At 44.7% G+C, this 72,089-nt stretch overlaps 1 protein-coding gene across 1 annotated transcript; it reads left to right on the forward strand.

Moving 5' to 3' along the window:
• The first annotated feature begins 12,753 nt into the window (after window positions 1–12,753).
• LOC147113548 (cytoplasmic polyadenylation element-binding protein 2) lies at window positions 12,754–52,970 on the forward strand. Its single transcript, XM_085994770.1, has 5 exons — window positions 12,754–12,872; window positions 17,777–17,895; window positions 18,621–18,735; window positions 26,617–26,798; window positions 47,511–52,970. Exons 3-5 carry the CDS (start codon window positions 18,663–18,665, stop codon window positions 47,736–47,738), a joined length of 483 nt encoding a protein of 160 aa, XP_085850896.1. The 5' UTR covers window positions 12,754–12,872; window positions 17,777–17,895; window positions 18,621–18,662; the 3' UTR covers window positions 47,739–52,970.
• The last annotated feature ends 19,119 nt before the right edge of the window (window positions 52,971–72,089 follow it).

Here is a 72,089-nt window from a genome sequence, read left to right on the forward strand (position 1 = left end):
TTTTTTTTTAATTGATACTAACAGCAGTAATTTAAAGAGTCTCCCTCTCCCAAATCTGATCAATATTTTGTTAAAACCTCCTTGGAGCGGTACCCACCTGATGTCATTAAGGGAGTATATTGCGGACTAGTACTCTGTGAACTACTGCCAGGTTACACATTTCACAAACAGCTCGAAGTGAGTGCTGTTGAAATGAAGCTCGCGTTGAGTGTGCACAAAATTCATGTCGTTGATTTTGTGCTAACATGACTGCACTGCTGATGTGGTGTTATGTCACTGCCTCGGGTTATTTGTGGTCGAGTACAAACTATTCATAGGATTTCAATATGGCTGTAGAGTGCAGAATTGCTTGCATGCTTCCAGCCACATCTGATACACAGATGCCTAAAGGGCTCTCACACTTTGAAGCTTCTGTTCAGTCACATGCTTACAATTTGCAATGTAGACGCCCATATTACTAGCCTAGGAATGAAATATTTTGCCGAACGGTTGGGAAATTTTAATAAAACGTGAAAACGGATCCCTTGAAAGATGTTGCACACCAGGGACTAGAAGTGTTAATAAGATGGTCATGTTACTAATGAAAGAAGACCACATGATTCTTAATTAGTTCCCTCAATCTGCAAGTGTGTAACATTTTGCCTTGCCTTGCTCACTGTAAGGATAATGCTGGGTTCGCAAAGGGGTCTGTTTAGGGCTGATATTTTCACTGACCTTTTGAAGTTACTGTCTGGCTTTTATCATTTGGTAATATACACATAGCTACTTGCTGCTTTTTGCTCACATTTTAAAATGGGACCCTCTAACTTTTTTTAGCAGGAATTAAATATTACTTCTGTAATTCTAGCTATTATAAGTCCCTCTGAAGAAAGTTTAAGCCTATCCATTTAATGTATGTGCTGCAGGCCAATGTTCCCTCTAATTTTTTTTCGTGTGTGGTCCCTTTAACTGGCTACGCAGCCCATTCAAATTTTTGCACATGTGCGGTTTCTCCCATTTGAAAAGCCGGTGAGCAGTATGCACAGGATCTCCAGACCGCTGTGCGGCCATGCAGGCCATTCGTGGCATATTCTTATATGGACTTTGGAAGAGCAGGGCAATGACATTAGTCTAGGATCCTCTAACAAAGAGCTGGCACAGACATGATTGGCTAACTGATCTGCTTATGTGCTGTAAATTTCTATGCGAGAAGTTCAGGAAGTGTCCATCTGTCTCAGAGGATCGCTGTAGTTTGGTTCTGCCACTTTTGCCTGTTCCAGTCACCTGAAAAACTGACCGGCTATACAACCTAGACCATTGTTAAGATGCTGTAAACTACTTGCGATAATAGAATTTTCCTTTTAAAGGATATTATGAAATCTGTGGTGCTGTTCACTAAGTCAGAAGATGTGCAGTGTTATAAGGGCAGGAACATTTATAGCATGCTAAGTAAGTGTAGTTAGTTAGTTGTGTGCTCCTTTTAAGGCTGTTAAATAAACACTGGGCTCATATGTCAATTAAGGGGTTGCTACTATTAACACTGGGTGAGTGCATAAGTATGTCAATTAAGAGGCTGCAGCCATCCTGGCTCCGGTATTTTGTGTTGGAGAGATAGATTATTCATAGTTTTCTTGGAAATGTGACTGGAAGGAAATGTGGTTTTCGATGTTGTGTTGAGAGATTTTTGTAGATCTCCCATGCATTGTTCACAAAGTTGGATGGCATTGGGTTTTATGGCATTTAAGATGTGTTTGAATTTTATATCTATTTTTAATCCAAAGATGCACATCAGGATGGCAAGGAAGATGTTCAAGGTTGTATGTAAGTAGGAAGTATAAATAGAATGGGAAGTGAAAAGAGTGATATGGTATGGCAGGGTGTGAAATGAATGCACTGAGACAGCATTGGAGAAAGGGTCTGTGGGTCTGGGAGCACTGGAAGTGGTGTATCAGCAGCACACAAGTGGTGAAGTGCTAGGATGATGGTACTGCCAGGTAGGGCGTATCGACATCTGAGAATAACAGAGAAGCTGATGTGTGCAAGGTTTGCGGGATAGGGCCAGTTATCAAGTGTGGGTGCTCTGCAGAGGAGGTGCAAGGGTCTGGGAGGATTGGATGCAGGGGTTTTTGGAAAGGGGGTCTGATAGATTTGAGAGTGAGGGGTATAATAGAATGGAGGCTGTAGGCCTATATTACCAATTCTTCTCCCCCTCAATCATGGTTAAAAGTCTTTAAAAGCTGGATTCCCAGCACTGAGCTAGAAACAGGCTGTTTAATTGATTAAAATGTTTTGTGCAGTTTTGCTGCATGTCAGCAAGCGTGGTAAAACACACAAAGTAAACCTCACTAAGTGCTTTAATGAACTAACAGCAGCTGCCCAACTCGGTGCTGGAAATCGGTGGAAGGAATTTGAGTGAGAGGCAGGCGTTGGGTCTGGCGAGAGACCAATTGGATAGAGTCCCGAGAGCTGGAGATTGGCAGGGGGAGATTCTCAAATCAGGAGTCTGGGGAGAGGCGATGCATGTTTAGTGGACCTTGGTGCTAAGCATAGTGTTGTTACAAGAGGCATTTGAATCTTCCAAAGAAAGCTGTTTTGTGGACTTGTGCAAAGGTTCAACAATAGCATGATCACTAATCTGGATTCCCCTACCCTGTGCATTTATATTGGCCCGGGGTTTTGCAGTCAGTGGCGAAGGGACGCTGCTCGCTGACCTTGAAAAAAGCTGCCACAAAGATTTAACGGGCTCTAGAGTGTAGATTTCCTCTATTCTGACATCACTTTGAATTTGGTGCCATTTATAGGGGATCTGTGGCGTCCAGCAACAGGGCAGGCAGATCAACCAATCAGATTGAAAAATTCTCAGACATCAAAGCATGAAGTAAAAAGCAATTCAAATTCTTTAGTCATGGTACAGAAACCGAAATAAAGATTGGAACATACACTTGGGATTAAGGGAGAAGCTGAAATATCAAACATTTAAAAAAAATTATTTTAAAAATCATACAATTTTAAAATGGTCTTCTGAGGGAATGAGACTCCACACTTGTAAAATTAATTTTTCAGGGCTAGAGAGGTTGTTCGGCAGTAATTATGACCTAGTTAAAAACTCAGTTACTCCTGACCAAACAAGATTTATCATTTTCATTTTTTTTTTCACAGCAAGAAAAGTGCGTTTAAAAAGTTGACGTTCATGTCAAATCACTGATTTTTATGTTGATTGCATCTGTGAAGACTGCAACAGTCTTCCTGTGGAAGTGCAGGGTATCACTGATAACAACTTCGGGATTTCCGCGTTGTAACTGCACATGTGCTGATGCCAGAAGTTGCTGCCAGTTTTACACAGTAATGACGGTGAACGCTGACAGTTGTCCTTACAACCACAAATTCCGGGCCAGTGATTCTTGCTGGCCAGGGAACATTGCAGATTGGAATATGCTAGTCAGTTCAGGCTGGAGCAAGCACACTGAGGGGGAAAAATTGGGTATAGTCCATTTTGCGGCGCTAACCTCGCCAGGATGCTAATTTTAGTGCCCTGAAAAAATTAGTGCCTCGACCCCGTAAATTCAGTAGTAGTGCCCCAAGGAGGTGGAGCGTTACTGGAAGTTCTCCACCTCCTTCTTGGTACTACGTGCAGCAGCGGCACATAGCGCCGCATCATTGCAGGCCTCCTCCCCTGACCAAAGGGGTGGGGCCTAGCGCTGCGCGCACCGGGACCCTGCCCAAACCACCGGGGAGCGGGGTGCCATGGAAACAGCCCGGCACTTGGGAGGAACGATCGCGGCCGGCAATCCGCATACAAATGTGAAAGGGGGCAGCCGCTGGCAGTCGGCCAAAATAAAAATGGCCGCCCGACACCTGCCCTTTAAATTGCACTACCGCCGCTGCAAAACCACCTGGCACTAGGGGGTGCTAGGGAAGTTTGCAGCCGGGGCGCTGCGCACGGTGATGACGTCACCATTGCCAGCGCAGCGGAGCGGGTCGCTACCGGCTACTGCCGCTGCTAACCTCCTGCTGAATTTCCCGGGAGGCGTTAGCGGTGCCGCGCCCGGGTGCTAGGGCACTAGCGCCCCCCGAGGGCACTAGCTAGAGACGCAAAGCAACCCAATTTCTAGCCCCCAGTGTTTTAACTTTGTTTTGCATCTATAACAAATGTATTTACTTAACAATTAGAGTTTACGGAACACACATTTTGAGACTTCAATGCTCTGCTGGCTGGTAAAGATGGATACATAATTTGTTCTAAGGTGTTGAAATCTGCAGAGAACATGCTTGTGGTCGAGGCTGCTATTAAAATATGTTTTATTTAATGCTGTGGAGTACAGCAATCTGTTTTCTATAAAACATTGCGCATAGTTCAGAGATTGTGTGTGTGCCAGGCAAAGCTATTGGCTGACAGCTCAAACAGAATTGCACAGGTTACTGGAAATTAGTTGTGATGGTAAAATAATTGGTGGCACTCCTCATTGTGTCTGTTTCAGAAATAGTCAGATTCAGCACCTCTTGAATGGAAATCTAAGGCTGAATGTGTTGGATCTGCTGGGGAAAACTGTGAAGTTCTTCTAAATGCCAACTGTGTCAGCGATTTGGGGGCCTGGTCAGTGTTTGTGACGAAAATCGATGCCGACCAGGCCCCTCTCCCTTAGTTGCACTTATCCAAGTCTGGCTGCTATTACACTAGACTGAGTCCCTTTTCCTCTTGGCTTCATGCCCAACACTAATAACAGGGATTGTGGCCTCTATACTGTAGGTGGGTACTTGTGTTCCTGCCTGAAGCATATGGAGGCTGCACTCCCTGCAGCGCTGGGAGGAGAGAGGGACCCAGTTCAGTGCAATAGAAGCTTGACTCTGGTAGAAGCAGGACTGAATGGGCAGAAAGGAATGGGTGACAATGAAAGGAGAAAATGAATGCTGATTGAGGGGTGATCTGGATGGTAATGACTGGACAAGCGCATGACAATGAAGTCAAGTGGAAAACGAAGGGGAGAGGGAATTGAATGGTAATGAAAGGGAAGGTGAAATTGGGCAGAAGCGAGGAACCGTGCTTTAGGGTAGGAGAGGAAGGAGAGTGCCAGCATTAACTGAGGGAATCCAGAGGAATAAGAGTATCAGGTTGAATTAAGGGAACAGACTGCCAGTATGAACTGAAGGCTGAAAGAGAAAAGAGTGTTGCTGTGAAAGAGGAGGGAGTTTGGATGGGATACAGTGTCCTCAGGAACTCGGGTAGGAGAATTTAGTGGCTTTGTGAACTGGGCAGGTGGGGTTGGATGTGGTGGTGATTTGAGGTAATTTTTTATTAAGTTGTTGAAAATCCCAATGTCTTTATTTCCACCCCCCCCCCCCTCACCAAGATTAAAAATGTCAATTATGAAGTATAAAACTGCTTAAAATTAGCCAGAATTTAAATGTAAAAATTCTAAATGTTTGCAGGGCAGCATGCCTCTTGAACCCCTAGAACTGCACCACCAATTTTGTGCCTTCAACATTTGGATTTCCCTTCAGGCTGTTATGTACTTACATTCTTGTCCTCTGATACAAGTGAAGGAATGATGTGCCTACCTGTAACTTAGTTACAAATCCCTCATTTTCACATGTCGGCAATCAGATTAGGTGCTTGGGTTACGAGGAGAGACTCCAGAACTCGGGGACATTTACATTGGAAAAGGGAAGGCTCAAGGATGAGCTCATAAAAGTAATCAAGACAAACATCAATATGTTTAATATAGTCACAGATGTTACAAGAGGACATAGCCTCAAAATCAGATGTGGAAAGGTGAAAAGATGGTTTAAATTTAACTAAATACAGATCTGCTTCATCAATGACCTTCCCTCCAACATAAGGTCAGAAATGGGGATGTTTGCTGATGACTGCACAGTGTTCAGCGCCATTCACAACTCCTCAGATAATGAAGCCATCCATGCCCACATGCAACAAGACCTGGACGATGTTCAGGCTTGGGCTGATGAATGACAGGTAACATTCGTGCCACAGAAGTGCCAGGCAATGACTATCTCCAACAAGCGAGAGTCTAACCACCTCCCCTTGACATTCAACGGCACTACCATCGCCGAATCCCCCACCATCAATATCCTGGGGGTCACCATTGACCAGAAACTTAACTGGACCAGCCACATAAATACTGTGGCAACAAGAGCAGGTCAGAGGCTAAGTATTCTGCGACGAGTGTCTCACCCCGACTCCCCAAAGCCTTTACACCATCTACAAGGCACAAGTAAGGAGTGTGATGGAATATTCTCCACTTGCCGGGATGAGTGCAGCTCCAACAACACTCAAGAAGCTCGACACCATCCGGGACAAAGCAGCCCGCTTGATTGGCACCCTATCCACCACCTTAAACATTCACTCCCTCCACCACCGGCGTACCGTAGCTGCAGTGTGTACCATCTACAAGTTGCACTGCAGCAACTCGCCAAGGCTTTTTCGGCAGCACCTCCCAAACCTGCGACCTCTTCCACCCAGAAGGACAAGGGCAGCAGACGCATGGGAACACCACCACCTCAAGTTCCCCTCCAAGTCACACACCATCCTGACTTAGAAGTATATCGCCGATCCTTCATCGTCGCTGGGTCAAAATCCTGGAACTCCCTCCCTAACAGCATTGTGGGAGTATCTTCACCACACGGACTGCAGCGGTTCAAGAAGGCGGCTCATCACCACCTTTTCAAGGGCGATTAGGGATGGGCAATAAATCATGGCCTTGCCAGCGATGCCCATATCCCATAAATGAATTTTTTAAAATGGAGTGGACTGCCAAAGGAGGCAGCAGTGGCTGATTGTATCAGTAAATTTGAGAGTTGGACAAGGGTTGGACAAGGACCCAGAAAAAATTGATGGAGAAGTGAGAGAAATTATGGCATATTATATTTCTTAGACACTAGGACCAGATAGAAAGACCACCGTGGTCTCTTCTGATCCCTTACATTCTTATGCTCCTGAGTTATCAGCTTGTTGGAGCTATGTCAGTTTATTTGAAGCTGTTGGTCAGCTTTTGCTTGTTTTCTAGGTTGACCTGTGAGTTCTTCTACTTTTTACTGTTGATTATGGAAGACAAAGAGAACAAAACAGAGACAACTAAAACCGAAAGTTGATCTCTGCGCTTGATACTGGTTAGCTGTTCATGACTCCCACAATGGTTACAGTTCAAGTCTTGTACTCAAATGACCATGACTGTGGAAATGAGAGATAATTTAGTTCAAATATATTTGTGACCTCAGTTTATATTAGAGCTGAGACAAGGTTCTGGAGTTGGTTTCTATGAGGCTGGATCAGCAAACTGTGCCAAATGCTAGGGTAACTCATTAAAATGCAGGCCTGGCTGCTTTCTGTGGTCCTGCTGAGCCAATCTGGATTACTGACAAAAACTGCTGTATCATGTGGTTTCTTGACACATTTTAAAATTCTGTAAGGACCATTGCCACATTTTCTGTGCATTGATGCAAAAATGTAATAGCAGGAATTTTAAACCAAATTATCTAATCAAGCAGTCAAAGCAGATCTGTCACAGCATCTGATGCTTTTACAAAAATATTTATTGCAGCCTCTGTGGATAGCTTTTAACAATTATTATTGGATGAAATATTCCTTGCTGTCAGTCAAGTGCTGGAGGCAGAGTATTTATACTACTAAAGGCGCTCAGTTTTTTTTTCATATGGAATATGAATTCTATGAAGAATCAGGATAAACCTGAAACATAAGTTCATGCTGAGAGATATTATTTCACTGTATTCATATTCTACTTTGATAGCTGAATGACAAAATTGTACCTAAAATATTTTGTAAAAAAAGTTTTGCTTCAAGGGATTTGTAGTAAATAATATTGTTGTTTGGAATGCCAAAATACAATGCAACAGGAAATCCCCACTCCCATTTCAAGTTCTTTTCTTCCCCGTGTACTGCTTTCACTGGGCATGGGGGAAGGAGTTGCGAGAAGAGTTTATAGCTGATGTGCTTCCAGGGTTTTACCAATCCACCCTTGGAATTAGATGGTATGAGGCACACAAGAATGGCCTAATTTGAATTTCTGTTCCTCCCCCTCCTCCAATTTGGAGAAATGGTGGTTTATATTTAATTTTCTGTCACTTAAAAAAAAAAAAAAAAAAAAAAAAAAAATTGCAATGGGGCAGGAGTTGCCACTTTTTATTTTAACTTAACAATTGTCTTTCCTTTCCTGCTATAGTATGATTGTATAAGCATCCTCCTGTACCTCATTCAAGTTGCTGTTATTCATGTGTGAGTCTTGGCAGTGAAAGTCTAGAGGCTATTTGACCACTGCAATCTACAACCCAGTTCTGGCCCAAATTAATGCCGCTTTGCCTATATTTTCAAAAATAGTTGCTGGATCACAATTGCTTTTATTGCCCCTTGCTAACACCATGGTGCTGAAACTGGTTGTAGCAATCCTACTGCTACCCTGGCTGAAATCAGCCATCTCCGTGCAGATTAGGGATCAGACCCAAGACCATCCTGGTCTGAAGCAAAAATAGAAAATGCTCATCAGGCCAAGCAGCATCTGTGGAGAGAAACAAACAAGTTGGTGCAGATTGGCTGAAAGGGTCCATACCTCAAGTGTCAACCTGTTTCTCTCTCCGTGATGCTGCTTGAAGTGTTGAGTGTTCCCAGCATTTTATGTTTTCTTTTGAGTTCCAGCATCCGCAGTATTTTGCCTTTTGACCATCCTGCTCTACATGGTTCAGCTGCTCACTGGATAAACACGGTCAGCCATCCGAAAACTTGGACATCGCACTTTTACAAAAATGTCAACAGTAACTATATAAATGGGAAAGACCGATATGGCAATTAGTTAGGCGGGAGGGAGAAACAATTGGCTATTGTATTTCTAATGTACCAGTACATACACACGTCTTGAATGCTCTTCTTCAAATTCTTGCTCCATCATTAGGCAGTCAAGCACGATCATTTTGCAGGACTACTGTCTGTGGAATGGAAGTTTTCTTGATGGGCAGTTTGAGCGTGTCCTCTCCAGAGGAAGTTGCTGAACCCCTGTTGCCTGCTGTGACAATCTGCCAGTTTGTTTTCTGTTGAAATGTGAGCTTAGCTGGATGATGTCAGATTTTTGCTTTTAGCCTTGATGTGACATTGCCCTGCTAGTCAGTCAGTGGAGAGGGAGAGCAGGGTTTCCTAACTTTTATAATGGTGTAAGGTTATGCTGAAGTGCTGTTAATTCAGCATGATGTAATTGAGCACCAGTTTTTGGAAACTGTAGAGAACCGATGGGTTTCACCAGTAAAATCTCTACTTAGCTGATTCACTTTTTTTAAGATGAAAGTGGGTCAGTAGTATTAATGGGGATTGAAAAGCTCTAGCTATATGCCCACTGGATGTGATGTAATGGAGATCTGTTTCTTTTGTCAACTTACAGAAGTCACATACAGATGACCAGTGAACATTTTCTAGGATTCTTAGTCATTAATCTGCCGATTAAGAATTTGTATTAAACAAAATTTGTTAGTCCTTCAATCACTGGTTTGGTGAGCAAATTATGGATGAATTATGTGGTGACAGAATGTCAATTTGACTTGGGATGTGCTGATGGATGGCAGTGTCCTCTATGTGCATTGATTTCGAACCAGTTCTTCAGCCAGCTTATGAACAAGACCACGAAGAGCGTCTCCTTTGCTTCCTTTGGGTCATTCACCCACTTCTGTGATGAATTTCCAATAAAATTGCCTTTTATCCGTTGGAAACCTCTGCAGCTAGCGAAGAGGTTAATTGTCAGGCTACTTCTGCTGTTGTTCTCCTTTTTAGCTTTGATCTTTGTTGACCACATGATTTTAATCAAATTAATTTGTATTAAATAATGCATACTGCATCAAGTTTAAAACTGATTATTTGGGGGAAAATGCTATAAATCTGGACATTTATTTTGTATCAGATGTTTCACAATTAGAAGAGGGAACAAAAGGAAAGAAATGCCTTTGGGGCTAGATTTATTCAAAATCTTATATATAGAACAAGGTGACTCCATATCATGGTGCATTGGTGAAGCAATGTGAAGTGCCAGGTATAGAAAAGGACACTAATGCAACCTTGTGATTTCCCTATAAGGTGAATTCTCTGTCTTGCTCAGGCACCTGAGGAATGTGAAGGCAAGGCAATACCTCAGAAGGAGAGAGGACAAATTGCTGGTTAGAGATATTTTTTTTAAATTCATTCTTGTGGTATGAGCGTTGCTGGCAAGGTCAGCCTTTATTGCCCATCTCTAATTTCCCTTGAGATGGTGGTGGTAGGCCTTCTTGAACGGTTACATTCCATGTGGTGAAGGCGCTCCCACAACGCTGTTAGATAGGGAGTTCCAGGATTTTGACCCAGTGACGATGAAGGAATGGCAATATATATCCAAATCGAGATGGAGGGGAAGTCACGGATTTGGGTGGTGTTGCTGACGAAGCCTTGGAGACTTTCTGTAGTGTATCCTGTGGCTAGTACACACTGAAGCCACATACGTTAGTGGTGGAGGGAGTGGATGTTTAAACTAGTGATGAGGTGGCGTTCAAGCAGACGCTTTGTCCTAGATGGTGTTGAGCTTCTTAAGTGTTATTTCAGCTGCACCCATCCAGGCAAGTGAAGAGTATTCCATCATAATCCTGACTTGTGCCCTGTATGTGGTGGAGAGGCTTTCGAGAGTCAGGAGGTGAATCAGTCGCCAAAGAATACCCAGCCTTTGACCTGCTCTAGTAACTACGGCATTTATGTGGCTAGTCCACTTGAGTTTATGGTCAGTGGTGATTCCCAGAATCTCCATTGACAGAAACCTGATGGGCCAGTTATATGTCCTCTTGTGACAGAATGGTACATGGCACAGAATAACAGCAACAACAACTTGTATTTATATAGCACCTTTAACATAGTAAAATGTCCCAAAGCGCTTCACAGGAGTATTAAAAGACAAAAAATTTGACACTGAGCCACATAAGGAGAAATTAGGGCAGGTGATCAAAAGCTTGGTGAAAGAGGTAGGTTTTAAGGAGCGTCTTAACGGAAGGAAGAGAGGCAGAGAGATTTAAGGAGGGAATTCCAGAGCTTGGGGCCTAGGCAACAGAAGGCACGGCCACCAATGGTTGAGCGATTATAATCAGGGATACTCGAGGGCAGAATTAGAGGAGCGCAGATATCTCGTGGGGGTGGGGGGAGTGGTTGTTGTGGGGCTGAAGGAGATTACAGAGATAGGGAGGAGTGAGGCCATGGAGGGATTTGATAACAAGGTTGAGAATTTTGAAATCGAGGTGTTGCTTAACCGGGAGCCAATGTAGGTTATAAACTACAAAGGAGACTAGTTTTAAAAGCCAATTTAAAAAAAAAAAAAAAAAATTGTTCATCAGTAAATCACAAATGGCAATTGTGACAATTTAAAAAATAATACATTTTTAGGAATGCAAGATTCTGACAATGAACTATTTTTCAATATTGTAATATTTGAGAAATTAATACTATGAACATTCTGTACATAATAAAGATGGAAATACAGAAAATAAGATGTGAAGAGTACCTACCATAGTTTCAAGCAGGATAGAAGGCAAGTGATGTGTTGAATACCAGTGACCAATACATTGTTGATCAGATGGACAATATAAATTGTGTTTAAATGCAGTGGACTGGGTTCAGTGTTGGCTGTTAAGTAGGAGTTTTAATGCCTACAAAATCTTGTTTTTGAAGTAGGTAATGTTAAATAATTGAGTTATGTTGGGGGTGGGGGCGAAATTCTTTGATTTATATTTTTAGAGAAAATTCAACTTTTATAAATGTAGCTTAACTTTTTGGAATGTTGCACAGTAGGCCTGTAATCTAGGTCTCAATAAACTGACATTGAAACTACTTTGAGTTTCTTAACATTTTGCTGATGCAGAAATGTCCACTGGTTGCTTGGACTTGGTACTTCCTTGACAGAAATGTTTACTGAGCTCATTAATGCTGATTTGCATGGCAATCATAGTCAGGAATATTGTACAGGTGGATAGTACATTTGATCAGCAAATTTGGTTTATCTTGAATTAAACTTGAAGAACAGAAGGTAAATGTTGGATAAGGAATTCTTAGTAAATGCTTTCTATATCCCACATTCTTTTATCATTTTTAAGTATGTGTGCTGCCTTTTCTCTCCTTTCACTTGTGCAGTAAGCTATTTCTAGTCAAAAGGGAGGGTGGGCACTTACTCACGGGTCTCTGCAAATGTCGTTGTGTAACCACAAGCTGAGAAAAGCAGAAGAGTCATCTGAAATGAGTATCATCATGCCTGTGGGGAAGTGCCCAGCGTACAATCAATGTTCGGTGCCACCATGTGTGTGTGGACTTCTCCATGACTGGCGATGATTTTCTCTCCATTTGGGAGGAGAGGCAATTAAACTGATTCTAACACTTTTGTGTGTGTGTGTATCTATTCATTCGTTATAAGTTTTGAAAGTTTCTGTCTCACTCCAGATGCTGTGCTTTGTTCAGCTGTGATTTTGTTGGTTTTATATAATTTTTTTGAAAAGAAGTGCACAAAAAGGGAACGAAACACAGTTATTTCCTGCTTTTGTTATGACCTTCAGATAACTTGGAAAGTTACTCAGATAACCAGAAGAGTTTAGCAGTTTCCAACAATGATTATTAGGCCTTAATTGACCTCAGAACCTATTTAGACCACTTCACCATAGGGAGTTTTTTTTAAATTCATTTATGGGATGTTGCTGGCAAGGCCAGCATTTATTGCCCATCTCTAATTGCCCTTGAGAAGGCTACCTTAGTTGTGGCCTTAAAGACAGGTCAGATTAGCAACTAAACGATTACAATGCTTCTGTTCCCAGATTACCCATGAGACAGCTTGTATAAAGATGTAATGTCACACTGGGGCAAGGTGTTGACTGCAGCTCCACGGGTTAGTGTTTGGAATCTTGTTTCTAATCTCTTAAATGATCTGAATTAACTGAATACTGTACCAATTGTGAGTTGATCATATTTGCAGACGGCACTAAAATATTGAGAGCAGTAGAAACCGGTTGTATTTAATTGATTTTAAAAGACTACAGGAGGGCATAGACTGATGAGCAGAATGGGCAGACAAGTGGCTGATGCAAATTAATATGGAGAAGTGTCAGGTAATGCCTTTAAGGGGGCAACAGGAAATGTGTGTATAAGCTCAATGAAAAGATCCTGAAAGGTGTGCAGGAATTGGGATACCTGCAGAAACAAATACATAATTCCTTGAAAGTGAGTGCAGGTAAATATAAAGCCATAAAAAGAGTGAATGGAATTTTGGGTTATACAAAGGGTAATAAAGTACAAATGCAAAGAGGCAATTATATAGATGTGCACAAGGCAATGTTCGACCACAGTTAGTGTTCAGTTTTGCATGCCCTATTATAGAAAAGACATGAAAGCCATAGAGGGGATGATGCTAAGACTGAGAAATGTATGGTTATGAAGAAAGAATTGAGTTGCTGGGGCTATTTCCATTGGAGGAGACCATAGAATCATAGAATGGTTACAGCACGGAAGAAGACCATTCGGCCCGTCGAGCCCGTGCCGGCTCTCTGCAAGAACACTTTAGCTAGTGCCACTCACCCGCCCTTTCCCCGTAGCCCTGCAAATTTCTTTCCTTCAGATACTTATCCAACTCCCTTTTGAAAGCCGTGATTGAATCTGCCTCCACCACCCTTTCAGGCAGTGCATTCTAGATCTTAACCACTTGCTGTGTAAAAAAAAATTTTCTTACGTCGCCTTTGGTTCTTTTGTCAATCACCTTAAATTTGTGTCCTCTGGTTCTCGACCCTTATGCCAATGGGAACAGTTTCTCTCTATCTACTCTGTCCAGACCCCTTATGATTTTGAACACCTCTATCAAATCGCCTCTCAATCTTCTCTGCTCCAAGGAGAACAACCCCAGCTTCTCCAGTCTATCAACATAACTGAAGTCCCTCGTTCCTGGAATTATTCTCGTAAATCTTTTCTGCACCCTCTCGAAGGCCTTCACATCCTTCCTAAAGTGTAGTGCCCAGAATTGGCCACAGTACTCCAGTTGGGGCCGAACCAGTGTTTTATACAGGTTCATAATTTTCACACTTTGTACTTTATACCTCTATTTATGAAGCCCAGGATCCCGTAAGCCTTTTTAACCGCTTTCTCAACCTGCCCCGCCGCCTTCAATGATTTGTGCACATATACCCCCAGGTCGCTCTGTTTGTGCACCCCCTTCAGGATTGTACCATTTAGTTTATATGTCCTCTCCTCATTCTTTCTACCAAAATGTATCACTTCACACTTTTCTGCATTAAATTTCCTCTGCCACGTGTCCGCCCATTTCACCAGCCTGTCAGTCTTCCTGAAGTCTATCACTATCCTCCTCACTGTTCACTATACTTCCAAGTTCTGTGTCATCTGCAAATTTTGAAATTGTGCCCTATATACCCACGTCCAAGTCATTAATATATATCACAAGAAAAGCAGTGGTCCTAGAACCGACCCCTGGGGAACACCACTGTATACCTTCCTCTAGTCTGAAAAACAACCGTTCACCAATTACAGGTTTTTAAAATTATTATGGATTTAAAGTGTATAGGAAAGACCATTTATTCTGGGAAGTCCGTGATGAGAGTTTATCAATTTAAATTTGTCGTTCATTGATGGAGGTTAGAAGAAATATCTTTACATAGAGATTTGTTACAGCATTCAATGTTTTGCCACAGGGAATAGTTGAGACAGAGACCATTACATCCACATCTTTTAAGGCAACAGTAAAAAGACATTTGAATCCGAGAAAGAGAGTGTGCTATAGGGAGTATGCAGTGTAGTGGGATTAGTTCTAGCAAAGAACCAGCACAGACACAGTGGGCCAAATGGCTGCCTGTGATAAAAACTCCTATAGTTCTATTTGCAGAAGTATTTTGATCAGTTCTGTAAGTGGGCAGGCAAATGGAATTTAATTCTGAGAAATATTAACAATTATAATAGAATTATCTTGGGAAGATCTAGAAGGGGATGCTAAAATGATAGTAGACTTGTCACTTTGTGTCCAGACAATGTGGCGAAGCAATTAAAAAAAGGTAATAAATTGTTGATGTGTGGACAAAACAGTAGAATGCAAGTCTGTGGAAGTAATGCTATGGCTTTGTAATGCATGGGTCAGGCCACATCTGAAAACTGTGAATACTTGGTCTCCATACTACAAAGAACATGTGCGTACATTGAGGAAGAAAATCATAAGGATAATTCCAAGGAAATGAGTTGTGATTTTGTGTAGCTCAAGTTCTACAGTCTAGTGAGAAGTAGGCAAGAGTGATCTCATTAATATATATGGAATATTAAATGGTATAGATAAGGTAAACCAGAACATTAAGTCAAAGTAAGTTGGGCTATTGGCACCAGAAGAGCTAAACCTTAAATTAGCTTGAAGTAAATTTAACATGAATTTTTAATTTCTTTACTCCAAATGATTAACTATTTGGAATAATTTGCTCTACATAGTGGTGGAGAAACATATTCAAGGTGTTGAAGATGTAGCTATGTGCTAGGCCAGGAAACTAAGGTACCAGAGGGATTATAGACTGATGGCCTTTTCTTGCTCCTAACTAATGTTTGTGGTGTCTTCCGCCATGTTTTGTCAAAATGGAGCTGGATATAACCGCCAATTCCCGACCCCCCCTCTCCCATCCTTTCTCTTGTAATCATTTTATATTGGTTGTCTCTTGTGCACTGCCTCTCCCTTTGGCCACCAGTGGCGGCCATAATTTCAGCCACCTCGGTCCCACGCTGTAGAATTCTTTCCATCTCTTCACCTCCCTCTCCTCTTTTTAAGATGCTCCTTAAAGCTCAACCCTTTCACCCCTCCATAACTCTTCTCCTTTGAGTCAGCTCTGGTTCTCCCATGCCCCTCTGAAGTATCTTAGGATTTCTTTTATGTTAAATGCACTATATAAATGCAACTTGTTGGCTGTGGATACCATGTGTTTATGAACATTATCAATCTGAAATTCCATGGGGCTGGAGGTGAAAAGCCATCATTATCTATGTGGGTGGGGTGGAATTTGGGGTGGGACCTGGTTATCCCAGATGCTCAGCAAGTATCCTCATTTTCATTGTAGGACTCTTGAATTTGGGGTCTACAGGCTCTTCAGCCAACAGCTGACATCTTCTGACTCCTGAGCCTCTGCCCAGTGCCATCAGGCTCCTCTTCCACTCCCTGCTCCTCCAACTCCCTCGTTCTGTTTCACCCAGTGTAAGTTCCTCAGCCCCTCTCTCTCGCGCTCTCTCTCTCTCTCTCTCTCTCTCTCTCGCGCAAATAATGGGGTGGGTGAGGATGTGAGGCGATGGCCTGAAGCCAAGGGCTAGGCATATCTTCCTCTGCTGCTGTCTCCTGTGCTGCTTCTTGCTGTGTTTCATGTAAAGCGTGAGGAGTTAAAACAGTAGTGGAACAAGCAGAGAGGTCACCACTTGCAGAAGAATGAATTACAACAGTTTGCTTTCAGAAAGATTGGCTGAGCTGCTGGAGCACGAATAGGTGAAGCAATGTGTTGCCACAATGAACCTACACCTGGCATGGAGATGCGTGCTTCTGCTTTCCAGCTCCCTGCCTCCCCAGGAGTTCCAGTGCACTAACTGTAACTGTTGCTTGCTGTAGGACTGAGAGAGAACTCTGCAAAGGAATCTTTCCTGTGATAGCTTAGCAGTTGAAAGTTAGTTCATGGCATTTAAAATTTTGACTAGCAGTACTGTTGTGCCTATTTATGGAACGATGGTCCAGATGGCCTGCCTCATCTATACTTGTGTGATTATGAAAACTGATTTTCAATGAATTGATTTGCATTTTTTTCAAGATCTTATTAAGCAGGTTCAAGCATGCATTAAAATTTGCATAACTTTTTATCAGTTCCTATAAATTGCAAACTTTAGGTTTTATAATAATACTGAGAACGCACCAGTTACTAGCCCTATGTTTATTTGTTGAAATGTTTAGACTTCTTGACGTCCTCTTCAATGACCTCTGGATTGTTTCTCTATACAAACTCCAATGGTCCAAAACACCATTGCCAGTATACTGATCTACACTTATGTCTACAGAAAACGCTGGGAAAACTCAGCAGGCCAGGCAGCATCCATGGAGAGAAACAGAGTTAACGTTTCAGGTCGAAGACCTTTTGTCAGACGAAAAGTCTTCGACCTGAAACGTTAACTCTTTCTCTCTCCACGGATGCTGCCTGGCCTACTGAGTTTTTCCAGCGTTTTCTGTTGTTATTTCAGATTTCCAGCATCTGCAGTATTTTGCTATTGTACACTTATGTTTAGTTCACTCATCACCCTTGTCTTTGCTAATCTCCACTGGCTCCGTGCCCCCCAACACATTTGGATTAAAAACCCGTGTCCTCATTTACAGATCTGTCTACAGCCTTGCCCCATCCAACCTCTGCCACTTTCTCCAACTCTATATCATACCCCATGCCCTACAGCCCTCCACCGATAGGCTCTTGTGCATCCTCACCTCCTGATATTCATCACTTTGTGGGAGAGCTTCCGCCACTTTGGGCCCACCCTCTGGAATGCCCCCTTAAACCTCTTTGTCCAGCTACACTCCTTCATGCCGTTAAAAAATAATTTCAAAGCCTATCTGTTGGACTGTACCATTGACCGACTCTCTCATTCTCCACCACTCAGTCTGTCTCTCCCATGTGAAGCACCTTGGGATGTTCTATTATGTTAAGGACATTATATAAATGCAAATTATTGCAATTTTGACTTGTCTTCTACAGCAGGCTTATTTTTTGCCCTTGTAATTTCTTACCCTCTCAGGTTATGCCTTCCTGCTATTTCAAGAGGAAAGCTCTGTGCAAGCTCTGATAGATGCATGTATTGAGGAAGATGGGAAGCTGTACCTGTGTGTTTCGAGCCCCACTATCAAGGACAAACCGGTAAATGGATCTCCAGCTTGTTTCTGCTCGCCATCTGTTCTTTGTCATTCCACGAGCCACCAAACCTGGGAATTGTTCAGCTGTCTTCTGCTTCTCCCTCTTTCTCCCAACCCCCCCCCCCCCCAACCGATAAATGCAAATGCATGCTGTATCATTTTGATTATCCATTTACTGATGGAGCTTTTATTTTCAGTAAAATTCAAAGATTGGGTCTTGGGAATTTGTTAATAAATGGTGAGCTGCATAATTAAGCCTTTGTTTGTAGCTTCCAGAGCACTAAGCAAATACAAAGCAGCCTGGTATTTGCTCCCTGTAGGTGATCGCTGTATCAGCGTTTTTTGTTGACTAATTGTGCCCTAATCCCTGGCTTTCTACAAAATAAAAGGAGGTACACAATGCATTCTGATATTAGTCCTACCCCAGCAGTTTTGAAACATTTTTGTGCCTCCGAGCTTTGCAGTAAAGTGAATCTAGCAATTTAAAACTGAGTCGATGTAAGTTTTCATGAAAAAAATTGTATTATGCCCATTCTTTTAAAATGACAATGCAAATGTTGACTTGTGCTGCCTGTCTGCACCACATACAAATGAAATTATTATAAATTAAAATTGGAAGCTGTTTTTACAACATATCGTATTTGCTTAAGATGCTTTGATTTCTACTATTAAAAAAAATATATTTTATTGCTTCCAAAGCTCATTTAGCAAAACCTTGTTTCTTTAAAGGTACAAATTCGACCATGGAACCTGAGTGATAGTGACTTTGTGATGGATGGTTCTCAGCCTCTGGACCCCAGGAAGACCATCTTTGTGGGAGGAGTTCCCAGACCTCTTCGAGCTGGTGAGTGAAGATGAAGTGAGTCCCCAGTGAACTGCTTTTGATGACTGAGAATGTGAAGTATGATCTCAATTCCAAAACTGGTTCGAGTTTGTGTGAGTGGAATTCATGGAGCTGAGTTCTAGCCATTTTGCCCAATATCGACAGGGCAGGTTATTTCTGAGGCTGGTTGTACATTAATATACAAGCCAATGTTGGTGTTTTGTTACTTGCATATAGTCTTGAGGCAGAAAGGCTTTGAGGTTGTACTGTTAGATGTGTTTAGTGTTTGTCCCCAAAGAATATAATCTGCTAAAATACCAAATTTTATAATGTTTCCTCAAAGGATCTTTCTGTGTTCTTGCCTTATATAAAGGTCTATTTTCTTCAAAACAGCTTGCAACCGCTCTTTTGAGATAAGGAGGATGTTCCCTGGTGTGAATGCATTAATTGGCCCTTTATTGGACACTTTCTGCCATTGCACTTGCCAGATTTTGGGAACGTGATTGGAGAGGTGGAGTTTTACTTAAGTACACAGATTCCCATATTTAGAATTTTAATATTGTGTTCAAATGTGATCTTAACTTGGGGTGAGTTGTACATCCCTATTGTATTCTTCAACTTTGAAATATATTTTCAATTTTATGCACTCATGGTGGAGGTCCCTTTGTTATTATGCAGTTACCAGGGACAGCCTGCATCATCATTAGTTGAGCAGTAGACGTTCGCAAGGAACTGTGGAGGGTTATTTTAATAAGTAACAAATCTCCGAGAGATTGCAAACCCCCGAGCAAAGGCTCTGGCTCGAGTCTACATGAGAGTACAAAATTCACATTGCCGTGCCAGTTTTTGTTTTTTTAAATTACAATTTGTAGGTTTTTCCAGAGACAAATAGGAGAAAAATACTGAGAATGGGAGGGAGAAGGATGGGATAAAGACAGAGGGGGAATGGAGGGAAAAGATAGAAAGATTACCAAGCATTTAATCGCTTTTATTGCAGAAAAAATAATCTAAAATACTGTTTGCAGCAGGGATGAATTTAGAAATTATTAGAGGGATTATGCTGATGGCATGTCATTTATTTTCAGAGCAGAGGTCTGGAAACAAGACCCTTCCCTCCCGTTCTTTCTCCCCCCCCCCCCCAACCCCCCAATGCTAACGGTGAAAACTTTGCATTTTGACACTTTATTTTTTATGGCATTTTGGAGCCTATTATAACACTGCTTTCAACCCAAAAATGTTTCCTGGAAGAGTTAAGACATTTTTAATATGAAAATAAAAGTAGTTGTAGGGACTTCAATACAATTTTACAGGTCTAGTTTGTTTCATTGGGAATCTAACCCCAGGTATCATGTATCAGCACACACCTAGAATAATCTCACCCCACAGAGCATGCTAAATTCACGAGATAAAACTGGCCCAATGTCACTCGGTCCCTGGGGGCGGGGAGTAGTGGGCGGGATGAAATGCTGCAGTGTTGCACTGGGACCCGTATCATTTACACAGGTGAAAAACAATGAAGTGTTGATTGTAGTGTCCGTGTGTTGATAAAGACACTGAAGACAGGAGTTGGTTCGTAGGTGTTTACTAAGCAAAGTCTGGGGGGGTTCTAACAGATATACACAATATACAGGCTTATATAGCCTGAGCGGCCATTACCGGCATTACAGCACACCTGGGGCTCTTAAAGGCACATACACTACAATTCCTCCCCTTTTAGCTAACCAGTACATCATATTTTAAGTAATTATTAATTACATGTTATAAGAAAAATAATATACACATTGCTGTAGTTAAATTAATTATAAGTCAGTCTCTCAGGAGGCTTCCTGACTCGGTCCGGATAACGCCTCGGGGGTGTAGTAGTTTCTGGTGGGGTAGTAGGTTCTTTTGGCAAGGCTGATTCGGCTTGAATGCCAGTGTCGGGTTCATCGGGTTCCAGTATCACCGGATCGGAGGTAGATATGGGTATCTCTACTTCATCATTAGGCGCATAGAGTTGTGGTGTAGGTTGTCCCTTTTCGGATGACTTTATGATTTGGTCAGCATGGCGCCTTATTATGCTTTCTCCGATGTCCACGGTATACATCAGTGGTCCTAGTCGTGTGCAGATAGTTCCAGGCTGCCATTTCTCGGTACGGTAGTCCCGGGCCAAAACTTGTTGACCTATCTGGAAGGTTCTAGTTGGCCTTTCATTCATGCCTTGAAACTGCCGGTTCTCCATGTCCCTTCTGATGTTTGGCTTGACCAAATCCAGCCGGCATCTTAGGTTTCTATTGAAGAACATCATGGCGGGAGTTTGGTTGGTAACCATATGTGTTGCATTCCTGTATGCGAATAAGAAGTTATCCACCTTGTGCTGAAGTTTTATGTCTTCATTACCCATGGCCTTTATGGCCGCCTTGAAGGTCTGGACAAACCTTTCAGCCAATCCATTGGTGGCAGGATGGTATGGGGCGGACGGGTAGTGCTTAACCCCATTGTTTTTTAAGAACTTTCTGAATTCTTCGGACACAAATTGCGGTCCATTATCAGAACATATCTGTTCCGGCAGCCCATTCCTGGCAAATATGGTCCTTAATACTGTGATGGTTTTTTCCGTGGTGGTGGAGGACATCTTTATTACCTCCGGCCACTTGGAGTGTGCATCAACCGCGATTAAGAACATTGAGTCCATAAATGGACCAGCAAAGTCGATGTGTACCCTTTGCCAGGGAGATGAGGGCCACTCCCATGGATGTAGAGGGGCTTGTGGTGGAGCGTTTTGGACCTTCTGGCATCCTAGGCAGCTCTTGGTCATTTCTTCGATGTCTCCATCGATACCTGGCCACCACACAAACGCTCTGGCTAGGTTCTTCATTTTCACTCCACCCAGATGCCCCTCGTGAAGCTCCTTTAGCACTTTATCCTGGAGTTTGGGTGGAATCACCACTCTGGATCCACACATCAAGGTTCCTCGGCACACTGACAGCTGTTCTCTTCTTTGCGAGAATGCTGGCAACAGTGGTTCGCCATGTGCTGGCCATCCCTTCACTGTTAAATCGTAGACCCGTGAGAGAGTCGGGTCATTTCTCGTCTCCCTTTCAATGGCAGAATTTGTTACTGGTAGACATTCCACTATGGTAGAGTGGAACATCTCTACTGGGTCTACTGTAGGTGCCTCTTCTACCGTTGGCAACGGTAGGCGTGATAAACCGTCAGCGTTCCCATGCTGTTTTGATCCGTTGTATTCTATGTTGTATTGGTGTGCCCCTAGAAAAAGGGACCACCTCTGTAGCCTTTGCGCTGTCATAATGGGAACACCCTTTTTAGGGTTGAATATGGAGATGAGGGGCTGATGGTCAGTCAACAAGGTAAATTTTTGTCCGTGTAGGTAATGGTTGAATTTCTTCACTCCCCATACCAGGCTGAGTGCTTCCCTGTCGATTTGGGCATAGTTACGCTCAGCTGAGTTTAATGAGCGTGACGCAAAAGCTATCGGCCGTTCTGAGCCATCAGGGAATTTATGGGATAATACTGCTCCTATGCCGTAAGGGGATGCATCGCATGCCAGTCTGATTGGCAGTGATGGGTTGTAATGAGGCAAAACTTCTTCAGATGTGATTAAGTCTTTGCATTTATGGAAGGCACGTTTACAGTCTTCGTTCCATTTCCAAATCACTCCTGTTTGTAGAAGTTCATTAAGAGGGTGTAGAAGAGTTGATAAGTTCGGTAAAAATTTATGATAGTAATTTATTAATCCCAGGAACGACCTTAATTGTGAAACATTTTCAGGTGCTGGGGCTTTTATGACCGCTTCCATTTTTTCAGGTGACTTATGCAACCCTTCCTTATTAATTATGTGGCCACAATATGATATCTGATTTTGGCAAAATTCGCACTTGGGGCGATTTGCTCGTAGGCCCCGTTCTTTCAGCCTAGTGAGCACCTGCTCCAAATTGGCAAGGTGCTCGTTGTTGTTTTCTCCTGTTATAAGGATGTCGTCTAGGTAGCATTGAGTCCCCGGAATCCCTTGCAGGACTTGCTCCATAGCTCTTTGCCAGATAGCTGGAGCTGATGCTACTCCAAAAACCAGTCGATTGTACTGGTACAGACCTTTGTGTGTATTTATTGTGAGATTTTTTAGAGGCCTCTTCAACCTCCATCTGTAGATATGCCTGTGCCAAGTCAATTTTGGTGAAACGTTTCCCTCCGGATAGTGAGGCGAAAATATCTTCTATCCTCGGAAGAGGATACTGTACTGTGTGAAGGACCGGGTTTACAGTCACCTTGAAGTCTCCACAGATGCGAATTTTTCTCTGTTCTTCAGATTTATCATTATTCAATGCTTTTTTCATGACTGGAACGATGGATGTTGCCCACTCGCTCCAATCTATTTTGGATAATACGCCTGCCTTTTCCAAATTCTCCAGCTCTGCTTCGACTGCTGGACGAATTGGGTATGGCACCGGTCTTGCCTTAGAAAACTTGGGAATTGCTGCATCTTCCACTTTTATTGAGGCGGTGATGCCTTTCAAGGTTCCTAGTTTCTCTTGAAACACTTCTTTGGCGTTGGCCAAGATGTCTTTTAATCGTTCAGGTATGATATCATCATTGTTTATTTTCTTACTGGTCACCGTCAGTGCCTGAATGGAGTGCCAGTCTAAACGTATCTTTCTGATCCATTCACGTCCCAACAACGGTGGACCACCATCTTGTAGAATGTATAAATACAACTTTTGTATTTCTTTGCCGTTGTATACAACAGGCACCCTTATTTTTCCTTTGAGGTATACTTTCTGCCCCGTATATGTTTTTAAGATAATGGATGTGTCTTTGAGGTATATGCGAAAATAGCCTCTCGGAATCCCGTTGATTTATTACGGTTTGAGCTGATCCTGTATCTAGCTCCATTTTAACAGGGGACCCTGCTATCATGAGGGTAACCCAAATGGTTTGGTAATCATCTTTGGCAAGTACATTATGTAATTTGAGACAGCTTAGTCTCTTGTTTTCGGAGTCGCTATTGCTCTTCTGGTCTTCGGAGCTACTGTCCGTCATCATTTGTACCTTCCTGTACTTTCCTTTATTGATTTTTTTTTTTCTGTCTGTGGATATATTTTGTCCAGATCGGCATACCCGTGCAATGTGTCCAATCTTTCCGCATTGCCTGCATGCTTTGTCCTTGAACCAGCAGTCCTTCTGGTTATGGGTGGATCTGCCGCAGCGATAACATCTTTCGAAACCCTGTGTCATTTCATGGGTGCCGAAGTCCTGTGTCTTTTGTTGTATCTCTGCAGCTCCTCTTGCTGCTGCTTCGTATGATACAGCCATACTGAAAGCTTTGTCTAATGATAAATCTTTTTCAGAAAGCAGCCTTTTTTGTGTTCCTTCACTTAAGAGACCGCAAACGAATTTGTCTCGAAGATAATCTGCTAGTCCTGCCCCGAATTGGCAGTACTTTGATAGCTTTCTTAATTCGGTTAGGTAATCAGCGTTACTTTCATTCTTGTGTTGATTTCTCTTGAAGAATTTGAATCGTTCCACTATCAGCAGTGGTGTTGGGTTTAAGTGCTCCTGCAGGGTATCAACAATTTCTTTAAAATTCTTGTCCTTTGGTTTGGCTGGAGTGATTAAATTTTGTAACAGCCCGTATGCCTTTGCGCCCATTAGGTTCAGCAGTACTGAAGCTTTTTTTTCAACTTCTATTCCATTTGCAGTGCAATATACCTCTACTCTTTCCACGTATGTGGTCCAATCCTCTATTTCACTATCAAAAGCATCAATATTGTCAGACTTAGGCATTTCAGAAAAGATATGGCGCTTCCCGCGCTTTTCTTTCTTTTCAGCAGCAAAGATATGGCGCTTCCCGCGCTTTTCCGCCGCTGCTGCCGATGACAACGCTGTTTCCGTTCTTTGTTTTTTTAAAAATTTTATTTGTTTACAGTTGGAGACTCGTTCCTGCCGGACTTTCTCTGCAGGTCTGAACGCTGACCTGCTTGCCGCGCCGGCCGTCTCCCGAGTGCTCCCTCCCAGTCCGTTATTGCTTGCCTCCGATTTCGCTGCCTGTCTCAGCTGTAGAGCCAGCCGCTGGAGCCCCAGCCTGACGCGCAGGAAGGATTAGCGCAGTACCTGCCACCAGCTTGGCCAGCTGGTGAAACCACAGCTTCTCTCACTTTCTTGAGTCTTCTGGACGCCCGAGGAATCGATTGTCCTTGAGGTGCTGCCGAATTGCAGGTAAGTCCGTTTCCACTTCGTCGCCACTGTAGTGTCCGTGTGTTGATAAAGACACTGAAAACAGGAGTTAGTTCATAGGTGTTTACTAAGCAAAGTCTGGGGGGGGGTTCTAACGGATATACACAATATACAGGCTTATATAGCCCGAGTGGCCATTACCGGCATTACAGCACATACACTACATTGATATCGACTGCCGCCCCCCCCCCCCCCCCCCCCAGCTGCAAACCCAATGGCACTTGGATAGACTTGCTCCCTCACATTTTGAGATAAAAAATGGTCTCCATTGTAGGTGGAAACCAAATGTGAAATAGCACTCTGCAGAGGAATAATGGATGTTACCTAGTGTTTCACTGGAATTTTTTTAAATATAGGAAATGACTCATTCTGCAATTTGGAGCATTGACTTAAAATATATCCACACTAGTAAAAGCACATAGTTCAAATGTAGAAGTATGTCATGCTATTGTAAACAAGTCACTTATATAATGGGTAACATAAAATCTTGGTAATGTTCTCCATTCTCCGCAAAGTAACTGATATTTTCCCTGTGCATTGGCGTTAATCAGTTTGTAAACGTAGTGCTAGTTTTAGAAACATGTTTACAAATGCAGAGAGGAAAATACTGAGTATGTTTCACATATAAAGCAAAGCAGACTTCGAAATGTAGTTTTTGTATAAAATCCATATTTAAGTGAGTTTTCTTTCGAATTATTGAGTGGGTTTGAAATGGATTTTTAAAAATATATATCTGGATTTTCTAAATACTGAATCAAAGCATTGCACACAGATGTTGAGTTTATCTGTACAACAAGACTACATGAATTTTACTTTGATAATGAAGGATGAAATCCAAATGCCATTTAGTTTAGCAAAAGGAAAATGATCAGTAGCCGGAGTTATTTTTATTCTCTTTTTTTCTCCTTCCCTCCGTCCTCCATTCCCCGTTTCCCCTAATCCCAAACCAGTTAAATACCTATATTCATGTTGCTGTAATTGTTCAGGAAACTAGTGAAAATAGTCTAGTCTGCAGACATCTCCATGGATCCTGTCCGGACAGCTACTGTGTCAATTTTTCAGCATACTTATTTGGACAGTGTGGGTAATGCTCATGGTTCCTGATCAAATATTTTTCCACTTTTTTTTTCTTTCCATTAAACCCAGCCGAGACTGGAAGAACTCCTGTCCTGAGGGAGGGCAAATGCAAAGAACAAACAAGTGAGAATTGGAATTTGAGTCCTCTTGTGAAGGGTGTTGATGCTACTCTTGTTGTATTCCAGGCAGTGTCCCAGTTGAGGCCTGATTAAACATTTGCAAATTGAGTGAAGCAGCCTTGTGTCTTGACTTTGAATCTGTAAATTTTTGGATGCCGAATCACTTTTTTTAAACCATTTAGGAACAAACAAACTTTATTTTTTTTTAAAAGGACTATTTCTGTTTTGCATCACATGTTGTTTTCACTTTCATTTTGGCAAACATAATTAATCGATTATAACATATCTGGAAGATAATGTATAATGAAAGAAGCACTTGGAAGGTGTATTAAAGAAATGGGAGAATTTTAATTGTAGGTCCTTTTGTAATAGTTGTGAATTGGGAGAAAAGCATTATTAAGCAATGTTTTTTGAAACATGGGGAAAAGAAAGTTGAAATTGTTTTGTAAACATAGGATTTTGTTTTTTCTTACAGTTGAATTGGCGATGATCATGGATCGGCTGTATGGAGGGGTCTGCTATGCGGGCATTGATACAGACCCTGAGCTGAAGTACCCAAAGGGTGCTGGCAGAGTGGCTTTCTCCAATCAGCAGAGCTACATTGCTGCTATCAGTGCTCGCTTTGTACAGCTCCAGCATGGAGACATTGATAAACGGGTGAGTGAAGCGCTGCAATGTCAGCTGATTGGTCACCATTGTAGACCGAAGAAAGGAGATTTGAGTCTTTTTTTTTTTTACAAACGACACCAATTTGAAATGGATTTCAAAACAAAGCCTTAAACAGTGAAAATATGGAGCTATTGAGTAACATTACTGTTTCTGCAGGTAAATGCTATCACTGTTATTTGGGTAAATGCTGCACTCAACTGATTTTTAGCACAACAGTATCTGTTGGAGATTTCTGGTAAGGATGTCTGTTTTGTTGCCCTGCAAAAATAATTTAAATGTGCTCCCCACCTGGCAACATTAAAAATTTGTGACCTAGGACTTCATATTTTTACGTATATATTAGCAAATTTCCTGTGGTGTGGGTCGTGGTAAGTCAGAGGATACACTCTTTTATGAGGACAGGAACATCATACCATGTAAAATACATTGGACCAGAATTTACTGTAAAAATAATGGTGAGACTTATGACGCTCACCGTTATTTATGCGCAAATCTGACAACAACTTCAGGCAAGCGCAGATGGGCAGTTAAACATGACAATCCGCAAGTTGCTGTCAGAGATGCGTCACTCCTGCATAAACCACCCAAAAGGCATCTGGCTCCCCATCAAATGTATTGAATGGTTTGAAGTTCCTGTGCCTAGTCGTAGATGTGGACTAAACTTGCCACAGTAAGTTAGGGCTTGTTCATTTCAGTCTAAGTACCCTTTTAAACGACATGATAAGTCTTAATTACTGCCGAACATCTGTTCTAGCACTGAAAATTAATCTTTACAAGTATGGAGTCTTCTTCCTTCAGATGTTAATTGTTGAAGATTTAAAAAAAAAATTAAATTACAATTTTTTACTTTTTCTTTCTGTCTCTCAATCCAATCTTTCTTTCCCTCTCTATTTAATTTGCTTTCTGTACCTGATTTGACATTGAATTCACTATTCTAACTTGCACTTCCTGGTTCAGACTCTGAACTGTTCACTAACAATACTTCAATCTGATTGGTTCAGGAGATGCACAGTTGCTTGCCCTATTCACACAGTTCCCAGATGCCCTGTAGAGGGTGCCGTGCTGTTTGGATCTCTAAGTTACTATAACTTCCAGTGCAAAAGATCATAGACTTGCCCTTGCCCATTTAATTTCTAATGAATGGCTAGCTGCTGTAAATTCTGGCCTAATGTATTATTCTGGTGCTAACGTAAGTTGGAGCAATCTTATAAGTGTGAGAGACCATAAGTTATGAACACCACTGGCTAAGTTACAATCGTCTTTCACATGAGCAATGCATTTGATGAGTCTGCATTTGTCTGCAGTCAAGGGAATATCATGAATTGAAGTGATAATTAACTTTAGTTACTGTTTTAATTTTCACTTCAGTTAATTACGGGTTATAGATTATATCAATTGCTCCCCAGAAATAAATGACATTAGTAGGATCTGTCAGAATTTTATTTACATGGTTGTTTTCCTTTGTTGTTCAACTTCTAGTACCAGTGAGCAGCTGGGCTGATGTTGCTACTTTGATTAAATGTACAACATTTGTATTGCTTTGAAATTTGAGATGGAAAGATGAACAAGGACAGTCTTCCAAGACCACAAGTGCACCTCCCCCCCCCCCCCCCCAGTCTGTCCTGTTGCAGAGCTTATTTATTTTGTTATTGAATATCACAAATTAATTGTCCCACAAATTGTGGCCATTTCATCTTAAATAAAATTTTTCTAGTTTACATACATGTGAGAAAAATATCAAGGGCTACAACAGACCTTTGGTCCACTGAGCAAGTTCTCTACACTCCACCTAATCCAGCCTAGTGTCCAACTGCATTTGTCACCCCCATATCTTTGTAGATTCTCTCAAAAGTTTATCACCCTTTTTGAATAATGAATTTTTTATGTTTTGAATTTATTTTTCACTAAATTAATCTCCTTGTGATAAGATACATTTCTGTATTTTACTTTATAGTTTTTTTTAAATAGCAAAAGTTAAAATAGAACCTGTCTATCCTTTTCAAAATAAAGGTCCATAGCAAAGTTATCTACAGAACTAGACCAGGTTGGTTGAAGTGGAAATAAGTGGCTTTGTTTTAGGTACAGAATGAATTGTACATGGTCAAGGCATTAACAGATACATGGATACAACACATGAAAGAAAAGAAAAACCTGCATTTATGTAGCACCTTTCACTACCTCAGGCTGTCCCAAAGTGTTTCACAGCCAATGAAATACTGTTGAAGTATAGGAAACATAGCAGGCAATTTGCACCCAGCAAAGTCCCACAAGCAGCAATGAAAGAAATAACCAGATCATCTGTTTTAGTGATGTTGACTGAGGAATAAATATTGGCCAGGATACCAGGGATAACTCCCCTGCTCTTCAAAATAATACCATGGGATCTTTTATATTCACCTGAGGGGAAAGACAGGGCCTTCGTTTAACATCTCATCCAAAAAACAGTGCCTCCGACAGCGCACACTCATTACTGCACTGGAATGTCAGCCTAGAATTATGTGATCAAGTCTCTGGAGTGGGACATGAACCCACAACCTTCTGACTCCGAGGTGAGAGTGCTACCAACTGAGCCACAGCTGACACCTATGTGTGCGACGCGATGGAATTCATAATCAAACTAAAGCAACATTTGTTTGCTTGTATGAGATGTAGGTCTCAAATTGCTGAAATATGCAAACCTGTCAATATGGTGATTGATTGTCTGTTTCACTGAGTGTATCTTCAGACTACATTAGGAATACACATTTAATGGAGAGAATGCCCTCTAGTCTATGTTAACACTTAATAGAAAAATGAATGTATTCTATCTGAAAGCACAGATTTCTGCAGATAAATTGGTGCTTACACAGATTATGTAATGCATGCAGGTTTTTTTTTGTCTTCATGCAAATTATTACAGAAATGAGAGTATCTGGTTCATTCAGTCCAATAAGTTCTACAGGCCTCAGTCTAATTCATTTTCATTTAACACCTATAATTCCCCAATGAAATGCAAGCAAAATATTCTCTCCCCTTAACATAAACGTTGCTGCTTATTTGCTACTGCAGTAATACAATTTTTTATTAAACTATCACTATACTTTTTCATTGAAATTGCTTATAGATGAAAGTCTAAGTACTACCCTATTGTCTATTAACATTAAGTATAAAACATATTGTTTAGTTTTACCCATGTGGAGATCCATCATGTCAGGTTTCCTTGCCTCCAAAGTCCTCACTAATGAAGAAACACCCCATATGTCCCAGAACAGCTCCATGATTACAATAAAGGCCATGGCTGGAAGCCGATCTCAGGAAGCCCTCTACTGGCTGAATACATGACACGTGTGCAAATCAAATTCTTACTGTTTTCTGGAAAGTTGCCTCCACTGTCTCACTTTGCCTCAATATTTTCCTTTAGCCAGAAGTATTGTGTGCATTTAAACAACTATGATGGCATTGATGCACACGTGTTCACTCAGGCTTGTTTGAATTGAATTTTAAAACAGCTTGTACTTATAATTAATGGAGAGAGAAACAGAGTTAATGTTTCAGGTCGATGACCTTTCGTTCTGACGGAAGGTCATTGACCTGAAATGTTAACTCTTGTTTCTCTCCACAGATGCTGCCTGACCTGCTGAGTATTTCCAGCATTTTCTGTTTTTATTTCAGATTTCCAGCATCTGCAGTATTTTGCTTTTGTAATTATAATTTTTTGGTACATTAGTTATTGCAATATTCGAGTCTGTCCTTGATGTTTATTCAGGTTCAGCGGTGCAGGTCACTGACACAACTAATCCCCATGTCTTGCATTAAGGTGTGTGCTCATACTGTTCAATATCTAATTGTACAATACGGTAACCCAGAGGTGTAACAATAGGATCCTCTTGATCCGAACTGGCTTACACACATCCTCGCATACCCATCTCCAGTCTTTCAGTAGGCGGACTGTGAACACTTTAATGAGACAAGACCAGATATGTTAGAGTCATAGTTATACAGCACAGAAAGAGGCCCTTCAGCACATCGTATCCACGCTGGCCATCAAGCCCTATCTATTCTAATCCCATTTTCCAGCACTTGGTCCATAGCCTTGTATGCTATGGCGTTTCAAGTACTCATCTAAATGCTGCTTGAATGTTGTGAGGGTTCTTGCCTCTACCACCCTTTCAGGCAGTGAGTTCCAGATTCCAACCACCCTTGGGTGAAAAAGTTTTTACTCAAATGCTCTCTAAACCTCCTGCCCCTTACCTTGAAACTATGCCCCCTGGTTATTGACCCCTCTACTAAGGGGAAAAGCTCCTTTCTATCTATCGTATCTATGCCCCTCATAATTTTGTACACCTCAATCAGGTCCCCCCTCAGCCTTCTCTGCTCTAAGGAAAACAGCCCCAGCCTGTCCAATCTCTCTTCATAGCTGAAGCGCTCCAGCCCAGGTAACATCCTGGTGGATCTCCTCTGCACCCTCTCCAATGCAATCACATCCTTCCTATAGTGTGGCGACCAGAACTGCACACAGTATTCCAGCTGTGGCCTAACTAGCGTTTTGTACAGCTCCATCATAACCTCCCTGCTCTTGCCTTCATTAGCCAAGGCATAGAATATAAGTATCCCATATGCCTTTTTAACCACCTTATCTACCTGTCCTGCTGCCTTCAGGGATCTATGTACATGCACACCAAGGTCCCTCTGATCCTCTGTCCTTCCTAGGGTCCTACCATTCATTGTGTATTCCCTTGCCTTGTTAGTCCTCCCAAAATGCATCACCTCACACTTTTCAGGGTTAAATTCCATTTGCCACTGTTCTGCCCATCTCACAAACCCGTCTATATCGTCCTGTAGCCTGAGGCTTCCCACCTCGCTATTTACCACGCCACCAATTTTCGTGTCATCTGCGAACTTACTGATCATACCTCCTATATTCATAGCTAAATCATTAATGTACACTACAAACAGCAAGGGACCCAGCACCAATCCCTGCGGTACACCACTGGACACAGGCTTCCAGTCACAAAATTTCATTGAGCTGCTTTATTTTTCAAAAAGCAAGTGAACCTACAAAGTAACAGTTATAATTAAACCTTGCTTACTTAACTTAAAACCCTACCTTGTGAATAAGAAAAATAAACTACCCAGCTTTGTCCCAGGTTAGCAGGCTGATTAATACTTGCTTTGGTTAGGCTAGTATTGAGGCCAAGGCTTACATGGGCTTGGTTGGCACTCGTCTTACAATAACCTTCCTAGATCTTCCTTGTCTCTTTCTCAGTATTCCATCATGACTGACTGACCTTGAACATGGGCTTTTCTCTCTTGTTACTTCTGACCACAGGAATTGGGCAGGCTGTTCATCTGACTTTCCCATTCAGTGATTTATTAGGCCTGTCAATAAAACTGGCTACCTATCGCCACCCTCCTCCCCTCCATAAGAATGGATTCTTGGCAGACATCCTGCGTGAAACTCAAATTATAGGTCCGGTATGGATGTTTTTAGGAAGCCTGAGATGAGTGGACAAATTAATTATCGCCCCTGGTCCTGGTGTAAACACATCTTCAGCGTCTGGCTCATTAACACACCCACTCCTCTTTGTCTCAGTGGATGCAACATATGGTTGTAAGGAGAATTTTAAACCTGTATGAACCCACTCTAATTGAAAACTCGCCACTTAAATGCATTTGATTTCCAAATACTTTCTATGCAAAAATGATCAAAAGATCCTGACATGTAACGCTAGTGTTCATCAATTTCTGTACAAAACCTTAATTTGCAAATAGAACAGATACATTTAAGGGGAAGCTAGATAAGCACAGGAGGGAGAAAGGAATAGAAGGTTATGCTGATGGGGTGAGATGAAGTAAGGTGGGAGGAGGCTCGTGTGGAGCATAAACACTGGCATTGACCAGTTGGGCCGAATAGCCTGTTTCTGTGCAGTAATTTCTTAACTTCGTTAACATTACTTGTTCGTCATGTACCCTGATGTCCCTTGTATCCCTTTATGGGGGGCTATATGTAGTTTGTTGCAACTAAGTGTGCCGGAGGTGGCTATAATGCAGGTTCATATGGATAATGTATAACAAATGCTTTATTGTTTTGTTTACCAATTTCCAAGTACTTGAATCCAGATTATTTTTTTCACAAATCTGCACAATGCTGAAGTACTTAATTTTATCAATACCTATTCCATTCAGCTCTTTTAATAATAGGTTCCAAGACGCTGCACCTTTGTAAACATAGCTTTTGAAAGAGTTGAGGTATTGTTTTATAGTATCCACAAAAGTAACGAGTGGGGAGGGGGAGGGAAAGGAAATGGAAGCCAGCACATTTTGTTGAACCACTAAAGAATTGAATGTCTAATTAGACTGTTTTTTGAAACCTGTTATTTACCCAGCTCATTTATTTGTCATGAGATTTGGCAGCAGCATCATTGTCCTTGCAATGATCCTGTGTAGCCAGCATATTCTTCAGCCAAAGAGCTTGTGGAAATAGCATTGACAGACACCAGCAACGAACATATTCACCGACTCTTGCATTCACATTTGCTCCTTTTGATTCACAGCTGGGATAGTACCCATTGAGGAGGAATTGAAGTTTGGGTTTAGGAATCATAGGAACAGGAGTGGGCCCCTTGAGCCTGTTCCACCATTCAATTAGATCATCCCTGTCCTCGGTGTTAGAAAGGCTTCGATTGAGCTGTCAGGTTGTAGTGTTGATGTGTGTGGTGGCTGCCTATCTCTGAGAAGTTGCAGGTATTTGTTGAAGTGAGTTCTTTTTAAATTAAGTGAATGCCTTCAGTGTTTTCTCGACAAAAGAACTGCTATCAAATCCTCAAACAAGAAATTTGTAAAGACGGAAATGTAAAACTACATTGTTCTAGATCTGAAAGTTTAATATAGTTCAATAGTTATTCTTCTGTCCAATTTAATTTGTTGCTAAACATGCCGGGTGGGTGGCGGGGGGCCAGTCCCAGTTCCTTTGTGGATGTGACTTACAGCAATAATCCATGAGACTGCTTTTTTGTTATGATTTGGAATCTTGGAGAGATTCACATGAAATTCTACAAACACATATTTCATTGTGCTGATCCCTTTCAAAAAAAAAGTAATTTCCCTGAAACAGAAGAGAGCTACCTCAAGTTATTAGTCTCTGTCTGCTCAATAACTTGAAGATTTGTTCAATAGATACACTTGTCATTTTTTCAACTTTGAGTCATTTCAAAAATAATATAACAGTGCAATTTAAAATGACTTCTCTTGATTATTGTTCCCATGCTGAGTCATAAGCCCCGATTTTAACTGGTGGTTGGAATTGGGCGGGGCTGAGCTGGGAGGCAAACCGTCTTGACCGTGGCAGTGTGATGGGACTCATCTGCATGCCCCTGGTCAGTTTCCCACCTGAAACCAGTGGGAAGTGTCAGATGGCCAGCAGGCAGGAGCGTAATGTAGGCGGCAAGAAGCCGAATGCATGGAAGCCCATGGAATAAAAGGGACAGTGGCAGCATGGATACGGAATTGGCTAAGTGACAAGAAACAGAGTGTAGTGGTGAATGGTTGTTTTTCCAACTGGAGGAACGTATACAGTGGTGTTCCCCAGGGGTCGGTTCTGGGACCACTGCTTTTCTTGATATATATTAATGACTTGGACATGGGTGTACAGGGCACAATTTAAAAATTTGCAGATGAGACAAAACTTGGAAGTACAGTGAGGAGGAGAGTGATAGACTTCAGGAAGACATAGACATAGGCTGGTGAAATGGGCGGACGCGTGACTGATGAAATTTAACACACACAAGTGTGAAGTGATACATTTTGGTAGAAAGAATGAGGAGAGGACATATAAACTAAATGGTACAATCCTGAAGGGGGTGCATGACAGAGACCTGGGGATATGTGTGCACAAATCGTTGAAGGTGTCAGGGCAGGTTGAGAAAGCAGTTAAAAAGGCTTACAGGATACTGGGCTTCATAAATAGAGGTATAGAGTACAAAAGTGTGGAAATTATGATGAACCTGTATAAAACACTGGTTCGGCCCCAACTGGAGTACTGCGTCCAATTCTGGGCACCACACTTTAGGAAGGATGTGAAGGCCTTCGAGAGGGTGCAGAAAAGATTTATGAGAAAATTCCAAGAATGAGGGACTTCAGTTATGTTGATAGATTGGAGAAGCTGGGGTTGTTCTCCTTGGAGCAGAGAAGATTGAGAGGCGATTTGATAGAGGTGCTCAAAATTATGAGGGGTCTAGACAGAGTAGATAGAGAGAAACTGTTCCCATTGGCAGAAGGGTCGAGAACCGGAGGACACAGATTTAAGGTGATTGGCAAAAGAACCAAAGGCGACGTAAGAAAAAACATTTCTTACGCAGCGCGTGGTTAAGATCTGGAATGCACTGCCTGAAAGGGTGATGGAGGCAGATTCAATCATGGCTTTCAAAAGGGAGTTGGATAAGTATCTGAAGGAAAGAAATTTGCATGGGGGCGGGGGAGTGGCACTAGCTGAAGTGTTCTTGCAGAGAGCCGGCACAGGCTCGACGGCCGAATGGTCGCCTTCCGTGCTGTAACCATTCTATGATTCTATGAACCCAGGCTCTCGTGTAAGTCACGGGGGAGGTTGTTTTGGGAGAGCCTCGCGATCGGGAAGGGAAGAGGGATGCCTAAATTTTCTTGGAGGGGACCAGAGGAACATCCGGCTTGCCTCGACCCACAGGGAGAGTAACCTATTTGGGCCAACTCTCCTTCCCGCTAGGCTGACGTGATGAGAAAGCCACAACCCCTTCTCCGCTCGTGCCACTGGTTCAAAATAGCAGCCAGACTTTGATGATGTAGTCTGAGACCAATCTGCATATTTAAAAAAGGACCCCATCGTTTTCCATCGGGTGTCCTTTCTGCCTGCTCGGAAGAGCAGGATGCAATGGAAGTCTGCAGGAAGGGAGTAGGACAGAGGTGAGTAAGTCTCCCAGCTGATTTGAAATGCCAGCCCAGTTTCCACCCATATAGTATCAGCTAAATATCTTTCAGAAATATGAGATGCATCAAATTTAATAGGCATGTAGATGTTATCAAGTCCTATAGCCAAATAATAATATAATTTGAAGAGTGCAATAGCCTTCTATTTGAGCCAAAGTTTCAAATACTTGTATGCAAATTTTATAAATGAATAATCTGCATCTATACAAATTTTTAGTTTAGGCTACTTCTGTGCTTTCATGTGCTATTTACATGCAACTCCATTATGAACATCCAGTTTTTATACAACTCCAAATGTAATTGATGGTTAGTGCCTGAAGTGTCTCTTGCGTGGCTATATTTGGTTTGCAAGAGTGAGGTGCATTAAATAATAATTCCTCTTCACTTAGACAAGCTGGTCAGCTTACACTTGCTACACATTTTCACATTGCACACACATTCATTTGAAGCTTAGTTCCTTCATCAAAATCTCTACCTGTGGTTTTCTAAATTTCAGTGTCCTGTGCATGTAGCAGGTGTAACCTGGCTACATACTGAACATACTTACCTCCATCAATCTTCCTGTAATTGAATTCAGCCTTGTGGTGTTAAGTAGATATAGGGCCGTTTCCTTGATGCACTTTAGATTCCAGGGTTTTCTTTATTTGCTGTAGCTGTTAGTACTGTTAGTACCGTCAGTGCCAGGCTTACACCACTGCTAAACATTCAATATGGTGCAGCCCAGCTAAACTGGAGTGAGATTTGGTTGCTGTATATGATTTTTGTGTTAAACCTATGCGCTGCTGTGCAAAAATATTTGGTAATAAATGGTATTTTATACTCTCACGATGCACGTGAAATAGTTTTGCTTGCATATTCCTCATTGTGCTCCTGTTGGACTGGTGATTGCCCTATTTTTTATATTTGGAATGAGATATGAATCTCTCCTGCACTCATTTGTTTTACATTAGGTGTACACTTTATATTTTTATATACATGTATATCTTTTGAAGCCATTGTACATTTAGATGTATATTCATATATATTATGTGGTCATTGCATGAAGGTGTATATTCATATATCTTATGAATTTATGAAACCATTTGACATTTTGATTGCACAGTGCTTATAGAGGAAGTGCGTTTACACATCCATGTTTCTTGGTATGACTGCTTGCGCTGGAAGCAAGCAAGTTAGGGGTTGAGACAGCTTCTTTGAACGCTTTACATTTTTTAAACCTCCGCTACTTAATTGGTCATGTTTTCTATGTACAGTGGTGTGTATTTTGAAGCCATGTTTTCACATATCTCAGAAAAATCTGTTTCACATAAAAAGAATTAGTTTGAAATGCAGTGACTATTGGATGCGGGTGCCATTTTGTATGCAGCAAGATCTCTCAAGCAGCGATGTGACGAATGATTACAAAGCTGAGGATTCACTGGCCCATCTTCCTTATCCTTCCAGAGAAACCTACAATTGCTTTTTCCACTGCTCCCCCTGCACACCCCAATTACAACAGCTGTCTGTCCTCTGAATGATGCTAGAGCTTTTGGCTGCACCATCCCATTTGGAAGACCATTCCAAGTATTAACCACTCTCTGCATGATCAAGTTGATGCTTGCATCAATCTCAGTTTTACCAATTGTAGCAGTTTGCACCCATCTTCCCCTGCCCTGCATTTAATGACATGACATACTGCTCAGAATTAACCTTTTCCATTTCACTTGGTACCTTGGATACCTCTAGGATCCCTTTTATTCAAAGTCCAAATTTTCCTAACATTTCCTCATAAGTCATAGGGCATGAAGGATCAGCCTTGTGGGCCTCTCTGTACCGCTGCCAGGATAATTCTCCTCCATCTCAGTGATCAGGAATGAATGTGGTATTCAAGATGTAACCTGTACAGGGCATTATATAACTCTGACTAATGGCCTTAGACTTGATTTGGCAATGTAGTTCAGCATTCTGTTCACTTTACTGATTTCTGCTTTGTTCTCTGATCTCTTTCAGCCTCTCCCCTAATTAGTTCAACAACATTCATCAAGAATGTTGCCCATTTTTTTCTTCCAGTGTTTAAAATTTTGCACTTTTAATTCTAAAAGGGTAGTGTTTTTACTTTGAGAGGTGGGGTAAGAGAAATTACTTGTTTTTCGACTAGTGATATTCTTAATATCCACCCGAACAACTGGAACAGACACACATTGTGTTGCAATGGAAATAATAGATTATACAGCAATTTGCGCTGTGACTAGAACAGTGCTAGATACGAGGATAATTTCCCATTCTGTGCAAATTTTTAAAAAAAATTCATATTCTAACTGGCTTATTGTACACCAAGATTCTTTTCCATTTTAATCTAGATACAAAACTGATTAAAACCAGTTTATTGGGAATGATGGTATGACTGATATTTCAGTGTTAATTTAATAAAATTCTGAAAGCCTGTCTAATTCTTTCCGTGTGTTTATGTTCCTGAATAACGAGCCTTGCTCAGTGGGGTTGGGAGAGGGGCTGAGACTGAAGAGGAGCAGTCTGTTGTCTTTGCTAATAGCTATAAACACACAGAAGATGGACAAATTTTGAGGAAGCTACTTCCATTTGAAAGATATTTGTGAGAAATTGCAGCTAAAACTGTGAAAGCTGGACAACTTTTCATGATGTAGATGTATCAACCAAATGTAACTTAATTAATAACTACAGACTTGGAGAACTGTGCAGACTGCAGACATGTGTGTTGCTGAGCAAATGCTGTTTCCAAGTGGCTGCTTTCATGTTCAGGGCATCTGCTCTCTGTTCTGTGAACAGCAGGACTCCATTTGTGGCTACTGTCTGAATACCTTGTGGTAGTAGGAATGCGCAAATTATTTTCTATTTCTTTTATATTTGTGTAATGAACAAGGGAACTACCTTAACAACACACACCCTACAACTGATTTTTGTCGCATATTTCTAAATGATCAAATATTCATTCTCCCCATACAACCGATGGTAAGAGCATAGCTTTAAAATATGCATTAAGGCATATTTAAATAAAATTTAGGGATCCTTTGTTAATGATACAGAATGCTTACAATATCTTCCCAGTTAGTGGTTTTGTGGAATTTACTCCAGCCAAAATGGTTATATTTTGGAACAAAACTTGGGTGCTACCTTTTCTTTTAACTAAAAGTGTCTTGTAATCATTAAAATGCTGCCAAAACTATTTTTATTTTAACATTTCCCATTTTTCTTTAAGTCAAATAAGTGTCACTCTCCATGACTTTCTGAAACATTGAAAAATATGGCTGCCTTAAAGAACAGAAGTGGTATAGAGTATAGGTGTGATGAAATATTCCATTCATCACTGCCTGTGACTGTGGTTGGTTTCAGTTTCATTTCCCTTACCTCAGTTCCGTTTCCTCACCATTGTATTGTACTATGTGTAGGGCTCCGCCCATACCTGGCCCCTATGTAAGCTGGCCCAGCCTACAGCACATCCAGTACGGCAGACCTCTGGATGGAAGATACCTCTCTCCTGTGTGTTACCTTCTAAGTCAATAAAAGCCTTGTTTTGTTTCGCTAACATCGAGTCTCGGATTTATTGAGGCACATCAATTTTATTGACTTAATTTTCAACACAATGGATCAACTCTTCAAACCCGAACGTTTGGATTTGGACCAGCATGCTTCGGACGCATCGGCACGCTTCGGACACTGGTTTATGTGTATGGAATTCTTCCTGGACAATTCCGCAGCCGTCAAAGGCGCTACGGACGCTGCGAGTATGAAACTCGGAATTCTGCGGAATTGGGTAAGCCACCGGGCTTACCCGCTCATCCAAGACGCCGACACGTACCCGGCCGCCTGCGACATCTTAAAGGCGCATTACCAGCAGCCTACGAATGAGGTGTATGCTAGGCATCTGCTCGCTACTCGCGCACAGCGACCTGGGGAATCGGTGGAGGAGTTCCTAGGCACCCTGAAAACGCTTGGCAAAGACTGCAAGTGCCAAGATGTAAAAGCCGCAGTGTACACTGACGAGCTTGTTCGCGATGCCTTTATCACAGGCCTCAGCTCCACTTACATCCGGCAGAGACTGCTGGAAAAAACTGGATTGGACCTGAAACAGGCTGCGGACACAGCGCGATCCCTGGATGTGGCCCAGAGAAACTCGGACGCCTACTCTTCAGCCCGCGCCGTCCACGCCGCCATGTGTGCACCAAGGGCGCCGCCATCTTGGAAGGCATCTTCCCCGCCCGGCAGCCCGACACCGTCGGGGCCCCGCTCTCCCCCCAGAAGCCCTACGACAGCCGCGACGCGTCGGGGACCCAACTGCTACTTCTGCGGGCAGCCGAAGCACACCAGAAACCTGTGCCCGGCGAAAGGCACCACCTGCTTTAAGTGCGGTAAGAAGGGGCACTTCGGGAAGGTGTGCAGAGGGAACCCCGCCGGAAAACCCACCACCGCCGCGTGTGCGCCGTGGGAGCGGCCATCTTGGACGCCATCTTGCCCGACCTCGTGGGGTCCGCCATCTTAAGAGCAGACAGCGTGGACGCCATCTTGTCTCGATCAGGGCCCTACAGTGGCATCGGTCACAGTGGACCAGACCAGGCCGCACCCGCTATCCAAATCAATGGTGGACATCGAGGTAAACGGGTGCGGGGTTAAATGTTTAATTGACAGTGGAAGCACGGAGAGTTTTATCCACCCTGAACTGGCACAACAACTCTCCCTAAAGGTGGTCCCTACTCGGGGTACCATCTCTATGGCTGATCAAACCCAGACATCGACCATTATGGGTTACTGCACGGTACAATTGTCCGTTAACGGAACTGTATACGATAATTTTAAAGTATTAATCATGAAGAATCTATGTGCGAGCGTGATCTTGGGCCTGGATTTCCAGTGCAACCACCAAAGCATCACGCTCAAGTACGGTGGGTCCCAGCCGCCCCTCAGTGTGCGGTCTGGCTACCCTGAAGGTAAAGCCGCCGCCTTCGCTATTCGCGAACCTTACTCCTAACTGCCGGCCAATAGCGACCAAAAGCAGGAGGTACAGCTGGGAGGACAGGTGGTTTATCGCGACCGAGGTAGACAGGCTCCTGAAAGAGCGCATTATTGAACGCAGCAACAGCCCGTGGCGCGCCCAAGTGGTAGTGGTAAGGGGTAGCGAGAAGAAATGGATGGTGATCGACTATAGCCAAACGATCAACAGGTACACCCAACTAGACGCCTACCCGCTACCCCACATATCAGAAATGGTGAACCAAATCGCCCAATACCGGGTGTTCTCCACCATCGACCTCAAGTCAGCGTACCACCAGCTCCCTATCAGACCAGAGGACCGCCCGTACACCGCCTTCGAGGCGAACGGACGCCTCTACCAATTCCTCAGAGTCCCCTTTGGGGTGACGAATGGGGTCTCGGTCTTCCAGAGGGAGATGGACCGCATGGTCGATGACCACCACTTGCAGGCAACCTTCCCCTACCTCGACAACGTCACCATCTGCGGTCACAACCAGCAGGATCACGACTCGAACCTCGAGAGGTTCCTGAAAACCGCACAAAAACTCAACCTCACCTACAACGAGGACAAGTGCGTTTTCAACACCACGCGCCTCTGCATACTAGGCAGTGTGGTGGAGAATGGGGAAATCGGACCAGACCCCGACCGATTGCGCCCCCTACGGGAGCTGCCCCTGCCCAACACTCCCAAAGCCCTGAAAAGGTGCCTGGGGTTATTTTCTTATTATTCCCAATGGGTCCCCAACTACTCCGACAAAGCCCGCCCCCTCTTGAAAGCATCCTCTTTTCCGCTCTCTGCTGAGGCCCACGCCGCCTTCAAAAGCATTAAGCAGGATATTGAGCGGGCCACACTACAGGCAGTGGACGAGAACACTCCATTTCAAGTGGAAAGTGATGCGTCTGACTTTGCCTTGGCGGCCACCCTCAACCAGGCGGGGCGGCCCGTAGCTTTCTTCTCGAGGACCCTCCAAGGGCCTGAGATCAGACACTCCTCCGTGGAAAAGGAGGCCCAAGCCATCGTGGAGGCAGTGCGCCACTGGCGCCACTACCTAGCCGGCAAACGCTTCACCCTACTTACCGACCAGCGGTCGGTAGCGTTTATGTTCAATAATAAACAGAGGGGGAAGATCATAAATGATAAGATTCTTAGGTGGCGGATCGAGCTCTCCACCTTCGAGTATGACATCATTTACCGGCCAGGGGCCCTTAACGAATCCCCTGACGCCCTCTCACGAGGGATGTGTGCCAGCGCCACCGGGGATCGGCTACAGACCCTCCACAACGACCTCTGCCACCCAGGGGTCACGTGGCTGTTCCACTTCATAAAGTCCCGCAACTTACCCTACTCGATTGAGGAAGTTCGGTCTCTGACCAGGAACTGCCACACTTGCGCTGAGTATCTACCGCCCAGATAGAGCCCACTTAATCAAAGCTACACGGCCCTTTGAGCGGCTCAGCTTAGATTTCAAGGGCCCCCTCCCGTCCGTCGACCGCAATGTTTACTTCCTGAACATTGTGGACGAATACTCCCGGTTCCCATTTGCCTTCCCCTGCCCAGACATGACCAGCGCCACGGTCATTAAATGCCTCAACAGCCTGTTCTGCCTGTTCGGTATGCCGAGCTACATCCATACGGATAGGGGGGCGTCCTTCATGAGTGAAGAGCTACGCCAGTACATGCTGTCCAGGGGGGTCGCCACGAGCCGTACCACCAGCTACAACCCCCGGGGTAACGGTCAAGTGGAGCGAGAGAACGGGACAGTATGGAAAGCAGTCACTCTAGCTCTAAGGACCAAGGGCCTCCCCATCTCCCGCTGGCAGGAAGTCCTCTCAGATGTGCTCCATTCGATACGGTCGCTATTGTGTACTGCCACTAATGCCACGCCTCATGAACGAATGTTTGTCTTTCCCCGGAAATCCACCTCCGGCGTATCCATGCCATCATGGCTCTCCACCCCAGGTCCGGTATTCATGCGAAGGCATGTGAGGGGCCACAAGATGGACCCTCTCATGGAGCCAGTGCACCTACTGCACGCCAACCCCCAATACGCGTATGTCCGGCACGCCGACGGAAGGGAGGACACCGTGTCCATAAAAGACGTCGACCCAGCCGGTAACGACAACAACCACGACAATAGCAGCAACAACGATCACAGCAACTCTTACCCACCCACTACTCTTTCATCACCCCCGGAAGAACATCGACCAATGGCACCCCCACCAACTACCCCTTCAACAACCCTGGCGGCACCCCTGGCAGAGACCCAGGAGGCCACCGGGGACACCCAGCCGACACCCGAGGCACCACAACAGCCACGTCGGTCGCAGAGGACTATCAAACCCCCGAACAGACTAAATCTATAGAAGGGGTGAATGTGATGAAATATTCCATTCATCACTGCCTGTGACTGTGGTTGGTTTCAGTTTCATTTCCCTTACCTCAGTTCCGTTTCCTCACCATTGTATTGTACTATGTGTAGGGCTCCGCCCATACCTGGCCCCTATGTAAGCTGGCCCAGCCTGCAGCACATCCAGTACGGCAGACCTCTGGATGGAAGATACCTCTCTCCTGTGTGTTACCTTCTAAGTCAATAAAAGCCTTGTTTTGTTTCGCTAACATCGAGTCTCTGATTTATTGAGGCACATCAATAGGTGCACTGCACATGCTGTGGTTATAGTAGGCTAACCAATTGCGAATATTGCTGGGTATATCCCCGTGCTTATAGGAATGCAAGAATGCTGTGACTGATAAACCCATATACCTTGTAAGGAACATTAATTAAAAGGTACTAGAGGGATCTTTAACCCCTTCACCTTAACTGTTCATCAAAGAACCATCTGGAGACGTGCTGTCCACATCTAGATGCCTAAACTTTACTGCACTTGAACTGTCTTACATTAACCAATCCAAATTACAGTAACAGTTATGCAAATAACCTCCATTTTATGACACATGGTACACTATCATGTGAATGAGATAATCTCTTATTGTCATCATCAAAGAGGAAATCAGATAATTAAATCATGAACTACACAAGATACTTAAGCAGATGTTATTAACTGACAGAATCAGTCGCCCTATGATGTCAATATGCCAGTGTGCCTGGCTTTTCCCTGACTCTATGAAACGCTTTCCACATTTGTCACATTTTATAAGGTCTTCCTCCTGCCTGGATCAACCTTGCACATTTTAAGTTAGTTAAAGTGTTGAAAGCTGGTCTCGTTGGTACACTTGAAGAGATGAAAAGTTGGCAGAATTTGTTACCCCGCACCCAGACTATTTGCTGTGGCTGAATCAAACCTCCAGTGAGTTCCTCCTAATGCCTCCATTTTGTTTTTCGTCAAAGAAACTCTGATTTCTCAAGTCTCACATTGTTGTCTTGCGGTGTCTAGATATCGTTACTGTGGATGACCGGGCTAGATCAGGGGAGCTGTTAAATTTGGTATTTCAAATAAAATTCTAACCATCAGCAGATGTTGTATTCGCCCTTGAATTCAATCTCGGCACAGTTTCAGCCGCTGCCTCACACCCACCCGCCCCCCCCAAAGACCCCAATTCCTGTAAAGTCTCCAAGTCCACCTGAATGTTCTGGAATCTCCTGGGTAGTTTTGGATCTAGCTGAATGGTTCACGTGAAATAAACAATTAATTTCTTGTTAACCAGCTCGTCTTTTCACATACTCTGTCCTTGTGTTGACATGAATTTTACTTTTCTGGAGCAATTTATTTATGTTCTTGTCCTTTTTGCTTTGGTCTGTGTTTGCCGAACTCATTTATCCAGTTTTGTACTGAACATTTTGTAACTTTTTATAACTTTCCCAAAATTGGCAGACTTCCTAATCCAGGCAGTATAGCTGGATCCCATGTGGACATCAGGGCTCCAAACTTCAAGCCAAATATATAAATGAGCAGGAAAGGATTTCACTCAACAAAGGATCTTGCATTTATATAGCGCCTTTCATGACCTCTGAACATCCCAAAGCGCTTACAACCAATTAAGTACTTTTGAAGTGTAGTCACTGTTGTAATGTGGGAAACAGCAATGCTATAATGACCTTTTTTTAGGTTTTGGTTGAGGAATCAATATTAGCCAGGACACCAGGGATAACTCCCCTACTCTTTCTTTGAATAGTGCCGTGGGATCTTTTACATCTACCCGAGAGGGCAGACGGGGCTTCGGTTTAACATCTCATTTGAAAGACAGCACCTCCGACAGTGCAGCATTGGAATGTCAGCCTGTATGTGCTCAAGTCTCTGGAGTGTGACTTGAACCCACAACCTTCTGGCTCAGAGGCAAGAGTGCTACCCACTGAGCCAAGCCTCCATAGGTATTGAGGCCTATCTAACCAAATAAATTTGATTCTGCACATTAATACCAGTTATCCATGGAGCACCCATGATGGTTTTATTAGGCAGCAGTCCATAGAACACAATATTTGAAGGTCCTGAGAGCATGAATGGATGGCTTTTGGAAAACGAGTTATCTTTTGTACCCATGGCTGCTGACCCTGACTAAAAACTCCTACACGGCAGCAAAGCGCAGATGCAATGAGGCTTATGCCACCATCTGAGTTACTGTCAAGCAAACCACAGGGGTGTTAAAGCAACAGTTCCATCGTCTGTGTGCTGCTGTACAGTCCAGCCAAGATTTTCAAAATCATCACTGTGTGCTGCATGTAATTTTGCCAGCTAAAGAAGACTAAGCATGCAGCAGTACAAAGAGGAGGCCCATTGGTTCCGAGTTTTCTTCTTCTTCTTGGGCAGTCCCTCGGAACTGAGGATAACTTGCTTCCACATTAAAAATGAGTTCGTAGGTGACTGATGAGTCCAATGCGGGACCTACAGTCTCTGTCACAGGTGGGGTAGACAGTGGTTGAAGGGGCGGGTGGGTGGGGTGCTTGGGTTGGCGTGCGCTCCTTGCGTTGCCTGCGCTTGGCTTCCACTTGCTCCCGGCGAAGAGACTCGAGGTGTTCGGTGCCTTCCTGGATGCTTCTCCTCCACTTTGTGCGGTCTTGGGCCAGGGATTCCCAGGTGTCGGTGGGGATGTTGCATTTTTTCAAGGAGGCTTTGAGGGTGTCCTTGAAACGTTTCCTCTGCCCACCTGGGGTTCTCTTGCCGTGCTGGAGCTCCGAGTAGAGCGCTTGTTTTGGGAGTCTCGTATCGGGTATGCGGACAATGTGATCCATCCGTCGGAGCTGATTGAGCGTGGTCAAAGCTTCGATGCTGGGGATGTTGGCCTGAGCAAGAACACTGACGTCGGTGCGCCTATCCTGCCAATGGATTTGCAGGATCTTGCGGAGGCAGCGTTGGTGGTACCTCCTTTGTTCAGAGTAGTGAGCCTCTGGAATACATTGCCGGCTGGTGTGGATGGTGCGGACTCTCTGCCTTCAAGAGGGAACTGGACCGGTTCTTGACTGGGGCAGAGATCGCATCATATAGAAAGTATTTTTATAGAAAACACTTGGTCCATGTGATCTACTAAGCTGGTTTCGATCGCCTGAGGGGGTTGTAGAGAAATCTTCCAGAGTATTTTTTTCGCTTATTGGCCCTGGGTTTTATCTTTTTTTTTGTCTCTCCCAGAAGATTATATGGCTGGGAACGGGGGTGAGAAGTGTCCGGCCATCATGAGGTGTGAGGTAGGCTTGATGGACCAGCTGGTCTTTTCCTGCTGGTCAATTTCATATGTTTATATGAAGCTGCAGGCCCACATCAGGATGAGAAAGAGGAGGGACTTAAAATGGAGGAAGTTGATATACAGACTAGCAGATTGGTGCAGCAGTCTGATTGGGCACTATTTCCAGTAATTGATGCATTCTGCCATGGAAAACTAAGTTTTCTGAAAACCCACATAATGGGGGGAATTTTAACCCCCAAAAATGGGTGGGTTTGGGTCAGGTGGGAGGTTAAAGTGTTAAAAATCTGAATCTTGACTCAAACCCGCCCACTTCTGGTTTTAACGGAGGTGGGACGGGGAGCAGGCAGACAACCAGCTCCCAGGAGGCGGGTTGGCATTTTAAATATGATAGTTAAACTGTTGAGAAATTTGATTAATTACATTAATTGGGTGCCACCTCTTTGTATCTAATGCAATCTATCTTTGCACTGAAACCACTCCACCAGGTTGGTGGTACAATACAGCTATGTGCTTTCATTTTCTTTTGTCCTCTGGGCAGTGACTAAATTGGATCTGTGCACAGACTTGTATGAAACCTCCGTAAAGTATGTAAAGCTCTGAGTGGGTGTATGCATACACCCTATTTAACATCTGTAATCATTAAAAGTCTTGTGTCACAAATTAAATCTAAATAAGACATCCTTTACACAACTCTTTTACTTGTATAGATTCATTCTGTATTTTTACAGGACACTGAAGTCCTAATATAATTTGCAAATATGCTATCTCTGTAACTCTTCAAGTCTCCATTTCCCTGATGTTGATAACCTATTGACAACAACCCAGGCATCATATCAGGACATCACTCGGGCCATCTCAGCGAGGCGGAATTTGGACTTTTTAAATAGAAGAACAGGGAGAGGAATAGTTTTTATCTATTTCACAAACCCAAAAGAATTTGGTAATTTGTGGGGAATTTGACTTTATATAAAAAAACAACTTTAAGGATTCCTACTTATATTCTCTAATTGTAGGTTTAAAACCTACAGTCATGTAAGTTATGCATTCAAGAAATATTTTCCTTAAATGTGTTGGTTTAGATTTCTTAATCCTACTGTATCGTTTACTGTTTAGCATGTGAAAAATTCTCTCTCTTTCTGCTACAGGTGGAAGTCAAGCCATATGTCCTGGATGATCAGATGTGTGATGAATGCCAGGGTGCCCGTTGTGGTGGAAAGTTTGCTCCTTTCTTCTGTGCCAATGTTACCTGTTTGCAGTATTACTGTGAATACTGCTGGGCAAGCATACATTCACGCGCTGGCAGGGAATTTCACAAGCCTCTTGTGAAGGAAGGAGGTGATCGCCCACGTCACGTCCCATTCCGCTGGAGCTGAAGCGTCTTACAGTCTACCAACACATACTGGAGTGGAGAGCGCTGCCTCAGGGCTGAGAGGGTTCTGGAAATTGGTGCATTCTTCCTCAAAGAATTTTTTTTGGGTTTTTTTTGAAGTCACATTACTGAACTCATCCAAGATTGTCTGGTATATAAAATTTCAGAGTATCTGTACTGAATCTGCACTTTGGCTCTCAAACATCTGCTTGGTACCTTTTTTGTTTTGTCTAATATTGGACTTTGCATTGTGATTTAGGAGTTGTAGCTGATATGCCATCAGCCACTGCCAGGTTGACGCTCACGTAACTGTTTCCCATGACAGGAGCATGCACTTATTTTCAGATACTTAGACTTGCCCCTAGAAGACTTACCAAAGGTAACACACTGTAGGTGGCATATGTAGCAAAACATTCTTCTCAAATATTCAGCAATTATACATTTTGGATCATTTAGGATACCAGTTACCCTAAAAATAAGCCTTTTTTGCTCTCCATTTTGACTTGCAAGAATAATACCTCATAAGCTCAATTTGATTTTGCTGGGGGTTTTTTGGTTAGGTCTTTCTTAGTGTTATGTAAATGTATGCTGCAATAGCTTTTGCTGCTAAATAAATGGTATTGCAGATATCATAGTACTTTATCAGGCTAGGGTTATAAATAAATATGGAGCATAATGCTGCCGGGAAAAATGCAGTATAGCACGGAGAAAGCTCCAGAGGAAGGTCAGTAGTTTTGACTGCATGTTTACTTAACCAGGTTGCTGCATGCAATAAATTTTGTGTATCATGTCTATTATATCTGCTGACAACCTGCCCACCAGTGCACAAAAAAATTATGTAGGCTACAAAAAGAGATTTCAGTATGAGAGAATTGGCTAATAACTGGAGGAAGGCATGCCTCAGTAATGTAAATGCTTATGGAGTTTGAATCTGTGTCCATTAAAGCATTACAGATATCACAAATACTTATAGATGTAGGATATCTTGAAGTTATGTTGATGGTAGGTGAAGTACTCTGCGGTGATCACTTATTGTGCAATTTTTATATAGTAAGGTGATTATGTATAGTACTGTGATTAAAAAGTAACCGTTGTAATGTCTGACATAGAAGTAAGTGATGCTTCATAACCAGTGTATAAACAAAGTGAGCTCAGTTTAAAAAAAAGAAAAAAAATTCTGCTGCTTGCACCATTTACATAGCTTCAGACCTTGTCCAGAAAACCAAAGAGCTCATACACTACCAATATATTTGTCGATTGACAAGTAGGCACAGTAGGAAAGGAAACTAATGCTAAAGAACTGTCTGCACAAAGTCAAAATGGAGATGTCTGCTTTCTGGTTCAGAATAAACTCCCCAAATCCCTGGGTATATCCTGCAAAGCTTGAATTCTAATAAGATCTGCTAATTAGTGGACATTTTTTAGCATGTACAGTGGGGCTGCAGATTTCAACCAAACACACAGGCTAAGTGTACCGACAGTGGGGGTTTGTACACAGTGACCTTCAGCAGCTCTGGGGACAATCTGACTGGATATGACACCGCATAGTAGATTTGATACTAATTGTTGAGTCATTTGTGTGTTGTGATGTCCTGTTTGTGTCCAGTAAGTCTTTATTTTCTTTTTTTAGTTTTTTTTTCAGTGTTTAGTTGCAAGTATTGGCATTGAAATGGAATTTTTTTTGAAAAAGAAGAAGAAATTACTTTTTTACTGGTAAATCACTTATTATCCCTTTGGAGGTTAACTTCTGGGCTTTTTGTGATATTGCTTTCTTGCCCAGGCATGTTTTTCTATGTTTTTTCATTATCTGTATAAGACATTTGTTATGCACTACTTTTTGTATCTGGACAGTTTTCAACAGTCAGCTGATTTTTTAAGGCGTGCTTTCTGACTGACATGATCTTTTGCAATACCTCAATTTTGAAATATAGGAAAGAAATTGATATTTTCTAAGTAAGTTTATTCTAAAAATATATATTAATTTAATTCTGCAAGGAAATGATTTAACAGATGGGTAATTTTATTTTTTTCATGCTTATTTGCTTTTTTGGAAACTGAAGGAGCTAGAGCTTTATAACTTTAATATGGAGAATTGTAGTTAGCTACAGTACAAGACTTTAAAAAAAATCTACCTAAATGTGGAAAAGTGAACATTTATAAACTGTTTTCCCCTTCTTAATATAGTTTAATGTATGAATTTAAAAGCTGGAATGTAAAGAAATAGTTAATTAAAAAAACGGCTTGGGATAGACACATCTCCATTGGTGCTGGAAGCTGTTAGTAGAAAGTGAAATTAAAATATTTTTCAATTAATTTGTGTATTTATCATTAATCCTTTAAATACGACTGACCAGAATTGTGAAAGAATTCTTCTGTTCATGTTATTTTTGTATGAATATCTTTTTATGTTAAGTTATAACATGCCCCAATTTGTTTACTTGTTAATGAATATAAATGAGGTCCTTCAGATTGAGAATGTTCTTTCTAAGGTGTTCAAATTGTAACTTGACTAAGAGCCCCTTGGTGCATCAGGTCCATATGTGGCCTTCTCTTGATGTTGGAGACTTGAATTAGTCAATTTTGAAGGCTAACTTAACCTCAACTCTTTGTTGTAATGTGCAATACTGTTTGTACTGTTTGTAAAAAAAAAAATCAAAAGCATAAATCTTTATTGAAGATTTATTTTCATTGCAAACTTTAGACATTGTGATTCACTAAATCATTTTTCTACTGTCAAGTGTGTACCTTTCTTCATGCTAGTATTTTTTCAATAGTAATGTAGCCTTTGTACTGATACAAATATTCATTGTTATTTTTAGAGAGATTTTTGCTAAAACCAGAGGATTTAAACATTTACATATTTTTCATTTTTTTGTTATTTTTCTTTACAGACTGCTTTTCTCACCATAATAGTCATTTCTGGGAGAGACTTTCATATCTGGTCAATGTCCAATATTATTTTGTATTTTTACTTGGAATAAATTAATTTTATGAGGCTAATTCTTTAAAGTTTATTTTCAGTTTTGTTATTTTTTTGGAGCTGAAACATTTGTAATATTGTTACTAAAGTGTCTAGTTTTGAAATGCAAAGCTTCATGTATTAACTTGCTGAAGTGGTTTACAGTAGTGTGGTAATGACAAACGGCTGACAATGTAGAGTGATTGATGATGTAATTGAATGAATGGGCAATAAAACTATCAGAATGGAGCAGACAAAATGTTGTGCTATTGTGGGGGGAAGAATCATAGTTGTATGTGGGGAGTCTATCTGTCTTGCCGAGTGATAAGGCATGGATTTTTGAAGATGGGAAATGCCTTTTTTTTTGTGAAGGCTGGATTGTTTGTAGCAACCAGTTTTTGTACTGCTTTGTACATCCACTTGATCGATCTTTCTTTCTTTCTAGTTACTAACCAAACTTTTCCTCTCAGTCTCAGTTAGCTGCTACAGTGTTGAAAATATGCCACCAAGTATTTATAAATGCAAGCAATTACTATATACCCCAAATGGGTAGCTAGCCGGAAATTATAGGTAAATGTGAAAATTCTGCAATTTTTTTTGCACTAAATTCATAGCTAATGCACCACTTTTAGTATTGAGTCAGTTCACTTAACATTAAGGTGCTAATACTAAATAAACATAATATAGCCAAACTTTTCTGGATGTAGTTGTATTGGGGTATACAGTACAAGTATTTGTAACTTTGCTGTTAAATAATGGAAAAAACATCATTTTTAGAGTGTTCAAAGCTAGGATGTCTGTTTGTTTCTAAACAAACTACTAATTTTAAATGTATCTTTTACTGTTCTCCTAGATTGTTTAGCTAGTACTCTTACATGGCATATACATTTTGGCTTGGACTAATGCTTGTACGGAACTGCAGTACTGTGACTAAACATGGAGCTCAATGCTGCTACTGCTTACCAATGCTTAAGTTTGTAGTTTGGACTTTAATTTTTCTGTACTAACAAGTAAACCTTATTAAACTTAGTTGTATGAAGCAGTAACATTTGTCATGATTTTGCATGATCATTGACGAGTGTTGGAATGATCTGCCGCTGTTATTAAAACCACAAAAGCCTCTTGTAGTCTAATTGGCTGAAAACTCGTGTGTGCAAAAGATCTTGAGTCCATGAACACTTGAACTTGCAAAGCAGCACCATCTACAGGCAATACTCATCTATTGAAATTCTCTGCATCCGATTAAAAGTTCTGCTATGCATATATTTGGAATTTACTCAGAACATCAAATTTAAAAATTGGCCAGTTCACCACAAAATTATTGCATTTAATGAACTGTTTTGTAACATCCCAAACCATAAGCACAATGGGGGAAAAAAACAAATTTCTAGCAAAGTGATTGAATATATTGCTGGAAAATGTTAGTTCCAATGAGTGGTTTAATTGGCTCTTCACATTTTCTTCTCTTTCCTTGTGCAAGGTTTATTTGTTCAAATTCACTACCTCCTTGAAGACCATATTCTGCATCCTCTTCCTCCACAGCACCTAGTCCTGGTGAGATGGCAGATACCCTGCTGTCTTTACAGATTTTCAATGTAGTTATGAACTAATATATGTAGTGAATGAGTTGTAAAACTTCACACAATTAAGTTGCACACTAAAGAATTGAAGCTGTTAATATAGCTGCTATTTTAAAAATAGCAGTGTTACTGACCTATTTCTGTTGCACTGTAATATTACATTAATTTCCAAATGGCACTTAAAAAGTAGTCTACTGAGCAATAAGGAGTAAGAAACAAAACAACCTGGTGATTTTTTTAAAAAACTGTTCTGTTTCATCACAGCTCATCATACTACTGCAGAGTGCAGTGCTTTTACTGGTCAAACACTTGCAAAAGTGAAGCAGACATTTAACCCATAATGTGAACGACATAGAGCTAGGTCTGGTGGAGTGAGGGCATGGTGCAGAGACCATACAAATGATCCAAAAAAAAAAAAGCTTGCTGGATTGTATTTCTTGTCTTATCTTCCGTCACCCTCTTCAATTTCTCTTTTCCCCCCTCCCCCCTCAAAAATAAAACCACTGAGCTCTGAGCAGCAGTGTAAAATACTTCCATCCAAGGCTAGCACTTTTGAATAAGCAATTCCAAAAGCAAATGAAAAATAAGAATGTTAAAAGTTGATTATGTCTGGGTGTGATTGAATAGCACAAATGTACTTTGCCTGTACTGAACTGTACTGTATTGGGACATTCATAATAAAAGCCCAACTGAAGGACTTGAGCTGTGGTCATTTCCTTCAATCGATAACTCATCTTAAATTCCCGTTGACGTCTTAGTCAGTTGTCCATCATTACTAAACTATACATAATACAAAGCTAAGATAAATATTAAAGTCTGGACCACCCATTTCTCCTTTTGCTATTTTCCATTTTGTGATCTTTGCAATTCTATACAAATTTTGCTGCACAGGGTTTTTTTTTAACATGTAAGAAGCATCACACAAACTGCAAAGCTGTTACTTCTCCATTATGGAGGTCATCAGGTATAATGGTGGTTTTGGGCCCAACAATATCACAATTAGGAAGTGTTAGCTGCCATCCCACCAGTTGCTGAACAGACTTTACAGCTCAAAACCTTTCATGTTTAAAAAACCAATTTTCTCTCGATGCTTCTTTTCAAAATACTGGTTTTGGTTTTCCCCTATCCCCAGTCACCTTACCAATCTTCTCCATGTATATTTCAGCCCCTCTTCTGAACTTCATCTCCCACAGAAGTCAAAAAACTGAATTACTGAATGATTAGGACAATGCTTCTAGTACAATCTGACATGCACATTCATCATCACTTCAATATTGTACTTTCACTAATTGTTGATATGCAATAAATTGGTAAGCAAACTATCCACATAACTTCAGAACATTTTTAGATAACCTCCAGAGGAAAAAAAGCCAGAAGTGTGACCTCGCAGACCCTGGCTTCCAGGGAGTAGGCTCCTCTTAAAGAAACTGCCACCTGCATAGCTGTTCTTATCCAGCTGGAGGCTGAATACAAGAAGCACATCAGCAAGACTGAAAGAGAACACATGCACTCTTTTCCACACCACCACCTGCTACATTTTGAGGTAAGAATTGTGGTACGATATATCATTCAAAAAAATAAAATTAGTGCACTTTTAATTTTTTTAATTGCACGATCATAGAATGTCACTATGAAAACAGGCCATTTGGCCCATCAAATCCAATTCCACTCCTGCTCATTCCCCATAACTTTTAGTATTCAACTCTTTCAAACAACCATTCCATTTCCTTTGCAAAAGTAGTTCTGGACTTTGCTTCAAAAACTGTTTGTGGCAGAGAATTCCACATTTAAACCCCACCCCTTTGTGTTTAAAACAAATTCTATCCTCCCTTTAATTTTATTTTGATTATCGTAAATTGGTGCCCTCTGGTTTCCATCTTGTTGATTAGTGGAAATAATCTTTGTTTACCTTATAAACCCTTGACCTTTATCAGGTTGCCCCTTAACCTTCCCAGCTGTACTGAAAAAGCCTGAACATCTAGCTTATTTTAATAACTGCACTTTGTGAAACCTTGAGGGTTTTTTATATATATCTTTGAAGGTGGCAGGGGAGATTTACTAGAATGGTACCAGGAATGATGCAGTTTTAATTATAAATGTACACAGGATTTTATAATGGAAAAAGTTGACAAGTGTGCAGATGTAAGTTTTAATACAGATATATATAATGTAGAAACAAGTGCATGTCACAATGCAAAAGAGGGACATTCAGACAGATTGTAGTACCATTGATCTGGACTGGATTTAAATAAAGGTTATTTTTTTACACTGGCAAGGTTGCCTTTATTGCCCCTCCCTAGTTGCCCTGAGGAGGTGATGGGCCTTAATCTACTGATTGTACAACTGTACAACTCCCACAAATAACTGGAATTTATTGAACTCAATTGTACATGGTGAGATAAAAACAGCAAATGCTGGAAATACTCAGCAGGTCAAGCAGCAGCTGTGGAGAGAGAAACAGAGTTAACATTTCAGGTCGATGACCCTTCATCAGAACTGGAAAAAGCTGGCGATGGAATAGGTTTATAAGCAAGTGCAGGGGCAGGGAAAGGGGGGAGGGGAGGAAAGAACAAAAGGGAAGGTCTGTGATAGGATGGAAGACAGGAGAGATTAAGCAACATTGAGAGATTAAGAGATGGTGCAAAGCAAAAGGAGATGGTAACGGGACAAGTTAAGAAACAAAAGATGGCTCTAGATGAAGTGTAAATGGCTGGCAGAATGAAAGACAGCTACCATGCGGGAGAGAGAGAAAAAATTGGGGAAAAAAAGAGGTTATGGTCTGAAATTGTTGAACTACATTGAGTCCAGAAGGCTGTAAAGTGCCTAATCGAAAGATGAGGTGCTGTTCCTCGAGCTTACGTTGAGTTTCATTGGAACAGCGTAAGAGGCCGATAATGGTGATGTCTGAGTGGGAGTGGAGCGGAGAATTAAAGTGATAGGCGACCGGAAGCTCGGGGTCACCCTTACAAACTGAACGGAGTTGTTCTGCAAAGCGGTCATCCAATCTTCGTTTGGTCTCCCCAATGTAGAGGAGACCGCATCGTGAGCAGCAAACACAGTATACTAAATTGTAAGAAGCACAAGTAAATTGCTGTTTCACCTTGGAAGGGGTGTTTGGGGCCCTGGACAGTGGGAAGGGTGGAGGTAAAAGGGTATGTGTTGCATCTCCTGTGCTTGCACAGGAAGGTGCCGGGCAAAGGGGAAAGGGTGTTGGGGGTGATAGAGGAGTGGACCAGGGTGTCACGCAGGGAGCGGTCCCTTCGGAATGCTGAAAGGGGAGGTGAGGGGAAGACGCGTTTGGTGGTGGGATCACGGAGGCGGTGGAACTGGCGGAGGATGATCCGTTGAATGTGAAGGCTGGTGGGGTGAAAGGTGAGGACAGGGGGAACCCTATCATGGTTCCAGGAGGAGGGGAAGGGGTGAGGGTAGAAGTGTGGGAAATAGAATGGACACGGGCGAGGGGAATCCTTGGTTGAGGAAAGAGGAAGACACATCGGAAGCGCTAGCATGGTAGGCGACATCATCGGAGCAGATGCGGCAGAGACGGAGAAACTGGGAGAATGGAATAGAGTCCTTACAGGAAGCGAGGTGGGAGGAAGTGTAGTCCACGTAGCTGTGGGAGTCAGTGGACTTGTAGTGAATGTTTGTCAATAGCCTACCCAGAGATGGAGACAGAGAAGTCGAGGAAGGGAAGGGAAAAGTCGAAGATGAGGGAAGGGTGGAAATTGGAAGCAAAGTGAATGAAATTTTCTAGTTCAGGGCGAGAGCAGGAAACAGCACCGATACAGTCATCAATGTACCGGAAAAAGAGGTGAGGGAGCTGACCTGAGGAGGACTGGAACAAAGAATGAAGAGGCAGGCATAGCTAGGACCCATGCGGGTTCCCATAGCAACACCCTTAATTTGGAGGAAGTGAGTGGAGTCAAAGGAGAAGTTGTTCAACATGAGAACAAATTCAGCCAGGCGGAGGAGGGTGGTGGTAGATGAGGACTGGTTGGGCCTCTGTTTAAGAAGCGGAACGTCCTCAGGTCATCCTGGTGGGGATGGAGGTGTAGAGGGACTGGACGTCCATAGTGAAAAGGAGACAGTTGGGGCCAGGAAACTGGAAACTGTTAAAGTGGCGGAGGGTGTCGGAAAAGTTGCGGGTGTAGGTGGGAAGAGACTGGACAAGGGGAGGAAAAAAAGAGTCGCGATAGGAAGAGATAAGTTCTGTGGGGCAAGAAGAGGCTGATACGATGGGTCTACCACGGAAGTCCTGTTTGTGGATTTTGGGAAGGAGGTAGAAGCGGGCTGTGCGGGGTTGGGGAATTGTGAGGTTGGCGGCCGTGGAGGGAAGATCTCCAGGGGAGATGAGGTCAGTGATGGTCTTGGAAACTGTGGCTTGATGTTCGGTCGTGGGGTCATGGTCCAGGTGGAGGTAGGAGGCGGTGTCGGAGAGTTGCCATTCAGCTTTCGTTAGGTAGAGGTCAGTTCGCCAAACAACAACAGCACCACCCTTGTCAGCAGGTTTAATGACAATCTGAAAGAATGGAGTGCTGCAAGTTCAGAGGGAGGTAGGTTAGAGTGAGTGAGGGGAGCAGAGAAATGGAGACGGCCGATGTTACGCTGGCAGTTTGCAATGAAAAGATCTAGCGAGGTTAAGAGGCCAGAGGGAAGGGTCCAGGTAGAACGAGAATTCTGAAAACGGGAGGAAGGTGTGATGAAATATGCCATTCATCACTCATCTGTATTCTCTGTGTGATTGTGACTGTGGTTTAGTTTCAGTTTCATTTCCCTTACCTCAGTTCCGTTTCCTCACCTTGTATTGTATTGTGTGTAGGGCTCCGCCCATACCTGGCCCCTATGTAAGCAGGCTCAGCGTGCCTCACATCCAGTACTGCAGACCTCTGGATGGAAGACACCTCTCCACTGTGTGTTACCTTCTAAGTTAATAAAAGCCTTGTTTTGTTCCGCTAACATTGAGTCTCGGATTTATTGAGGCACATCAATTTTATTAACTTACTTTTCAACACAATGGATCAACTCTTGAAACCCGAACGTTTGGATTTGGACCAGCATGCTTCGGACGCATCGGCACGCTTCGGACACTGGTTTATGTGTATGGAATTCTTCCTGGACAATTCCGCAGCCGTCACAGGCGCTACGGACGCTGAAAGTATGAAACTCGGAATCCTGCGGAATTGGGTAAGCCACAGGGTTTACCCCCTCATCCAAGACGCCGACACGTACCCGGCCGCCTGCGACATCTTAAAGGCGCATTACCAGCAGCCTATGAATGAGGTGTATGCTAGGCATCTGCTCGCGACTCGCGCACAGCGACCTGGGGAATCACTGGATGAGTTCCAAGTCACCCTGAAAACGCTTGGCAAAGACTGCACGTGCCAAGACATAAAAGCCGCAGTGTACACTGACGAGCTTGTTCGCAATGCCTTCATCACAGGCCTCAGCTCCACTTACATCCGGCAGAGACTGCTGGAAAAAACAGGATTGGACCTGAAACAGGCTGCGGACACAGCGCGATCCCTGGATGTGGCCCAGAGAAACTCGGACACCTACTCTTCAGCCCGCGCCGCCCACGCCGCCACGTGTGCACCAAGGGTGCCGCCATCTTGGAAGGCATCTTCCCCGCCCGGCAGCCCGACACCGTCGGGGCCCCGCTCTCCCCCCAGAAGCCCTACGACAGCCGCGACGCGTCGGGGACCCAACTGCTACTTCTGCGGGCAGTCGAAGCACACCAGAAACCTGTGCCTGGCAAAAGGCACCACCTGCTTTAAGTGCGGTAAGAAGGGGCACTTCGGGAAGGTGTGCAGAGGGAACCCCGCCGGAAAACCCGCCACCGCCGCGTGTGCGCCGTGGGAGCGGCCATCTTGGACGCCATCTGGCCCGACCTCGTGGGGTCCGCCATCTTGTGAGCAGACAGCGTGGACGCCATCTTGTCTCGATCAGGGCCCTACAGTGGCATCGGTCACAGTGGACCAGACCAGGCCGCACCCGCTATCCAAATCAATGGTGGACATCGAGGTAAACGGGTGCGGGGTTAAATGTTTAATTGACAGTGGAAGCACGGAGAGTTTTATCCACCCTGAACTAGCACAACAACTCTCCCTAAAGGTGGTCCCTACTCGGGGTACCATCTCTATGGCTGATAAAACCCAGACATCGACCATTATGGGTTACTGCACGGTACAATTGTCCGTTAACGGAACTGTATACGATAATTTTAAAGTACTAATCATGAAGAATCTATGTGCGAGCGTGATCTTGGGCCTGGATTTCCAGTGCCACCACCAAAGCATCACGCTCAAGTACGGTGGGTCCCAGCTGCCCCTCACAGTGTGCGGTCTGGCTACCCTGAAGGTAAAGCCGCCTTCGCTATTTGCGAACCTTACCCCTAACTGCCGGCCAATAGCGACCAAAAGCAGGAGGTACAGCTGGGAGGACAGGCGGTTTATCGCAACCGAGGTAGACAGGCTCCTGAAGGAGCGCATTATTGAACGCAGCAACAGCCCGTGGCGCGCCCAAGTGGTGGTGGTAAGGGGTAGTGAGAAGAAACGGATGGTGATCGACTATAGCCAAACGATCAACAGGTACACCCAACTAGATGCCTACCCGCTACCCCGCATATCAGAAATGGTGAACCAAATCGCCCAATACCGGGTGTTCTCCACCATCGACCGCAAGTCATCGTACCACCAGCTCCCTATCAGACCAGAGGACTGCCCGTACACCGCCTTCGAGGCGAACGGACGCCTCTACCAATTCCTCAGAGTCCCCTTTGGGGTGACGAATGGGGTCTCGGTCTTCCAGAGGGAGATGGACCGCATGGTCGATGACCACCACTTGCAGGCAACCTTCCCCTACCTCGATAACGTCACCATCTGCGGTCACAACCAGCAGGATCACGACTCGAACCTCGAGAGGTTCCTGAAAACCGCACAAAAACTCAACCTCACTTACAACGAGGACAAGTGCGTTTACAACACCACGCGCCTCTGCATACTAGGCAGCATGGTGGAGAATGGGGAAATCGGACCAGACGCCGACCGATTGAGCCCCCTACGGGAGCTGCCCCTGCCCAACACTCCCAAAGCCCTGAAAAGGTGCCTGGGGTTATTTTCTTATTATTCCCAATAGGTCCCCAACTACTCCGACAAAGCCCGCCCCTCTTGAAAGCATCCTCTTTTCCGCTCTCTGCTGAGGCCCACGCCACGTTCAAAAGCATTAAGTGGGATATTGAGTGGGCCACGCTACAGGCAGTGGACGAGAACACTCCCTTTCAAGTGGAAAGTGATGCGTCCGACTTTGCCTTGGCGGCCACCCTCAACCAGGCGGGGTGGCCCGTAGCTTTCTTCTCGAGGACCCTCCAAGGGCCCGAGATCAGACACTCCTCCGTGGAAAAGGAGGCCCAAGCCATCGTGGAGGCAGTGCGCCACTGGCGCCACTACCTAGCCGGCAAACGCTTCACCCTACTTACCCACCAGCGGTCGGTAGCGTTTATGTTCAATAATAAACAGAGGGGGAAGATTAAAAATGATAAGATTCTTAGGTGGCGGATCGAGCTCTCCATCTTCGATTATGACATCATTTACCGGCCAGGGGCCCTTAACGAATCCCCCGACGCCCTCTCACGAGGGATGTGTGCCAGCGCCACCAGGGATCGGCTACAGACCCTCCACAACGACCTCTGCCACCCAGGGGTCACGCAGCTGTTCCACTTCATAAAGTCCTGTAACTTACCCTACTCGATTGAGGAAGTTCGGTCTCTGACCAGGAACTGCCACACTTGCGCTGAGTGCAAGCCTCGGTTCTACCGCCCAGATAGAGCCCACTTAATCAAAGCTACACGGCCCTTTGAGCGGCTCAGCTTAGACTTCAAGGGCCCCCTCCCGTCCGTCGACCGCAATGTTTACTTCCTGAACATTGTGGACGAATACTCCCGTTTCCCATTCGCCTTCCCCTGCCCAGACATGACCAGCGCCACGGTCATTAAATGCCTCAACAGCCTGTTCTGCCTGTTCGGTATGCCGAGCTACATCCATACGGATAGGGGGGCGTCCTTCATGAGTGAAGAGCTACGCCAGTACATGCTGTCCAGGGGGATCGCCACGAGCCGTACCACCAGCTACAACCCCCGGGGTAACGGTCAAGTGGAGCGAGAGAACGGGACAGTATGGAAAGCAGTCACTCTAGCTCTAAGGACCAAGGGCCTCCCCATCTCCCGCTGGCAGGAAGTCCTCTCAGATGTGCTCCATTCGATACGGTCGCTATTGTGTACTGCCACTAATGCCCCGCCTCATGAACGAATGTTTGTCTTTCCCCGGAAATCCACCTCAGGCGTATCCATGCAGTCATGGCTCTCCACCCCAGGTCCGGTATTCGTGCGAAGGCATGTGAGGGGCCACAAGACGGACCCTCTCGTGAAGTCAGTGCACCTACTCCACGCCAACCCCCAATACGCGTATGCCCGGCACGCCGACGGAAGGAAGGACACCGTGTCCATAAAAGACGTCGCCCCAGCCCGTAACGACAACAACCATGACAACAGCAGCAACAACAATCACAGCAACTCTTACCCACCCACTACTCTTTCATCACCCCCGGAAGAACATCGACCAACAGTACCCCCACCAACTACCCCTTCAACAACCCTGGCGGCGCCCCTGGCAGAGACCCAGGAGGCCACCGGGGACACCCAGCCGACACCCGCGGCACCACAACAGCCACGGCACCACAACAGCCACGTCGGTCACAGAGGACTATCAAACCCCCGAACAGACTAAATCTATAGAAGGGGTGAATGTGATGAAATATGCCATTCATCACTCATCTATATTCTCTGTGTGATTGTGCCTGTGGTTTAGTTTCAGTTTCATTTCCCTTACCTCAGTTCCGTTTCCTCACCTTGTATTGTATTGTGTGTAGGGCTCCGCCCATACCTGGCCCCTATGTAAGCAGGCTCAGCGTGCCTCACATCCAGTACTGCAGACCTCTGGATGGAAGACACCTCTCCACTGTGTGTTACCTTCTAAGTTAATAAAAGCCTTGTTTTGTTCCGCTAACATTGAGTCTCGGATTTATTGAGGCACATCAGAAGGGTCAGCTGTGCGTTGGGAAAACTCCTTGCCACAGAAGTGGGCACGGAGACGAAGGCAGCGGAAAAAGAGCTCAGCATCGTGTCGTGTTCGAAATTCATTTAGATGAGGGTGTAAGGGGATGAAGCTCAGGCCTTTGTTAAGGACTGATCTTTCGGGGTCAGAGAGGGGAAGGTCAGAGGGGATAGTGAAAACACGGCAGGGGTGAGATTGGAAGGAGGGATGGGGTCAGAGGAAAGTGAAGGGGAAGAAGGTCCCGTAGGGGTGTTGGTGTCCAAGAGTTGTTGAAGCTTGCGATCCTTGACACCTGAAAGGAAGAAAAAAAGTTTTTGTTAAAGCGCTGGATGAGGCAAAGGATGAAATGGAACTGTGGACCAGGACAGCTTTCAGATAGAGTTAGTGGGTGCTGCTGAAGAGAGGGGTCAAGAGTGTTCGTGTGGCGGCGCATGGCATTCAGCGTGGATCCCAGGATACAGCGAGAGCAGTGGTTCAAGGAACGCTGAATATCTGGGAGATATCTGTAGCCCTGTGTGGATCCAAAACACGAAGGGTGGAATTTCGATTGGAATCCACGTGGAGTAAGTCGGAGCCGGACACAGTTGCTGAGGAAAGATATGTGGCTATGAAAGCGAGTTTTGGTAGATACCTGATCAAACCACGAGAAGGGAAGACAGAAAGCAATGAAGATGAACAAGGTAAAAGAGACAAACGGAAATCCCATCCGAGAGAAGAGCAGAGCTTCAAGGTGGGCATTCTTAGGAGAGAAGTGGCAGTGAATTAAACACTTAATACAAAAGCAAAATACAGTGGATGCTGGAAATCTGACATAAAAACAGAAAATGCTGGAAATACTCAGCGGGTCAGGCAGCATCTGTAGAGAGAGAAACAGAGTTAACATTTCAGGTCAATGACCCTTCGTCAGAACTGGAAAAAGCTGGCGATGGAACAGGTTTTTAAGCAAGTGCGGGGCAGGGAAAGGGGGGAGGGGAGGAAAGAACAAAAGGGAGGGTCTGTGATAGGATGGAAGGCAGGAGAGATTAAGAGATGGTGCAAGGCAAAAGGAGATGGTAACTGGACAAGTTAAGAAACAAAAGATGGCTCTAGATGAAGTATAAATGGCACTGGCAGAATGAAAGACAGCTGCCATGTGGGAAAGAAAAAATTGGGGAAAAAAAGGATAGGGGCAGAGGTTACGGTCTGAAATTGTTGAACTCTATGTTGAGTCCAGAAGGCTATAAAGTGCCTAATTGAAAGATGAGGTGCTGTTCCTCGAGCTTACATTGAGTTTCATTGGAACAGTGTAAGAGGCCGAGGACAGAGAGGTCAGAGTGGGAGTGTGGTAAACCACTGTTAACCTGTACATGCCTGTGTGGTAAACCACTGTTAACCCTGTACAAGTCCAGGCATGTCTCAGCCCCTGGCTCCACCACTAAGCCCGGGTATAAAGGTGACTCACCACCCTTCCCCCGAGAGCTCTTAGGATGGATTCACTAGCAGAGGCATGCTCTAGTTCTTAGTCAATAAAAGCCTACTTCATTTAAGTCCATCTCGTAGTCTTTGGTATTGTTGATAGCGCATCAATTTTATTGACTAATTTTCAACATGGAGCAAATCTTGAAGCCGGAACGTTTAGACCTGGATCCTCAAGCAGCAGATGCAGCCAATAACTTTGAACACTGGCTGAGCTGTTTCGAAGCCTTCCTGGAGGCCTCCAGCACTACTGTCACTACAGATGACGCGAAACGGCTTGTCTTGAACTCACGGGTGAGCCACTGAGTCTACTCAATCATCCGAGACGCCACTACTTACGCGGCCGCCATCGCGACGCTAAAAGGAACAATACGTGAGGCCTGTTAACAAGGTCTACGCCAAACACCTCCTGGCTACCCGAAAACAGCGCCCCGGGGAATCGGGCGCTGAATATTTACTGACACTGAGAGTCCTCGGCCGGGACTGTAATTGCAAAGCGGTGACGGCCAAAGAATGCACGGAAGACCTGATCCGAGACGCCTACGTAGCCGGCATCAGGTCCAACTATACTCGGCAGAGGCTGCTGGAACAGAGGGGGCTCAACCTGCAGAAGACGGTGGCCCTCGCTAACTCGTTAGACGTGGCCCTCCAGAACATGGACGCCTACCCCCCTGACCGGATGGCCACGTGGATGCCACGGGAGCAGCCATCTTGGGACCCAGTAAGGCCACAAGCCGCCAGCAGCCCAACTACAGCTGCAATGACCAGAGGCCAGAAATGCTACTTCTGCGGCCAGGCCAAGCCAAGCACCCCAGACAGCAATGCCCAGCAAAGGACGCGACCTGCTCCAAATGCGGCAAGAAAGGCCACTACGCGAGAGTGTGCAAGGTGAAATCGACCCCCAATTCCAGCAGCGCCACGTGTGAACCGTACAGGCCGCCATTTTGGACCCCATCAGCTGAGGGGGAGCCGCCATCTTGGACACCATCTCAGGACCAGGCCCTCGGCGCGGGCGAATACTACAGCGACCCACCAACCTCGACGATGGCCTCCATCACCCTGGACCAATCAAGGCCCCATCAACTAGCCAGGTCCATGATGAACGTAAAGGTAAATGGCCATGCCACAAATTGCCTTTTCGACTGCGGAAGCACGGAGAGCTTCATCCACCCCGACACGGTGCGACGCTACTCCCTATCGGTTATGCGCACACGCCACCAGGTCTTTATGGCCTCAAAGTCCCATACGGCGGACGTCGGCGGCTACTGTGTAGCGACTCTGACAGTGAACGGCGTGGAGTACAGAGTGTTTAAATTCCTCGTCCTGCCACAGCTCTGCGCTCCCGTACTGCTAGGATTAGACTTCCAGTGCCATCTGGAGAGCGTCACGATGGCATATGGTGGGCCCCTGCCCCCACTTACAGTCTGCAGCCAGCAGAATTTAAACACGGCGCCGCGCAAAGTATGCAGCCTGTCCACCCTGAAGGTCAAACCCCCCTGTTGTTCGCTAACCTCGCCAAAGACTGCAAGCCAATTGCTACTAAAAGCAGGCGGTACAGGGCCGGGGATAGGAGCTTTATTAAATCAGAAGTACAAAGACTCCTGAGGGAAGGGATTATCGAGGGCAGCACCAGCCCATGGCGAGCCCAAGTGGTGGTAGTAAAGACCGGCGAAAAACAGCGCCTGGTTATTGATTACAGCCAGACGATCAATCGATACACGCAATTAGACGCATACCCACTTCCCCGCATATCTGACATGGTCAACCAGATAGCACAATACCGGGTATTCTCGACGATTGATCTGAAGTCGGCATACCACCAGCTCCCCATCAGGCCTGAGGACCGCCAGTACACGGCCTTCGAGGCTGACGGTCGCCTCTACCACTTCCTCCGAGTCCCCTTCGGCGTCACCAACGGGGTCTCGGTCTTCCAAAGGGAGATGGACTGGATGGTTGACTAGAACGCGCTGCAGGCCACCTTCCCCTATCTAGACAATGTCACCATCTGCGGCCATGACCGGCAGGACCACGACGCCAACCTAGAAAAATTCCTCCGTACGGCCCAACGGCTGAATCTGACATACAACAGAGAAAAATGTATGTTCCGCACCGCGTGCCTCGCTATTCTTGGCTGCGTGGTGGAAAACGGAGTCATCGGCCCCGACCCCAACCGAATGCGCCTCCTCCTGGAACTACCCCCCCCCCCCCCCACTGCCTAAAAGCCCTGAAGAGATGCCTAGGGTTCTTCTCTTACTACGCCCAGTGGGTGCCCAACTATGCGGACAAAGCCCGGCCCCTCATCAAGTCAACCTCCTTCCCCCTGACGGCAGAGGCCCGTGCGGCCTTCACCCTCATAAAAGAGGACATTGCGAAGGCCACAATGCACGCAGTGGATGAGTCCATCCCTTTCCAAGTGGAGAGTGATGCATCCGACTTCGCCCTAGCCGCAACCCTTAACCAGGCGGGGAGACCCGTGGCCTTCTTTTCACGGACCCTCCAGGGCCCCGAAATTCGACACTCCTCAGTCGAGAAGGAGGCCCAGGCGATAGTGGAGGCTGTACGGCACTGGAGACATTACCTGGCCGATAAACGTTTCACCCTGCTCACTGACCAACGGTCAGTAGCATTTATGTTTAACAACAGACAAAGGGGGAAAATCAAAAATGATAAGATATTGCGGTGGAGGATCGAGTTATCCACCTACAACTATGATATCTTATACCGGCCCGGGAAACTTAATGAGCCCCCAGACGCCCTATCCCGTGGGACATGTGCCAACGCACAAGTCGATAGGCTACGGACCCTCCACAATGATCTCTGCTACCCGGGGTCACCAGGTTCTTCCACTTTATTAAAGCTCGCAACCTGCCTTACTCCATCGAGGAGGTCAGGACCATGACCAGGAACTGCCAGGTCTGCGCCGAATGCAAACCGCATTTTTATAGGCCAGACAGGGCACACCTGATTAAAGCCACCCGCCCCTTCGAGCGTCTCAGCGTCGATTTCAAGGGGCCCCTTCCCTCCTCTGACCGCAACACGTACTTCCTCAATATTATTGATGAGTACTCCCGTTTCCCCTTCGCCATCCCCTGCCCGGACATGACCAGCGCCACAGTCATCAGGTGCCTCCACGACCTGTTCGCCATATTTGGCTTCCCCAATTACATCCACAGCGACAGGGGCTCGTCGTTCATGAGCGACGAGCTGCGCCAGTACCTGCTCGAGAAGGGCATAGCCACGAGCAGGACTACCAGCTACAACCCCCGGGGTAACGGACAGGTAGAGAGGGAGAACGCAACGGTGTGGAAGACCGCCATGCTCGCCCTAAAATCCAAGGGCCTCCCAATCAACCGCTGGCAAGATGTCCTCCCCGATGCGCTCCACTCCATACGATCACTGCTCTGTACTGCCACCCCTCACGAGAAGATGTTCGTCTTCCCCAGGAAATCCACCTCGGGGACATCACTACCGCCATGGCGGACGTCTCCGGGACCCGTCCTGCTCAGGAAACACGTGAGGAGCCATAAGACGGACCCCCTGGTTGAAAAGGTTCACCTCCTCCACGCCAACCCACAGTACGCCTACGTGGCGTATCCTGACGGGCGGGAGGACACAGTCTCAATTCGAGACCTCGCACCCTCAGGTACCACCTGAAACACCATCGATCACCATCCACTACCTCCACCCACCACCACTACCCACGACGCACCACCGGGGTGTCTACCACGAACTGACGACATGCCGGTGCCATCCCTACCCCGAGAGGACGACACGCCAGTGCTCCGTCCCACGAGAGAAGCGGCCGCGGGCAAAGAACCGCCGCAACCGGCACCACGAAGATCATTGCGGCAGACAAGACCCCCGGAGAGACTTTCGTATACGAACTTTTGAAACACTTCACCCCGCCGGACTCTTTTTTAAACGAGGGGTGAATGTGGTAAACCACTGTTAACCTGTACATGCCTGTGTGGTAAACCATTGTTAACCCTGTACAAGTCCAGGCATGTCTCAGCCCCTGGCTCCACCCCTAAGCCCGGGTATAAAGGTGACTCACCACCCTTCCCCTGAGAGCTCTTAGGATGGATTCACTAGCAGAGGCATGCTCTAGTTCTTAGTCAATAAAAGCCTACTTCATTTAAGTCCATCTCGTAGTCTTTGGTATTGTTGATAGCGCATCAGGGAGTAGAGTGGAGAATTAAAGTGACAGGTGACCAAAAGCTCGGACACTCTTACGGACTGAATGGAGGTGTTCCGCAAAGTGGTCACCCAATCTGCGTTTGGTCTCCCCAGTGTAGAGGAGACCGCATCGTGAGCAGTGAATACAGTATACTAAATTGTAAGAAGTACAAGTAAATCGCTGTTTCACCTGGAAGGAGTGTTTGGGGCCCTGGACAGTGGGAAGGGTGGAGGTAAAGGGGCATGTGTTGCACCTCCTGCGCTTGCACGGGAAAGTTGCCAGGTGACGGGGTGTTGGGGGTGATAGAGGAGTGGACCAGGGTGTCGCGGAGGGAGCGGTCCCTTCGGAATGCTGAAAGGGGAGGTGAGGGGAAGATGTGTTTGGTGGTGGGATCAGGTGAGAGTTGACTCATAACCTCTCGGTTGCTGGTATGGTACCATAACAACTATACTACTGTATTTGACACTTCTACCTACTGCTTTTGAAATGTAGGTACTTCCAATCCATTGAGTTGTTACACATTTCATTAGATGTCTTATTAAAACATCTTGGGGTAGACTTTGGACTGGGCCAGTTTTTGGACCTAGACTTGGTCCTCGGGCCTTATTAGCATACTCGGTGTGTGCTGCCGCTGCTGGTCGCGCCTCCACAAGCGGCTCACACAAGCGAACAGATCAATGGTGAGCCGCCTGCTTCTCCTGCAGCAGCCCTCACATAAATCCCAGGATGGTGGCGGTTGGAGTCGCTGAGATGCCTAAAAAAAAAGGGACTGTGGCGGAACCACCAGAGGATTACGGACAATTGTACATAATTCCTTTTACAGCAATGTAGTACAGCTGGGGGCTGCACCTTTAGTGTATCTGTTAACTGTACTAGGGCTTCTTTCCTGTACTCCGCGTGATGACGTCATGCCGTCTGTCACATGAGCTCGGAACCTTCTAGCAGTAGAGCTCGGAACCTGCTAGCAGTTCCAGAGGGGCTTTCAAGCAGACCAGACTTATTTGCATTGTATCCTACAGTTTCCTGTACAGCTTCGTTTGTTCATTAAATTTTATTGTTTTTGATTTCCTGAATCGATCTCAATTCTTCGGCTAGGAACCCCAGTTCCTACATTGGTGACCCCGATTTCTTTGAACAATTTTCGTTGAAGTGACATCATGGACACAAACGCCGTCACCCTCAAACTGCCGCAATGTTGGGAGCAACAACCGGCCGCGTGGTTTTTCCAGGCGGAAGCCCAATTTGCAATCCGGGGAGTAGCAGCGGATTCGACCCGTTATTGTTACGTGGTCTCTGCCCTCGACAGTGCAACGGCCTCGAGGGTCATCAGCCTCCTCGAGAGTCCACTGAACGATGGCAAGTACGAAGCTTTAAAAGTACGTTTACTGCAGATTTTCGGTCTGTCCAAGTCGGAGCGCGCTCGCAGACTTATCTCCATGCCCGGCCTTGGGGACTCAAAACCCTCAGAGCTCATGAGCCAAATGCTCACGCTTTTGGGCTCGGAATCGCAATGTTTTCTGTTCCGCGATCTGTTTCTGTCAACTACCAGAGCCAGTACAGATGGCCTTGGCTAATTCCGCGATCACGGATTGTGCTGAACTCGCCGCGGAAGCGGATAAAATATTCACCGTCTCACCAATCTTGTGCAGCCACGAGGCGCCAAAACTATGCTGAACTCGCCGCAGAGGCAGATAAAATATGCTCCTGCACACAGCCATGTTGTGCAGCCATGAGGCACCCATCCCCCACAAGAGCGAATCTGACGACGACTCCTGCAGGCTGGTGTGCATACCACGCTCGTTTCGGCGCGAAGGCCAGAAATTGCCGCCTGCCCTGCAGTTTCTCACCAAAAAAAAAAACCTACCTCAAACCAGCGGTTTCTGAGAAGAGCAATAAGGCTTAAGGGACACGCCGGAGTTGCGATGGCCATCGGGTCCGCAGGGAAACTCCTATACATTACAGACTCCCTGTCAGGGCGACGTTTTCTCGGTGATACTGGCTCCCAGTGCAGTATCCTACCAGCGTCGAAGCTAGATCTTCAATCTGGCGGTCAAGGTCCCCCCCTCGAGGCAGCCAATGGTGCGGCCATTCGCACGTTCGGAAAGCGTAGGGTCCAGTTGAGTTTTGGCGGCAAACGTTTTGTTTGGGAGTTCATCACGGCAAAAGTCTCACAGGCCATCCTGGGGGCAGATTTCTTCTGCGCAAATGGGTTTCTCGTCGATGTCCGACACTGCCGGCTAATCAGCGCCTCCACTTTTCACTCGGTCCCCTGCCACCGAAGCACCGCGATGTCTTGGTCAGTTGCCTGTGCAGTCCCATCTCCAAATGAGTTCTCTCGTCTTCTCAGTGAGTTCCCTGAGCTCACCAGGCCCACATTTTCTTCAGTCGCGAGGCACGGTGTGGCGCACCACATTACCATGACAGGATCCCTCGTTTATGCGAGAGCTCGAAGGCTGGAACCTGGTAAACTCGCGGCCGCCAAGGCGGAGTTCCATACAATGGAACGCCTGGGTATTATTTGACGTTCGAATAGTCCTTGGTCCTCGCCATTACACATTGTTCCTAAGCCGGGCGGCGGATGGTGACCATGCGGCGACTACAGACGCCTGAATGAGGCTACCACACCGGATCGGTACCCAATTCCTCACATTCAGGATTTTTCAGCCCATCTGGCAGGGAATTCCATCTTTTCCAAAGTAGACCTCGTCCGAGGCTATCAAGTGCCCGTGCATCCTCAGGACGTCCCCAAAACTGCCGTCATCACACCTTTCGGGCTCTTTGAGTTCCTTCGTATGCCGTTTGGGCTGAAGAATGCAGCACAAGCCTTCCAACGTCTCATGGATTCCGTGTTGCGCAATCTGCCATTCATCTTCGTCTACCTAGATGACATCCTTATTGCCAATAACAGCACGAAAGAACACATTACGCACTTGCGTACCCTTTTTTCTCGTCTCAGCCAACATGGCCTTATCAACCCAGCCAAGTGCCAGTTTGGGTTGCACAGCATTGCGCAGCAGGAGGATGTCGTGAAACTCCAGCACGATTTGGACAGGTTGGGTGATTGGGCAGAAACATGGCAAATGCACTATAATGTGGATAAATGTGAGGTTATCCACTTTGGTGGCAAAAACAGGAAGGCAGATTATTATTTGAATGGCAATAGATTGGGAGAAGGGGGAAGTGCAAAGAGACCTGGGTGTTCTTGTGCACCAGTCGCTGAAGGTAAGCATGCAGGTGCAGCAGGCGGTTAAGAAGGCAAATGGTATGTTGGCCTTCGTAGCAAGAGGGTTCGAGTACAGGAACAAGGATGTCTTGCTACAGTTGTACAGGGCCTTGGTGAGACCGCACCTTGAGTATTGTGTGCAGTTTTGGTCGCCTTACCTGAGGAAGGACGTTCTTGCCATGGAAGGAGTGCAGCGAAGATTCACCAGGCTGATACCTGGGATGGCAGGAATGATGTATGAGGAGAGATTGGGTCGATTGGGCTTATACTCACTGGAGTTTAGAAGATTGAGAGGGGATCTCATCGAAACCTATAAAATTCTGTCAGGCCTGGACAGACTAGATGCAGGAAGGATGTTTCTAATGGCCGGGGAGTCCAGAACCAGGGGTCATAGTCTAAGGATAAGGGGTAAGCCATTTAGGACTGAAATGAGGAGGAATTTCTACACCCAGAGAGTGGTGAACCTGTGGCATTCTCTGCCACAGAGGGCGGTGGAGGCCAGTTCATTAAGTATATTCAAGAAAGAGTTGGATATATTTCTTAAGGCTAAAGGGATCAAGGGATATGGGGAGAAGACAGGGACCGGGTACTGAATTTGGATGATCAGCCATGATCTCATTGAATGGCGGAGCAGGCTCGAAGGGCCTACTCCTGCTCCTATCTTCTATGTATCTATGTATCTATTTTCTGGGACACAGAATCACCTCAGAAGGCGCCGTCCCGCTGGCCACGAAGGTGGAAGCAGTCACCTCGTTCCCTCTTCCTCAGACCATCAGGGCCCTCCAGGAATTTCTGGGAATGGTCAATTTTTATCATCGGTTCGTCCCCAAGGCGGCATTGTTGATGCAACCTTTGTACGAGGCCCTCAGAGGTAAATCGGGCAAAGACCCGATCGATTGGACACCCCAGATGGACCAGGCTTTCCTCGACACGAAGAACGCTTTGGCTGCTGCGACCATGTTGGCACATCCCCTTCCGGGCGCAACCATTGCCCTTACCACCGACGCATCTGATTATGCCATCGGGGCAATACAGGAGCAGTGGGTCGACGGCACATGGCAACAACTGGCTTTCTTCAGCCGCCAATTGCGGAAGAACGAACGCAAGTATAGTACTTTTGATAGGGAGTTGTTGGCATTGTTTCTGGCCATCCGCCATTTTTGCTTCCTACTGGAAGGACGCCCATTCACGGCTTTTATAGACCACAAGCCACTTACTTTTGCGATGGCCAAGACAGCGGAACCATGGTCGGCACAGCAACGACGTCATCTTACGTACATATCTGAATTTACAACCGACATACAACATGTCCCGGGCAAAGACAACCTGGTGGCGGATTGTCTCTCCCGCGCCCAGCTCCACGCAGTACACCTGGGAGTCGACTATGTTGGTTTGGCAAAAGAACAGAAGGCAGACCCTGAAGTGCAGGCATACCGGACAGCACCTTCCAGCTTACAAGTGGCTGATGTCAGTTTCCAGGCCGCAGGGACCACACTCCTGTGACACATCTCGATGGGCGTCCCACGTCCAATCGTTCCAGTCGAATGGCGCAGGAGAATTTTCGACACTGTTGAATCCGTGATTCTTAAAGTATGATGTTTTCCAATTGATATACCTATCAATTCATCCAACGAAAAGCGACGAGTTAGGAAAGTAACTATAGGTTTTTATTGGCTAAATAACAGAGCCCACCCTCATGGGTGATCGGATACAACAAGGAGGAATGCCAGCCAGTCGACTACCTTTATACCTGGGCAGGTAGGTGGAGTCATGGGCGGAGTCAGCAGTGGTCAGCCCAGGTATATCAGCGTGACAAGAGGCGACCTCGTATAGTGATACAACAGTGTGAACAGT

The sequence above is a fragment of the Somniosus microcephalus genome, chromosome 8, assembly GCF_052327205.1.
Source record: "Somniosus microcephalus isolate GS21.2 chromosome 8, FLI_Smic_1.0, whole genome shotgun sequence".
In the NCBI taxonomy this organism is placed as follows: Eukaryota; Metazoa; Chordata; class Chondrichthyes; order Squaliformes; family Somniosidae; genus Somniosus; species Somniosus microcephalus.

Excerpts from the sequence above, each read along its gene's own strand:
- LOC147113548 (XM_085994770.1), top strand. The coding sequence starts at position 18,663 with ATGGATGGTTCTCAGCCTCTGGACCCCAGGAAGACCATCTTTGTGGGA. Across the intron at positions 18,736-26,616 it reads TCCCAGACCTCTTCGAGCTG|TTGAATTGGCGATGATCATG; the intron begins GTGAGTGAAGAT and ends TTTTTCTTACAG. Across the intron at positions 26,799-47,510 it reads ATGGAGACATTGATAAACGG|GTGGAAGTCAAGCCATATGT; the intron begins GTGAGTGAAGCG and ends TTTCTGCTACAG.